We start from the raw sequence: 72,089 nt of genomic DNA, 5'->3' as shown, positions 1-72,089 counted from the left end.
TTGAGAGGTTGTGGAATCTCCATCACTGGAGATTTTTGAGAGCAGGTTAGACAAACACCTGTCAGGAATGGTCTAGCTAATACTTAGTACTGCCTTGAGTGCAGGATACTGGACTAGATGCCTTTCGAGGTCCCTTCTAAGCCTACAATTCTATGATTCATGCATATAAACATGATTATCATATTTAGCAGATTACAATTTTTCCATTGATACCTTACATGATACACTTCATAACAGACTTGGTGCAATTGTGCAACAGTGGTAACAACAATGATATAAATGGTCCTCTTTTTTATACAGCATCACATTTACTGTTCACTGTTTTTTCCAGATTAATTATGAATATGGTGAACAGCACAGTTCAGATCCTTAGGGAATCCTGCTATTTATCTCGCTCCATTGTGACTATTGACTATTTATTCCTACCCTTTGTTTCCTATCTTTTAACCAGTTACTGATCCATAAGAGGACCTTCCCTCTTATTCCATGATCACTTACCTTGCTCAAGAGCCTTTGGTGAGGGATGTTGTTGAAGGTTTTCTGAAAGTCCATGTACACTATGTCCACTTGATCATCCTTGTCCATATGCTTCTTGACCCACTCAAAGAATTTATAATAGATTGATGAAGCAAGATTTCAATTACAAAAGCTGTGTTGACTTTCCTCCAACATATCATATTTATCTATGTATCTAATAATTTTGTTCTTTACTATAGTTTCAACTAATTTGCCTGGTACTTAAGTTAGGTTTACCAGCCTGTAATTGCCAGGATCACCTCTGGAGCCTTTAAAAAAAATAGGTGTTATATCAGCTATCCTCCAGTCCTCTGGCACAGAAGCCAATTTAAGCAATAGGTTACATTCCACAGTTAGGAATTCAGCAATGTCATATCCTTCCTTCCTTGGGTGGATACCACTTGGTACTGGTGACTTACTATAGTTTAATTTATCAGTTTGTTCCAGAATGTCCTCTATTGGCATCTCAATCTGGGACAGTTCCTCAGAATCTAAAAATAATGCCTCGGGTATGAGAATCTCCTCCATATCCTCTGCAATGAAGACCGATACGAAGAATTGATTTAGCTTCTCTGGAACGGCCTTCTTTTCCTTGAATGCTCCTTTAACACCTGGATCACCCAGTGGCCCCACTGATTGTTTGGCAGGCTTCCTGCTTCTCATGTACTCAACAAATTTTTTTGCTGTTCGTTTTTTGTTCTTAACATATTGCTCTTCAAATTCTTTCTTGGACTGCCTAATTATACTTTTTCACTTGATTTGCCAGAGTTTATGTTCCTTTTTATTTTCTTCACAAAGATTTGACTTCCAATTTATAAAGGATGCCATTTTACCTCTAACCTGCTCTTTTATTATTCTGTTTAGCCATGGTGACATTTTTTGTGTCCTCTTACTGTCTCTTTTGATTTGGGGTATACATTTAGTATAAGCCTCTATTATAGCATTTTAAAATAGTTTCCTGGCCGTTTGCAGTCATTTCACCCTTATTACTGTTCTTTTTAATTTCTGTTTAATTAGGTTCTTCATTTTTGTGTAGTCCCCTTTTTTGAAGTTCAATGCTACTGTGGTGGGCTTCTTTAGCATTTTTCTACTGCTTTGAAGGGCCCTGGGTCGGAACCTGATGGAGTAGGGTGGGTCCAGGTTCCACTACACCCTCTCATTCTGCTGGGACTGTAGTGGCTCAGCAGAGCAGCCCTTGTCTCTTGCCATTGGCTGACGCTACCGTGAACAGTAGCCACTGGGCAGAGCCACCCTTGACTCTTGCCATTGGGTGATGCTAGAGTGGACTATAGCCACCAGGCATAACGGGTCTTGACTCTTGCCACTGGGCAACACTGCTGTGAATTATAGCCGCTAGGTAGTACTGCCGGCCTGGGGTGCACAAGCACACCCCCAACAGCCCTCCAAGCAGGGGTATCCTCAGTGCTAGAGGATACCATGACATCATCTGGGAGGAGTGTCCCAACTATGGGATTGTTTCCCTCCATTCCAACTTGAAGGTCTCTTTCTCTGAGACCTTCAACCTCCTTTAACATCACACAGGCTGTCAGACTGAGTGTGGGACTTTTCTATTGTGTCCCTGAAAGTCTCATCTTTGTACCTCTCTGTCTCCCTTAGCACCTCCATTCAGCTACTCTGGCCTCAAGAGCCTGTACTCAGTCTCTGAGGGCCATGAGCTGCTTGCACCATATGCACAGCTATGCCACCTGCCCACAAGGCAGGTAATCACGTATGCTGCAGTCAGTGCAATACACTGGACAGCCCCAACTCTGCTGCTGGACTTCTGACTGTGTTATGTTTACTCTTGCAAGGTTTTTTGTTTTGTTTTTTGGTGGGGATGTTATTGGCCTAAGTTTGGAGTACGTATGTTAGGTGTATCTACCTCTCACTCCCTCAAAAACCTTCTGACGATAGAATGAATGCTGTGTGAACAGGCACAAGCGTTGTAATTCTAGCGCTTTTTGATGGGCGCTATAACTTGTGTCGACAGCACTCTGTAGTGTAGACAAGGTTTCAGAAGTAAAGGGACCTGATTATATACTGTCCTGCAGCTTGTGCAGTCATTGACTCCTATGGTAAGTGGGTGTGAAGTGCTACTCAATCAGAATGGTGGCATTTTACATTCACTTAGCATAGGAGTCAATGACTACACAAGATGCAAGTCGGTAGATAACTGGATCCCAGATTCTGAAAGGTGGAACTCAGGCTCTGGCTACAATGTAGCTTAAATCAACATAAATTATGTTGCTCAGGGGTGTGAATTAACCATCCCCCCTGAGCCGCATCATTATGCCAACTTAAGTGCTGGTGTGGACAGCGCTATATTGGTGGGAGAGCTTCTCCACTGACATAGCTACTGCCGCTCGCAGGGGCTGAAGTAATTAAGCCGACAGGAGAGCTCTCCCTGTCTTCTTAGAGTGGCTGAGCTCTCTAGTATAGCCATAACTCAAGTATCCTTTACTGCTGAAATGGCATAATGATATGCCTTCTCTATTGCACCTTTCACCCCATCTCCAAAGTGGATTGCAATGGCTGATTAATATGACATGTAACCAAAGCAAACCAACCTTGAGGATTGAAACTTGTCATAATATTTCCTGAAGATCTAACGCTACTTGCAATCACCCAAGGCTGGCCTTTGGGATCCAGGAAAAAAAAAAAAGAAGGCTCATAGCTGCAGGGGACAGAGCTGCTCAAGTTCTCACTAATGGCACCAAGGTTGCTACAACATCCCTACTACTCATTTGCCTGGGGCTGAGTCACTGCCTCTGCTGAGCAGCCAAATGAGCCCCCCTTGACTTCACCATTACTGTTGGCTTACTTCTTGCAGGCATTACAGTAGAAGTGAGTCTGTAGGGTTTTGAAAGAGGTTAGTGGGCTTACGGATCTAGTCCAAGAGAGTGCTCCTCCCAGGAGGGGTGCTGTGAAATGGAAGAATGTATAAAGCTGACAATTGGAGAAGAGGACAAATGGGGTGGAAGCAAGGCTGGCGTTTGTGAAGAATTATACCCCACATTTTAGTAACGCTATCGTCAGTGTAGCTATATTGCAAATGTTCTGAGAGCAAAGAAAGAGCTGGGAGAATATTGTTCAAATCATATTTTTCTAAAAATCATCTTTGAAAGAAAACAGGCTTTGAAAAGGAGAGCGAGGGGATAGAGATTTTTACCCCAGGTTCAAGTCCAGCAGCACAATGTAGGGGCCAAATGTTGTTGAAATCTGATGGGCTGCAATATGAAGTGAACTGGTGCTCCCAGTCCACTTCCAGGTGTCCGCAGCACACCAACTGCCACTATCATGCCATTAATTGACTGCCAACTGGGTAGCCCTCTCGGCAAAGGCCTGTATAGGGTGTTGCTGTAAGTTAAGAGTGATTGTGCGGGAAAGCTTGCACTGTTGTCTGTGTGTCACTTGTTCTGTGAATAACCAACGTGTTTGCCCAGAGCTGTCAGTCTTAGACACTTCCTGAGAGTTAAAGTCACTACAATATTTGACTTCATAAAATCCCAGCTTTAAACCCACTGTAAATTTGTTTAATGCTTTTGAATTTACAAAATCCTCCTCCACAGCAATCAGTCAATGGGGTGACTAGCGAGATGCCACCAGTGATGCCATTTCCAAAGACGTGCGGTCTCCTCTTGCGCTCGTTGTGCTCAGCTGACTCAGCTTCGCAACACATTGTAATCATCCTTGCTCCACACTTTGTCGTAAGTGATCCCTTCAGCCTCCTGAAATTCAGCTCATATTGAAGGGGAACTAGGGATCTCAAATATTTCCATTTCTTATGTAAAATATATATATATATATATATATATATATATGTATAGAGAGAGAGAGAGAGAGAGAGATGCTCTGACTCTATTAATTCCCTGCAGAAATGGGGCTAAGTTGCAGTAAGTTTCTAGCAGTGGAATGTCTGCCCTAGAGACAGGAGATGCCTGCAAGCCACACTTCATTAGTGGTGGGGGTGGGGCTCCCGCAACTAGAATTAGACAGCCCGGCCAGAGAGGAGGCATAGCCTGGTCTCCAAGCCTTCTTTGGTGAGGTTCCTCTTGAGTCCCCAACGGAACTAAAGAACTAAAGATAATTATCACCCTGGGCCTACTTGCACTCTCTCTCTCCCTCACCCCCCGTCCCCATGCACAGATTCCAACATCTTCCATCAGTGGAAGAGGTTCAAACCCTTCTGCTCTGAGAAGACTTGAAGGTGGTAGAAGGCAGTCCCCCAAAATGGATTTAAAAGGAATTATCTCGGAAAATCTAACCCATTTACATCTGGTTGGTTTAAGAAAACCAAAAGCCACCTACTCCATGGGACTGACTGGAACAATTCTGAGGTGGTCTCTGACTTTCAGAGAGGCCATCCAATTCCCACAATACCCAACGGAAATAAGTTGTGGACGCTCAACGTCTCTCAAAATCAGCCCATCGGTGCCTCAATGGACAAGCTAAATTTATTCTTTAATGTGAGCATGTGAGCAAGCACGGCTGAAACAAGTAATTTCTGCTCCCCATTTCAGTTTGTCTCTGTCAAAACGGATATGAACCTGTTCTGCCACTCCCATGTTGTCAGATTTTGGAAGGTATCTGTGATAAGGCAGGGCTTCTCCCCTCGCTGCCAAGTGACTCACTGCCAATGCCACACCCACAGTCTAGTCCCAGGTATATTCCCAAACTTAAACCAACGAACAAAAACAGCTTCTCAGCTTCCCCTTTGCAACTCAGGTTTTCGCTGCTTCCCTTCCCAGGGTGCTCTGGGTGCTCTGCCACTCCCACTTCCTGCCCCTCTCTCTGGCTCATTCTTCAGCAGCCAATTTTGTCTCTGTTATCATTGAACTGTCCTCTGACTCTTTACAGCCCACATCCTAGGGCCCTTTATAGACCCTCACCCTTCACTGGCCTAAATGGGGGCACCTGATCTGGCACAGAGGAGCTGGACCTACTTAGTTACAGGGGCCAGCCACCCTCTGACAGCGTCCCTTTTCCTCCCTGATCCAAACTTCAGGGAATGTTTAGCATTCGCTTCAGTCTAGCTGCTCTTTTCCTTTGGGCAATCTCCAATGTACAAACAGCTTGACTGTTCACCCATTCTCACACTTCTCTTTATTGTGACCCTTGAACACAAAAGTGTCTCTCCTTCATCTACACCTGATCTGTTGAATCCACCTGGATTTGGAATGCCTGGAGCCATAAGCCTGGAGCGGTTTATCATGGGTCATCAGAATAATTTTGAAGCTCTCATTATTCCTGATCTAGATTTATTCCAATGTATAAATAAATGATAGTAACACTTAACACTTTTACAGTGTCTTCCGGCCAAGGATCTGTGTCCTTTTCAAGAATAAATGAATAACCTTGTAGAATTGTTATGAAGTAGGTATTACAATCCTCATTTTGCAGATGAGCAAATTGTGACAGGGACACATCAGGAGCTGACACCTCAGGTGCTCAGCCCATGTAATGGGGCAGGAGGTTAAAAGGTAGTTTTGTGCCCCCAATCCTGGAGGTCGCTGGGACCCGTGAAATTAAAGTTGCTAGTCATTTTTTTACAAAGTCCAAATGGCCTGATTTTTTCCAAAACTGTTGAGCACCTACAGCTTCCATGGACTTCAATGGAAGCTGTGAGTACATAGTACCTCTGAAAGTCATAAATGACCTAGACTCTTACCCAAAAGGCCATCAGACATATTTTGATCGGTTACAGTGGTATAAATCAGGGGTAAGTCTGTTCCATGTTGCAGGCTGGGTAATCTCATGAAAGGACCTGATTCTTCTACTAACCTGGCTCCTTGTTAAGAGAACTATTTACAGAGATGCTGCAACTGCAGCTAGCATTCTAGCCACGTGCACACAGGCTGACTTGACTTCCTGATGCCCCTTCCAAATTGTTCCATCCTGGAACATCTGCTCCTCCCTCCAACTTCCTTGAGGGGTGCCACAGTCAGTTCACTGCAGTCAGTCTTCCCTGGAGTTGAGATCTCTTGTCCCACGAAGAGTATTTAGAGTATTGTGTCCAGTTTTGGGCCCCCCACTACAAAAAGGATGTAGACAAGTTGGAGAGAGTCCAGGGGAGGGCAACAAAAATGATTAGGGGGCTGGAGCACAGGACTTATGAGGAGAGGCTGAGGGAACTGGGCTTGTTTAGTTCGCAAAAGAGAAGAATGAGGGGGGATTTGATAGCAGCCTTTAACTACCTGAAAGGGGGTTCCAGGGAGGATGGGGCTAGGCTGTTCTTGGTGGTGGCAGATGACAGTACAAGGAGCAACGGTCTCAAGTTGCAGTTGGGTAGGTCTAGGTTGGACATTAGGAAAAAAACGTTTTTCACTAGGAGGGTGGTGAAACACTGGAATGGGTTACCTAGGGAGGTGGTGGAATCTCCATCTTTAGAGATTTTTAAGCTGAGGCTTGACAAAGCCCTGGTTGGGTGATATAGCTGAGGTTAGTCCTGCTTTGAGCAGGGGGTTGGACTAGATGACCTCCTGAGGTCCCTTCCAACTCTAATATTCTATGATTCTATGCTTGTGCTTATCTGAGGACACCGGGGCAGTCCTGTCAGAGTCCAGAAAGCCTTCCATTAAGGAGATCTTTTGCTGCTAAAAAGAGCCAGTTTAAAAGGTTTGCTTAAGGAAGAGGCCTTGACCCTGATTCTTGTCTAAATGCAGCTATGTCAGGCTGGCTTTTGTTTCTGCCTTTCTGTATTCCTGTGAGAAGGGTTCATGCTGCTTTTTCGTCCTCTGGTGAAACACTTTTTAAAAATTCTTACAAACGTATACTCACTGTTAGGAGGCCTACTCCTTGGGACTTAAATTTTGTGTTAACTAACTCAGCCATGGAGGAGCCCTTTGGGGCCACAGGGTCTTGCTGTTACCACCGCTCTGCCAGAGTCCTGAAGTTATGAGCCATGACGACCAACCTACTTTTTAGCCATCTTCCACAAATACAAGGTGGTACTGAGATGTCACCCCCAATTTCTGTGCAAAGTTGCATCAGATTCTCATCAAAATTAATCTGTCACTCTTGTTTTTCCCAAAGCCACATTTTCACTCTGGTGAGGCAAAGTTACAAACTCTGGAGGTCAGAAGAGCTGTTAGCTGCTACTTATACAGGACTCAGCAATTTAGAAAGACAGACTATTTTTGATTTCTTGAGAAAAATCTAGAGGGCAGACCTTCTCAGCTCAAAAGCGGTCTAAGGCCTTGTCTACATACAAAAGTTGTATTGTTTTAACTACACTGGTATAGTTTATTCCTGTATGGGAAGGGGAATAAGTTATAGTGATATATGAAACCTTTATGCTGGTATAACTGTACCCACACTAGAGGTATCCACTCTGGTATATCTATATCAAGTAAAAAAAATCATACCCCTAATCAACATAGTTATTCCAGACAAAAACTATGTGTAGACCAGGTCTAAGTGCATAGGACTATACATTCAGTCTTGTTCTGAACTGGATAATGTCCCTGTGCTTGCACATCTCAAGGCTCATTCAACTTGGGGACTAGCACCTTCCTTTACATGTAACCACAACATGCCCTTATGTGGAGTCTGGAGAGTTGCTACGTGCAGTTCATGTCACGCTGTCGTGAATCACTGTTCTCTGGACACTGCATCAAAAGCGCCTGCTAGTTACTAGATGGCAGTGCTTCAGTCACATCAGGAAGTAGAAAAGGGGTTACTTACAGGCAATTAGGGCTTAGCTACATGTGGAAGTTATAGTGGTATAAGCTAAGGTGTGAATTTCAAGTGCTATCATTACACCTATATAACTCCCTGTATAGACCCTCCTATTCTGGTATAAGAGAGCTTTATTTTGGCTCTCTTGTCTTAGTTTATGTTGTTTTGGAGGGGCTTTAAGCCAAACAAAAATCAAAAAGCCACTTATTGTGGAATAAGAGTGTCCACAGGGGAAGATATTTTGGTTTAACTATACTGGTATAATTATACATATATTGCTGGTAAAAACCATGTTGAAAACCCTAACTATTGTTCTCAGAATGTGTTGTCTCCACAGAGCTGCATTGCTTGTGCCAAATAAACAGGGCCATCCAGAGCGGGAGGGGGCAATTTGCCTCAAGCCCTGCCATTTGTGAGAGCCTGCAAAATGATGGAGGGGTCGAGGGGCCAAATTTGAGTGAGTGATGTTGCAACCCGGTGCACAGCGTTGCAGAGCCATTTAGGTCTGGCACTTACCATTGATAGTGTGGGGGAGCGACTCATCTGCCCCGGCCAGGCGCAGATCCCACTGTCGCTGCCACTGGTATCTTGTCAAGTCCAAGGCAATCCACCAGACTGACAGCCAGGAGATAGGATCAGGGTCAGGGATATTTCAACCACTGGAGTGGGGCTGGAAGTCAGGGAGAAACAGGACCAGGAGTGGCCCCCTGGTTGCATGCACACAACCCCACAGACCTAGGTCCTCTCTGAACGCCTCTCCCACCCTCCTCTCTTCTTAAACTCTTCCTTCTCCATGGTAAACTTTTTGGGATGTGTCAGATTTTCCCTGGGTTCCCCAAAACCTCTGTGTGGCCCTGCAATTAAGATTCTTGGACGCAGAAAGGAATTGAATGATGGCTTCAAGGTACAGGGTATTTATACCCTCAGTTTATAGACTTTTGGAGTTAAGGGAATCACTTATGCCCTTTAATTGCCAAGGATGGCTTAAGAAGGTTCATGGCCACATGGCTAGCATGTGACTCTTACAGCATGGCTGTTTAGATGCAATGAATTTGGAGAAAGAGTTACTATTAGTGAGTTCCTCCTTTTTCTCCCGCATAGCTCATCTGAGTTTATGGCCCTACAATTGTTTCCATGTCAACAGACTGTAGTGTCCTAAACACTGGATTATGACTTCAATGCAGATTCCAGAAGATAGAGAAGCAGTACTGAGAAGGCTGAAAGCTGTATATAAATGTTTTCTAACACAGAGAGGTGAATAAGGGACACTGCTGGTACAGTGCATTATGTTCTGAATCAAAACTCCTCTGTTCAAATTTGGCCCAGGACAAAAGTCCTTCTTTTAACACAGCAATAAATGAATCAGCTCTCAGTTCTCATAGGTTCACATTGTTTGTGAACACATACATGTTGAGTTATAACATAATTTAAACCACAGAATATTAAAATGGGGAGAGTTTTTTCTGCACTTAATCGAGGCTTGTCAAGGGGATGGTCCAAAACTGCAACCTAATATTAAAATAGGAAAAGTCTAGATTCTGTAAAAGATTAGGACTGTGACTTTCAAAATAGTGCAGGGGATTTAGCCACATATCTTCTATTAAAGTTAATCGCTAAATCCCCACATACAGCTTTGACAACTGTATCCTAAACTATTTAGCTATAGATTACTGTTATTCCTAGGGCAATACTGACTCAATCAAACTCCCTGGGCCTTTTTAATGCAAATTTAATTAAACAAAGAATGAGGGAAGAAAAATATAGAAAAGCTGCTGACCATACAAACTTGTTATTAAAGAGAATATTTTCCAACATTATTTCTCTTTAAAAATAGCAATAAAAATAATTTGTTTTTCTAAAACACAAAACCACTACCCAGCAGAGATGTACCCATCTTATGCACCCATGCAACATAAATTTGAACATTATTTGTATTTTGGTGAACCAGGACCCCATTCTGCTAGGCATTATACGAACTTGGATGGTTCCAAATCATTTGTGTCTAATTTTTTTATCCATTTCTTTTAAAGCTTTGCCTACTTCCATTTTTAATTATTTATTTTTCAAAGCCACCAAAATCCTAGTTAAACTAATAATGACCTCATGACCCTTCCCTCCCTACTTCCTCCATAGACCCAATTTGTCTCACTTCTGGGCTTGAACAATCAATATTTAAGAGTAGGAATCAGTTGGGCAGAGTCTCTGAATTTTAGCTTTTCTGTCTTTGAGAATTTGGGAATAGGCATATTTGAGCTGGGGCTGTTACAGTTGGAAAGAAAAACATGCATGGGTCAGACTTGTCCTTAGTCATCTCATCTCTTTTTTCCCCGATTGTTGTTTTCGTTTCTTAATCGTTACCTTTGGTATAATGCGGGGCAGTTTTAAAAGAAAGCTGCAAATGATGATATAAAGTGATTGTAAAATATAAAAGGGGAAAGAATAGATGAGGCCATTTTGCTAGCGCCTGCCTGTCCAATTGCAGCCAGCCAACACAGGTCTGAGCATGCCAGGCCTAGTCCTGTTGTAAGTATTCGATCAATCCTTATGAGTGATAGCTGTTATATAGGTATATGTTTGATTTAGCTAAGCTTAGACTGCATATTTGGAGTAACTGTATAAAAGCCAATTGGTCTTAATAAAGAAATCTTTGGCTAAATTCTGGTGCTGGTCCATTTGAACATTCCAATAAAGATCCCAACATAGATCAGCTATCGGCATTATTCCCACAGCGTCATTTAATCCTGCTCAGAGCATGACGAGATAACACTAGTGCTAAAAGCACAGGTAGCCAATTTACATTAGCTCTCTGATAGTTGCTAGCCCAAGTGAATTGAACCAGAGCTAGAACAACACTGGGGAATTTCCCTAAAATTCTCATTATAGGCAAGCCATGTGAGGATTAGGATTAGGAAGAGGAGGGTTTTTTAAAAATAGATAGGATTGAAATTCATAAAATGGGTACTAGCTGCACAGTTTGGATCCAGATTCAGCCTTCCTCGAAGTTCAGGGGCATTCAGATCTGGGAGTTTGCTGGACTGTAGTAGAAAGGACTGAAATGATCAAGAGAAAAAGAACAGGCTTAAAAGACTATAATGTAATGAATATTTCCTCACCCTCAAACACAAGCTCTTCAATTGCCTCATTAGAGAGATTCTAAATGCTACCAGTGAGCTCCCTGGGCAATGTTAACAAGTGAAAGACTGAAGGGTAGAGATTTAAGGACTTTTATCTTTGATTAAATTATGACTTCCTTAATAAATAAATGCTGAGTGAATCCCTTATTAACAGTACCCTGCTTTCTTTCTGCAGCTCTCCAACAATAAAGTGCTCTCTTATAGAACGGTAGCATTTTCAAATCTGGAAAAGATACCCTTTGTCCTAAAACAGCAGTTCTCAGGCTATGATCCCTGGAGCATTTGCTGGTGGTCAACAGAGAGCTGGCTAGTGACATGGTGTTGGTCACATATAAATTGTCATAGCTACACTGAAGTAAAATCTGGCTCAGTTTCCAGCTACTCAACCACATTACAAGAAACTACAGGTATGTCAAATATTTTGCTAATATTACTTTTTCATATGTGTAGTTGCTGAAAGGTTTGATGTGCCACTATGAACAAAGCGGAGGTGGTCCATAAGGCAATCTTTACTAAGGTGTGCTCCATACCGTGCAAAACATTGAAAACACCCATCCTAAGAATGGGAGTTTGATGAAGAGGAAGTATGGTCTGGTTGATAAAGCACTGGCTTGGGATACAGAAAATCTTCCTGGCTCTGCACACATTTCCTCTGTGACCCTGGGCAAGTCATTTAACCTCCCTGTACCTTAGTTTCCCTCTCTGTAAAATGAGGATAATACATCCTGACCTCTCAAGGATAAATAAGATACATTTGCAGAATGACATTGCGTTACTTAGGTACATCTTGGCTTCCAAGACTTGCAGAAAAGTTATGAGCTTTGATGTTCTACTAAAATTGCATTACAAAATATTTCGAGATCCAATTGCTACTGCTGATAAAACAGATGCAGATACGTATCAGGAAAATAGCTCACTTTGACTCTGGCTCCTGCTGCAACTGCAAGTAAGGCAGAAAGAGTTAATCAGAAGATTCATCAGTGAAGTGAATGTGACTAACTTGTGACAATTTGCAACCCAAAATCACTGAACATTTTATTCTCCTCCTCCTCTTCCTGTAAGACTGAAAATTTGCATTTTGAGCTTATTTCAATCAACTGGCATCCTATGCTTCTGTAAACAAATAATCAGACACAGAATCACTGCATAATTAAAGAATAGAACTTATAAATTCCTTCTGCTATATGCAGAATTTTGCCAGTATATGTTTAAAAAAAAAAAAAAAGCTTTTACACCAATTCCAGTTTGGGTTAGCAGTGACATTTGCTGTCACCCACTGATTTGTGAATTTCCACATTGTCATTCTAAGCCACAGTGTGGGGGGAAATAGATGCTTATAGCCAATACAGTATTATCATTCATGGGAATGGAAAAACTGTGATAATTTTAATATATATTATGTAAAGGCTCTAAAATTAGCCAATATGACAATCCCACACAAATCTCATTTTTAAGGACGTAGGTATGAATACATAAATAATTTGGCAGGACAAATTGTTTTGTAGTTAAAGTACAGGATTGGCAATCAGGAAACCCGTGTTATATTCCCTGCTCAGCCACAGCCTTCCTGTGTTAATTTAGACAAATCATTTAGTTTCTCTGGGCCTCAGTTTCATCGAACACAACATAGGCAAGGGGCAAAGTGAGAGTAATAATATTTAACACTTCTAGGAGGTAGGTGGAGGCAATTCATTAATGTTCATAAAGCATTTTGAGACCTCGGATGGATGATACCATAGAAAGGCAGTGTACTATTACTGCTACAATGGAGCCTCACTAGTCTGCACATTTTACAATCCGCACAACAAAACTGGCCATTTCTTCTCACAGATCTAAAGAGAAAGCACTGTAGTGAGTGGTCATATTACTGAGATTGTTTACTAGTATATGAGTAAACTTTAGCCTATGTAATTAGAACTGAATTTCAATTGTCAAAATAAAAAATAAACAAATGACAAAACCCTCCCAAAACAAAAAACTCACAATTCTCCTCCAGGGGAGAAGGTGAGAGAGTATTAAGCACATGTGACAGATATTGGTCACGTCACTTAATGCATTCAGTTACTATCGTAATGAGGGCAGTATAAGAACCTATATAACATAGAACAGAAAAATGATGCACAAAAATACATTAAAATGTTCTGTTAACCTCTCCATAGGCCAAATTCTTCTTGTTAATCAGCAAACTAGTGGAAGAGCTGGTAATAGAACCCAGAGATCCTGATGCCCCTGTTCTAATTGTTAGACAACACTACTTCATCGCAAAATCTCTTTCCCCTCACTCCTCTGTCTTGGCAAATGGTTATTGAAATGATCCCTGAATCTACCAATGACATACTTAACCAATGACAAGTTCATAGAATCATAGAATATTAGAGTTGGAAGGGACCTCAGGAGGTCATCTAGTCCAACCTCCTGCTCGAAGCAGGACTAACCTCAGCTATATCATCCCAACCAGGGCTTTGTCAAGCCTCAGCTTAAAAACCTCTAAAGATGGAGATTCCACCACCTCCCTATGTAACCCATTCCAGTGCTTCACCACCCTCCTAGTGAAAAACTTTTTCCTAACGTCCAACCTAGACCTCCCCAACTGCAACTTGAGACCGTTGCTCCTTGTTCTGTCAAGTTAACCTCAACATCCTGGTTTCAGTTTGTATAAGCATCCTAAAGCTTGGATACTTATCTAAAACTTGTCCAAATTGATTGTCAGAATAGGGATGGAAATCTCATGGGAACCATCTCTCTCTTTCAAGATGATTAGTACTTCCCTCTTCTGGTCAAGCCAGGAGTACCACAAGAACTGACTGTTCCATGATATTTCAGCACTTCTGGTTCCAGTCCAAGGCATAACCTGGAGGTACAGATGCATGTGAAAATGGAATAATATTTTTAAAAAGAAGTAATTGAACTTTTCCAAACATCAGAAAAAGAGTTTGGTTTGAGTTCACTTTATTTCTAGTGATCACATATAACCTTTTAAAGTAAAAATCTAATTCTGAAAGTGGTAGATTTAAAAATAAGCAACTCTATCGACAATAATTCTTTTTATATAAAAAATAAGGAATTTCAACCGTTACATTCTTGCTTTCTGCTGACCGTCTCAGTTGAAGGATGCAAAGATGTAGATTTGGAGTTTTCTTAGCCCTTAATTGAAGAAATAGAGGTGGTGTTAAAGATTCAAAGATATTTTTTTCCCTAACTGTGTGTTTTGTAAGTAGTAGTGTGTTAGGCACAGGGTTTTTAGCGTTTCTATAGTACTGTCACTGTAGAATTTAAAACTTTATCAAGATCAAGATTTAAAGGTGAGTTGTTAGATAACATGTCCTAAACGTCTATTGTAGACAAGACACAATAGATTTTAATATATGCTAGCTGGTTGAGTTGAAGCCTGGAGTCCCTGCTGATCTTTAAGTCAACTCGTTAAGCACAGGTTAAAGTATATATTGCCTTGCTTACTATAGATCTTTACACCGCTAGCAGAATGTGCTAGCTAACAAAACACCTTTAAATTCCAGTCTCTGTAACACGTAGACTTCTGTAAAGGGACGACTCAGTTTAACAAAAATAAGTCTACTCATAGGACTGCATGCTGGGAACTTACTGCTTTATTTTATAGCATTGCAACAGTGTGTGTCTGTATGTTTGTGGAGCAGGGTGGGGGAAAATCCCATTGACTAGAACAGGAATCATAGGAGAAATGGGGCATGTCTCATAATACTCTGGGTAATCCATTTTGCCCTATTATGTCTACTTTACCACAGACAATTTTGGCCAGTCTATAACTAATTTTTCCCCCTCCTTATTGAACCTGAAGCTATTTCTGTGGAGAGGCTAACAGAAAAGGAGGCTGTTTCAGACTACAAACTAGCAGGGCACCAGAACAGGGATTATGTATGGTGAGGTGGAATGGGGAAAAAAAGTCCCATGCCTTTGATATTTCTCTTATATATTCTATATCACTGCTTGTCTCATCTACTTAGGGCTGGTCTACACTAGAGAGTTTTGTTGACAAAAGTCAGCTTTTGTCAACAAAACAGTGGAAGTGTACAAACTAAAAATGCTCCTCCCACTGAACTAACTCGCCTGCTATGCTGACATCATAAAACCACCTCAGTGAGACGTGTAAGGCTTATGTTGGCTTAGTTAGGGCAACACAGTGTCAATGTAGACACTGCATCCCTTACATTTGCTGTGGGGCTGTCATTCCCCCCTGAGAGCTGAGCAGCTGGTTCCAGCTAGGTGAGAAGCTTGGGCAGCTGGTCTCTGCTCCCAGCTGCCAGCAGGGTGAGAAGCTCAGGCACTTCTCCACCAGCCATGGCAGTCTTGTCAATTTCACGTCTAAGCCATGAAATTGACACGTGCCTGGCTTCAGGCAGGGAGGGCAAAAATCCAGGGCAGCTGGACCCCTCTCCGCAAAGATGACAAGCTTGGGAGGGGAGAAGCCTGGGGCTGGCTCCTGGCAGGGAACAGGGAGAGGGAGTCGAGGGGGACAGCCCACCAGGAGCCAAGAAGCCTCTGGGGCTCCCAGCAGGGAGCTCTCAGCTCCTGGCACTGCCCCTCTTAGGTCTGTGAAAGTGTTCCTGGTGAGGACGCACTCCACCGACCCAAGCAGGGTAGTGTGGACATCAAGCCACCGTAAGTGGCTTATTTTTCTAGTGTGGACAAGGTCTTATATTATAAGGACTTAGGTTTGGGGACTGTGTCTTCCCTGGTGTTTGTACAGTACTTTGCATAGCAGAGCCCATGTCCTGATTAGGACACCTAAGAGTGTGTCTAAACAGCCTGGCAGCAAGCTTTTCAGCTCTGGTTGACAGACTTGGGGTTGCAGGGCTCATTGTAGTGCTCTAAAAATAGCTGCGTAGACAGCTCTTTGAAGTTGCAGCTTCAGATGGAGTTTGGGCTCTGAAGCCTACAGGTTGACCTAAGCTGGGAGGCTTGTTTCTGCAGGCTTTGGAGACATACCCTTTAGGTGCTACCCCATAAGTGGTAAGTACTCATAGTGTGAAGAACAACAAAAACAAAAAAGTTTTAAAAAGCTTCACAAAATTACCTCCACTTTCTGCTAGTCAGGTTTCACTTCCTGGGTATCTGTGATGTCAAATATACTAGTGTTCATTTCCCTCAAGGGAAAATCAGAAAGAAACTTCATAGATCATAAAGGAACATAAAAGGGCACAAGTCCAATTTTTCCCCTCCTCTGCATCTTACAATTAATCTTCCTTTATAAGAAGTCCATGTGGGGAAATTCAACCCTCATCTTTAAAGCCTAATCAAGCTTTCCTCTCATGTTACTAATCTGTGGGTTCACACATTTTAAAAACTTTATTACAACAAGTGTTTCTGATCAGATGGTTATAAAAAGGTTGAGAGTAAATCTGTATAGAGAAAGAATCTGAGACAGGAGACCACTCTTGCACTTTTACAGGAAAAATTAAGGGTCCAATCCAATTTCCACTGAAGTCAATGGAAGTCTTTCTGTTGAGTTCAAAGGGAGTTGAATCAGGCTCTAAGGAAGTTTTGATAAAGTTTTAATAAAAAGGATATTAATGCTGTTCCTCCTCCTGCTTTGTCATTCTGCACACCTGCATGTTCAGGCATGCTTTACATTTTTTCCTAGACCTCAGGAATTCAGTTTGAAAGGTGTGGAAGGAAGAGCACTTTTAAAATTTTAAAATTGTTGGTCATATTTAAAGTCATAGCTTGCTATTTTTTGTATGATCTTAAGCCAAGTCTGCCCAAACTTGGGCAGAGGTTAGGCACCTCCATCGAAATCACCTAATTTTCAGAGGTTCTTAAGACAAGCAGTTTCCACACAGTAGTTTAGTTTCTAGAGGGCTGTAATACTTTTGTCTAATCCAGGTTATTGGTCTTAATTCAGGGGTAGGGTTTAGTGGCCTGTGATGTGCAGGGAGGTCAGATTAGATGATAAGGTGGTCCCTTCTGGCCTTAAACTCTGTGACTAAGTCAATTAGAACTCCAATTTAAGTGCCCAAATAAGGCACCCAAGTTTGAAAATGTTGGATTTAGTATGTCTAGTAGCATAATAGGCTAAAATAAGTGATTGCAAATCACCAAACAGTATTCATTTCACATATAAAATACTGTAATTTAAACATTTACAATTGGCCCTGAGCACTGTTTTATGATACTTATATTGAAATCATTCACTAGCTCATTCTTTGCTTAATAAAATAAATGATCTGTCTATAGTTTCCCCCTAAAACTTAGGACAAATTCATCCTAACTCTATTAATGTGGATTTATACGAGGGATGAATGTAGCTCGCTGGTTTTATGAATTAATCTATTTAATTTAAATCGATACTTTGACCTGAAGTCAGAGATCCCCAAGGGCTGACTTGAAAGACATTTGAATTGACAGATCACTATAACTCTGTCACTCTTAGAATTTAGATAGTAACTCATTTGTGCCTGGGTGTGGTTGCTCACTTTTAACCTGTAAATAACTCATTTATTTTTCCCCATTAATAAATCTTTAAATAGTTTATTACAAGTGTTACCAATTGATCTGGGATAAGTGAATGGTCTCTCTATACTTGAAGCAATCTGAATTTGGTATGAGTTTTGGTGTAAGTGACCATTTATGACAAAACCCAGTTTGTTTAGTTAGCAAGATAGAGTGAAGAGTTTAACTAGACCATCTGTGACTCAGTCCTGCCAACTCTCATGATTTTGTCATAAGTCTTGCTGTTTTTCTTAAAACTCCAGCTCCTGGAATCAGGTGGGTAGGTGACTTCAGCCTTCATTCTTAAAGTAAAAGTAAGTTTCTAGCCCTCATGGCTGTAGAGAAAGCTTCAAAATATGATCCCAGGGCACCCTAAAAGCTCAACAAGTAGAAGGCAAATAAAAAGAACACCCACACTACCCTTTTTACATAATCTCATAATTTTAAAAGCGAATCATGATGTTTGGTGAGCCTGAGTCATGATTTTTGAACATGTGGGGTTAGCGGTAGTGAAAGACTGTTATAATAATCAGGGGTTCAGTTGTTACTGGCTTGGTGAACTCTAATTATAGAACACACCACTAATGTAAGGTGTCTGTCCTGCTTTTGAGAGTCAGTCCTGAGCTGGGGACTCATGACCATGGAGCCACTCTAGACAGTGTGACACTGTGTGCAAGAAAAAATACAAAGGAGTGATCAAAGTGAGACTGTGTTTTCTTTATTACTATAAAGCATATATTCTTTCTCACTAGTTTAGGAGCAGCAGTACAGAAAGTGACTGAGGTCTTACATAAAGATTTCAGGGGGAAAAGTCTAGAGAAACCACTTGTGCAAGCAAGCTTTGTTCCGGAAGAAAAAAGATTTTTTTTCTAGTTTATAGATGTAAGGAAAGTTTAATTAACCTTAAGGGAAGAAATCTCTAGGAAAAAAGAGTTGGCAATAACTCCTGTATACTGACTTCTGCAATTTGTGTCTAATTCAGTGCTTTTGATGCAGAAAACCATATTAGGTCAAATCCAGGTTATATCCAACTAATAATTTGCTCAGTCAGCCAAATGACCATCTTCTGAAGCAGTGTGAGTATACAAAGTCAAATGAGGAAGAGGTCCAACACCCACAGCTGAGACTGATCACTCCCAGGAAAAGTCTGCCTGGCACAAGAATGTAGTAGTAAATGATGCTCTTCTGCTAGGGCAGAGGCCAGGGAGAAGAATAGATTCAAATTCCACACAGTTCCCAGGCAGGCTCACAGGGAACCCAGATAAGATGTGTGCTCACTCATGGAAGTATAATAATGACAGCAGCCTTCCAGTGGTGTAGGGGGTGACTCCTCCCACTGTTGACTGCTTCTACTTTCATATGGAGTGGAAACAGACTCCCTTCTAGCTGGAGGGAATCACCCCATAGAAAATCCAGACCCTGGGCATAATACGAAGAGTGGAAGTTTCTTTGAGTACATAGTACACCTTCTTTAACACCAATTCCTTAGATGTGGTATAATAGGTACCCTAAGCTTTTTTATATAGTTAAAACAGAATTGTCATTCTTTGTATTCCAAGCACAGTAGCAAGAGACACAATAAGTGGTCATATTTTCATAAAAATTCTTGCAGAAGGTCACTCTGAAACATGAATACCCTTTGCAAGGTAGAGATCTCACATTTAAACATTTGTATTAGTTTGAATACTATTTCTCAGCATTTGAAAATAATCTGCAAAAAAAACATTGCCAGCCTGGAGCAATCTTTCTGCTAACCAAAGCACTATGTTAAGGCTTGTGTCAACTAGATACCGAGGTTCTGGTTTTCACAGACAGGGAGTTCAGGCCCTGGAGGAGTTGTATTTTAATTAAGAATAGTATTAGGCTCTTGTCAGTGTAATTAAAGTGAATTTCTAAAATGAGAAAAAAACCTAAACATTTCAGACATCTAAAAAAGTTAAGAGTGGCAATGGCCTTAATTCACCTTTATTCAGAGGGAGGAGAGAAATTCAGCCCAGCTGAGAGGGCAAGGTTCGGTGTTAAAATAAAAACTTATATAAGTTCAAGAGAAATTGAGATCACTGCCATGTCCCTCTTACACTTAAGAGTCTGATGAAAGCTGAACAACTTGCATTTGCTGGCCTTTTGAGATAATACATTGTTGCTAGAGATACAGGTCTTCCAGCACCAAACATTGATCTGTTGCTGATTCACTGACGTGCATTGTCCAGCATTCTCTCCCTAAGCTTCTAAGGAACATAAGTTTGTTTTAAATATTGCTGAGCCTGAGATTTTATAGTCTGAAACATCCGTTTGCATTCTACCCCAACATCTTTTAATTTTTGTTGTTTGTTCAATACAGATAGACATTGCCTTCTGAGAACTGAGATAACCAAAACCCTAAGTCAACTACCCTTCAACACAGTTTAAGGGTGCTTCAGGGACATACTGCAAATCTTTAAAAGTCAAGGAAATACCAACTTAAAAAGCTAACATTTCATGCCCATCAAACTATTAAGACCATAATGCAGACTGAAGGAAAAGTAATACGTGGCTCTTCTATAGCACTTCTCATCAGTAAATTTCAAAAGCACTTTACAAGGGAGGTCAGTTTCATTAACACTATTTTACAGATGGGGAAACGAAGACAGAGGTGAAGTGACTTGCCCAGGGCAACCCAGCAGGCCAGTAGCAGAGCCAGGAATAAAACCCAGGTCAAGTCCATTCCAGTGCTCTAGCCCCTAAGCCACAAGAGAGTCAACTCCAAACTTTTAAAGTGTTCTGGAATTCTTTAGGAACTAGAAACATAGAAAAGCATTCACAAGATAAAAACCTATTTACTCCAGCAAGATATTACATTTCAAAAGCTTAGATGTGTGGTTTTTTTTTTAAATAGTCATAGGTAAGTTTGCTTCAGCCTTAACTGTGCTAGACAGAGCATCAATACGTCAGTTGTAGCTTAATGGCAACTTTTAAAAACTCTGTATTGTAAGTGGTTCTAGATAAAAGTCTGCTGCTGTTTGCATGCACAAAAGTGGTAATACACATTTGTTTTAAGACTCCGTAGCAAAGAGGAACATTGCACTGGTTTGAGTTTGACTTTTCAGAAAGAGGCTTGTAACCCAGATTTTCATTCTAATACATGATATTCTTGCACATTTAATGTAACAAGTATGAGCACACCAAATGCAGAAGTATTAATTGTTTAGACTTCTGCAATATGGTTGACTATACTGAAAGATATTAGCAAGAACAAATAAGTAATAAAATTAGATCTGAATTAGACTTACTAAGGATCTTCCTTATATTTATTAGTTCACTTGTCTTGAAGTGAGAATTAAGTGAAAGGATAAACAAATTTAAAGGTGGTATACAAGTACAACATTTGCAAACATGCTATTTAATTTTTCTAACAGTATTTAGCAAGTTAGATTTCTTCATATTAAAATCACTGCCTGCTGCAGGAGTGAAAACATCCATTTCAGATGGTATGTTTAAGACAAAAGGGCTTGGTAAATGTTAGTCTTTATTCTGGGACATCATCAAATTTAATACAAGTTTGAAGCAGAAGTTGGTCAGTTTAGTCTCTAGAACATTTCCCATTTTAACCCCTTAATTTATTTATACAGTGGACCAAATCTGACAAAAACCACAACTGAGGCCTACTCTTTTCCTCCCGCTCCTTCAACTGATTTGCTGAGACAACCCTAATTGATGAACCCTATGCAACATTTCCACGCAAAGACAAAAATAAAACCCAAGTTGTCTGCAAATATGCCCTAAGGTAGAATATTTCGCCAAATAAAACTATCAGCAATAAATCCCCATAATTAAGCTTATTTCCATTGATTTCCCCACTTCCAAATAAGCTACGCTGTTCATATACAAGCCAGGTTTGACACTTTCTTGCATTCTAATAAAGTACTTGTAGATTCACCAGTACATCTGAGGGTAAGGAATGCCAGCTGTTATTTACATGGAAAGGGCAGAGAAAGGGAAAGCATCTGGATAGATGTAATCTCGTCTTTTTTGTGTGTGTGTCATTTAGTTTTCTAATCTTTGTCATTTAAGTCCCAAGACTATCCTGGATTTACAGCTAGCTATACCACTTTAGAGTCACACTACTGGACTTGCTAAAGTATGTCTGTTCAGGACAATAGATGGATTTGCAGGGCCAGTAGTTATGTGGGTAGTGGGAACTACAGATGGGCAAAATGACTCCACCAAGGAAGAGGTTCCCACCAAGCTAGCCTCCTAGCAAGATCAGATCTCTTGTTTATCTTTCAGAGGAGAACAGCTATACCTATCCCACTACAAGAGCTGTCTTCACCTCTCAAGAATATAAGGGCAAGGAAGAAAGTGGTTGGTTTGCTGTCTAGCCAATTGTCTCGCCCCCAACAGGACCATTATGAGAAGGAAAAACAGAGCAAAGAAGAGTGAGCTAGAAATAGAGATGGTATGTACAGCAATCAGCATTGCTCCTCCAGCTGACTTGAGCCCTAAACAGCAAATGGGGTAGACACATGGCAGTTATACCATTAGTATGACTAAATGTGCACCAAGGATCATACTGACAGAAAAAGTGTTTACACATACTGAAAAACAGTCTCATCTGTGAATGGAATGTACTGCCTCTTACTGAAGGTATTGGACAGGCTTAATGAACAAGCTGTTGTCTTACTTTGGTATTATATTCTAGGAGACTGTAGGCTCAGGACCACTATTTAATTATATTCATACTTCCAAAGTCAGCTTTGATTGCATAGTCAGGGCAGGTTCAGGGCAACAGTTTACAGGTTAGGCCTAAATGAAGTTGCCCTTTGTTTAAAAGGCCAGGCCTATCTAGCATGGATAACTTCAAGGGCACTTCAATTAACTTTAAAGTGAACTATTCAAGAGCACTTAACAGCCAGCAAAAACTGTTACTATCTTACAAAGAACAGAAAGACTGTGTTCCAACACCCCCCACGCTTGCTTGTTCTTCAAGAGTTACATGCCATCAATTATCTTGGTGATTAGAAACAAAACAGAGTAATGGTTCAACAGACCAAGCTGAAAATAGCAACCTGATACACAATATACGCTAATTGTTCCTATATACACATAAATAAGTTAAATGCCAGTAAGTTGGTTTTGCTTTGTTTATTTCAGTAAAATGAAAGTTTGACTTTTGCAGATTCTTAACTCCAACATCCATTCAGATAGACACCCATAAAAAAAAGTATTTTGTTAAAAACTGACAGGCATCCAGGCCTCTAATATTTCAGGCAAAGATACAACGAAAGTGATCAAGTGGCTAAGTTACAGTCTTGCTGCATCACACTATCATAAAAACTGAATAAAGGATAAACATTCAATATTTCAAGTGTATCATTAGAAAGACACTAGTAAGTGCTCCAGTTTTTGTACCATACAAGTTGTTTTAGTTCAATTTACATCTTCCTAAGTAATACATTTGCTAATTCAAATACATCAATTTAAGAGCACCAGTAGATTATGAATATTCTGAAATATGGTATCAAGAAAAAGACAGTGGAATGTGAAAGGTCAAGGGGTGAAATAAAAGCCTTTAGTCCCATAGCACAAGCAGAAATTTGATTTGCTAGCCATCTGGAGTAACTACAGTAGAACCTTGCTAATTTTGCACTCTAATTCCCCATAGTGTATCAATAGTGTGTGCCCACCACAACTCAGATTTTCTAGTGTTGTTAGGAGGTGTCATATTACTAAGACTTCATTACTCTTTTAGACATATTACAGTCATTTACTAGTATGCTATGAAGTATCAAATTAAAGCTGTAAATTACATTGTGATGCACATTTATCAATTGCAAATTTCAGTAATTTTTACTGGCTCCCCCAGTTATTAGTGAGGTTCTACTTTTTTTTTTTTTGCAGGTAATACTACAACTTAGAACACAATTTGAAGAGTGTTACAGTAGTCAAAGGTCCCAACAGTACAGTGTTCCCCTAACACCAACAGAATACCAATTCAAGAGTTTATTTTTGAGCAATTATTTATCTGCTTTACAGTTGAAAAGTTCAACACCTGACTCAGTCAAAATGAAAGATAGGAGGCTTCATAACTGCTGCACTAATGGTTAATATAGTCAAGATTTGGAAACAGGTAGTAGCAAGAAATGTGTGCCAACTTAGAAATATAGAACTCAAGGAGCCTCAAGCTAGAAGCTGCTAAACATAATAAACCTTCAGCTTGATTTACAGAAATCTAGTATAAAGATTTTATTTCTGCACTGCAGAATGTTTAAGGTGCAAGTACCTAGTTCTTAAGTGCCCTTCTCCCTTTGAAGCACCCAATTCTTGTTGCACCAAGTTATATGCTGGCAGAAAGGGCTGAGGGAAGACTGTAGCCCTGCCCCATATACATACAAATGAAAGTGCTTTTCAAGATTGAATGTACCCATGTTTGTAATGAACAACCAAAAGTGAAGGCACATGGAGTTATATATTATAGCTTATAAATTATAAAATTAACACCTCTGCATAACGTCTAGTGTTTCCGCACAAAAACAATGACTGGACCTAAATAACGTGTAAAATAGATTAAAGGTCAGTTCTTCTAGTAATAGTTTGGGATAGTATTAATTGCCTACCTATGTTAACATAATAGCTTTCTAGGGTGAGCACAGTCATGTAAAAATTGGCTGTGATCTGTGGGAAAGTTTAATAACTGACTAGTCCTCCCCTCTCCCCGCAAGCTAGCTTTCATTTATCCATTGCAAGAACTCATGCTATTGCCACCAAAATGCAGAAAGCTGTCAACACAGGAAAAAGCACAGATCTCAGGAGCAGTTCCCCTAATACACAGATTTCTAGCCTTTGCAGCATGCATTTAATTAGTGCCTCAGATTTAGATTTTATGCATTTCTGATGTTACATACTCTTGGTAAGATTTTACAAATGTGCATGTACATTACAAGAAACATTGTCATTGGCAGTATTTTGACATTTATGTACAGGTGATTCAATGGCCAGCTACATCCGTGATATAGGACCAGCCTCATGCCTCTCTTTTTGAAGAAAGGCGATTTTAACATTAGTATACCTGCCAAGATTTGCAGGAAGTACTGACCTAAACAGCAGAGAAACCAATATTCAAGTTCTGAAGACTGTATTGAACAAATATAGAATAGACCTGTTTGAGGTTGAGAATTTCCAAAACATTACTTTGAGAAATTCAGAGTATATGTTTTTTTAATAAAAAAAACCCCCAAAGGATTTTGAAGTTTCAAGCTACAAACATTTGATTTTTAGTTAAAATCTGTATTACTAGAAAATAAGAACATGAATGTTACTGACCACTTTAAAAAAATCAGAAATTGTTTCAATAAGCAGCTTTTACTCAATACATCAAACAAATAGGGACAGAGGTAACCTCAGAAAAGAGCTCCTGGGTCATTCACCCTACCATAGTTCATAAGCATTTCTGCATATACTACACTGAAGTAGTTGGAAGATATTACAGCACACAATTACTGAATGTATAGAACAGTACTATTGCATTTCAATATCTTAATTTTATGACGATCTCATGCAACAGTATCTTTGCTCCTTTTTAAGGAAAAAAGTGACTTTCCTGGATGAGATGTATGGCATAATTATCTAATTTTATATAAGTAAAGATAAGGTATCAATAGTAAATGCATTATTAGTCTAGTGTAGTGTTGGTGAGAATAGACCAAATATCAATAACTGAAATGGTACTAGATTTACTATTTGAGAGTTCACAGTGATTATAAAAGTAAAATTGCTTTGTTTGATACATAAGTTAATTAGCAGTTAGTTATTCAATGTATAAAAATTAAAGACCTTTCATTCACATTACTGTATTCTGTATTAGCATTCCAACTCTAATAGAGTTCAGTAGGACCTCAATTAAGCAAAGACTTACACCATGCTTAACTATACCCTTTGTAAGCCATCCCATTGACTTCAGCATTTGAATTACCTGATTTGAACAGGATAAGTTAAGGCTGATATTAAATCTTTGAGGACTGGAGCCCAAATGTCTACAGAAAACCTGACTGACAGTCAGCAGTTCTGACACACCTCTCACCTCTTGTACCTAACTCTACTTTGTCATGTGATATTGCTATTAGGGGGGGGAAAAAAAAAGAGACTTTAAAAATACATGAATGTACTTACGAAATCCTTCTTAAATAATTAGGTGTCCATGAAGAGTATTTATAGTACCAGTTGATAATTTAGTAGTAAAATGTAAAGTTTTTGATTCTCTCTCTCCCTTGTCTCCCCTCCAACTCACTTTAAACCAAGTATAGGTACCCAATAAGTTTCCAAATCCTGATGCCTAACTTCTAAAAGGAGAGGCCCACAGATTTTACATACCCAGCACTTCTTTACAGCCCCACAGCCCCTGGCTCTACTTGCAAGGAAACAGCTCTTAAATAAGTACAGGGAGCCTGCACTGCTTGGCTTGAAGCAGCTATTTAAAGGAAATTGCTAAATCCTAAGAGCCCTGCAGAATGTTTACACTTAAAAACCTTGTTTAACTTCGGAGGTTCATTAGCTCTATCTCCAGAAGAATGCATGAGTCTGGATGAGGGATTGTTACTCACACAGGCCTGCACAGATCCTCCCTTCTGCACTACATGCTCAATGGGTTGAGGAGCATGTCACAGCGTCTGATTTAGATACTACTGCCTGTCTCCCTGCCTTATCCAAAGACATTAGATTTGGGTCTGAGTTTGAAGGACGTTTTCAGTGGCTTCTCCTCCTGCTCCTCCTCATCCCCTCGGAAAGAAGGGGTGGTGTGGATGATCTGGGTGCGGAATCTGATTTTGTTGAGCCGTGGTTTCGTCCTGCCGCTGTTCGAGGCTTTCCTGCTGATCTCCTTGCCCTTCCCTAGGGCCGCTGCCCCCTCAACCGACTCACCCTCCTCGCTTGTACTGTGGTGGTGGTGGTGGGAGAGTTTGTAAGCAATGAGATTGGAGGGAAGCACCTTGGAGAGTCTCCAGCGCCTGCTCCCATTGCCCACGGTGCCTTCATCCTCCTCCTGCAGGGCCCCCACCAGGCTCCGCATCTCCTCTGTGGCGCTCTCGCTCAGGTACTGGGAGGCTTTGCGACCGCTGTAATCCCTGATGTCCACATCTGCGTCGTAGGCCCCCACGAGCAGCTTGACCACTTCTAGGTGGCCGTGCATGGCGGCCAGGTGCAGCGCCGTGTACCCACCACTGGTGCGCCCGTTGATGTTGACAGGCAGCTGGTGCTTGTGCGCGAAGTTGACCAGCATGGCGAGCAGCTCCTGGCGCCCGTGCTTGGCTGCCCAGTGCAGGCAAGTGAAGCCGGTGATGAAGTCCCGCTTGGAGAGCAGACCCGGCTCGCAGCTCAGCAGCCCCTCCAGGCTCTCCCACCTGCCGTCTGCGGCCGACAGCATCCAGGCGTGCTCCAGGGGATCCAGCGCCACCGAGCTCCCCCCTCCGCTCTCTTCCTCGGCCGAGGAGGAGGCCAGCGAGGCGCTGTCCGAGTCCCCGCCGCGGGCTCGAGGGGCCCCGGGGAAGAAGCTCCGTTTCAGCTGCGGGGAGTTGCCCATCATCAGCCCGCGGAAGTTCTTGCGGCTGGACCTGGGGGTGGCGCCCCCGCCCGAGCTGCCTGGCGAGCAGGGAGACCCGGAGCCGGCCTCGGCCCCCTCCTCATCAGCAAGCCGGGCCGGGGGAGCCGGCTCCTCCCCGCCGCGCCCCGGCTGCAGATGGCACCGCGCGCTCCTCCTCCTGCCGCCGCCCGGGGGCACCTGGCCCAGCCGCGGCAAGTCGCTGCTGCTCCCCGCCTGGGCCGGCTCTTGCGGGCAGGTGGCGGGTCCCTTCCCGCCGAGCGCCCCGTCCTCGGGCTCCGGCTCTGGCTCCGCCGGGGCAGCCGGCGCGCTCTCCTCCTGCTGCCCCCCGGGGCAAGGCGAGGAATCGCGGCTCCGCTGGACCGAGTCCGCCTCCTCCTCCGGGGTCACCGCGATGCTGGGCAGCGGCTCGGGCGCCGCGGGGGCATTAAGGGAGGCGGCGGCGGCCTCGCTGGGCTGGTCGCCAGGCGGCGGGTCCTGGTTGTCCGCAGCCGGGGCCGCCCCGGGCCGGTAGCGCCGCCGCAGCTGCACGTACTTGGCCCCGGAGTCGGGCTCCAGGCGCACGGTGGCCACGGCGTTGACCAGCTCCTTGAAGCGCTGGCGGGCCCGGGCGCGGCGCTCGGGCTCCGGGGGGCTCAGCCAGCCCCGAAAATGCTCCAGCAGCTCCGTGTTCCGCGCCCGCCCGCCCCGCGCCGCCAGGAACCGCAGCACCGACTCCGGGCTCAGCGCCGGCTCCTCGGCCATCGCGCCCGCCCGCCCCGCCGCCCTCGCTCGCTCGCTCGCTCGCTCAGCGCAGCCCCATCGCCGAGGCCGCCTCCGTCCTGCGGCGGCTGCGGCCGAGCGCTGCCCGCCCCTCGCTAGCGCGGCGGCAGCATCGCCTGGCACCGCCGGCTCAATCCCTGCAGCGGCTCCGGGCCCGGCCCATCACACAGGCGGGGGGCGTCGGGGGGGGGGGGGGGGAGCAGGGACAGTCCGCTCTCACGTCACGTCCGAGACTCAAGCCCGCGCCGCGTGCGGGAAATAGCAGCAGCAGCACCAAAGCCCAGCCCGGCCGAGATCCAACAGGCGGCGGCGAGGCCAACAGATTGCAGCGGCTGCCGCGCGCGGCCGCAGCCCCGCCCCCTCGGGCCGCCCCCCTCCCCGCCGCGCGCCACGCCCGTTTGCTTGGCCCCGCCCTCCCGGCCGGCGGGACCCTCTTAGAGCTGCCGCCGGTTATTGCACATTCCAACCGCCGCCCGCAGCAGCCCGTCCGGCTGCCGCCCCCCCGCCGCCTCCCCCTCTCCTCCGCGGCGCGCGGCCTTCGCCGCCCCGGCCCCCGTGTCATGGCTTCCTCCGAGGTTGCTCGACAGCTGGTGAGTCCCGCCCTCCCGCCCGCGAAACTTTCTCGTCTCTCCCTCCCGGCCCGTCTCTGGCAGCAGCCCCCGGCCGCACCCTAAGGACGGCGCCGCGGCTCCGGCCTCCCCCCTCCCGGCTGAGCTGAGCTTCGTCCTCACAACCGGGCCGGTCCCGGGCCGGGACATGCCGTCCACCCCCCCCCCCCCCCCCCCCCCGCGCCCCATTGCATCAGCTTGTGGCATGCCCCTGGTGTGCGGTGAGCCAAGCTCGCTGTCAGCCGCCGGGAGGGAGCGCGGGCCCCTGCCCCGAAGGGTCGGTGCGGGGCACAGAGGGTGGAGCAGCGTCGGTCTCTTCCGTCATTTGCCTGTTGCATGAAACTGTGACGGTTTTCATCCCTTCCGCCCGGCTGTGGGCCCTCAGACCTCTCCTTCCCACTGCTCCGCAAAGGCAAAGGTGCGAGCGTTCATCAGCCTTTCGGTGAGTCCGTTCGCTGCACGCCTTGCCTGTCTGAACTCTTTTCCTTGTCTTCTCGTGCGCCTCTAGACTGAGGCGTTTACATTTGTCCTCAGCAAGTAGCCGTGAGGGGAAAAAGGTCTTACCAGCATTGATTCAGATACGAAAAAAAAAAAGCGTGACCTTGCTTCGACTGGGCTTACAACATCTTACACTTGTGGTTGCCTTTACCTTGGTCCAAGCAGTATTTTTGTTTACAAGAGTGATCACAGCAAGGTAGAGTTATGAAGACTTGCTAAAATAGGTCATTGGAAAGTGTTCGAGAAAGTGGCCATCTTGAAAACTGTCAATTTTGGAGCCATCTGGGCATAGGAGCCACTTCCATACAATTCAGATGACCCATTGTGCAGCATAAATTTTAAGTTATGGATAGCAAACACTCTAAGGGATACAAACTGTAGTTCACAAACTATGCACAGACAGACATATAAAAATTCCTTGAATAATTTGTCAATTTACCCTCAGTTTATAGATAAAATTTTGAAAGGAAATAAGGTCTCATGCCCTAATCTTGTGCTGAATCCTGTACACCTGGCCAGTGCACCTGCATCAGCCTTGACTTCAAATTTGCGGGCTCTGTCAGCCTTCTAAAATTATTACTAGAAGATCCAGTTCTGAGGCTTTGTCTTGTTTAAAATGGCCATGAGGTGCTGCATACTTTTTTTAAAAAAATCTAACAGTCTTGGTTATGTTTCTGCATGTTGCAAGGAAAACTTTTTGCTCTGCATCCTGGCAAACCCAGTCAACTTTCTGCTTCTTCGTTGTTCTTCAGATACACAGATCCAATCTAAAATTTGATCCAGGTTCATTCTTATTTTTGATGTTGTGAACATTGGATTACCTCATGACATGGAGACAAATCTTCGGCCTTGTTCCGTCTCTGGTGTTGCTTTGGTGCCACAAAAGGGACACAAAAGTGGCCTAAATAAACAGCTGGGGATTTGTCTTGGTTAGAGAAATCCCTGGGTGGAGTTTAGTTGGCTGTTCTTGTGCTTTTCTGTCATAGGAGGTATTCTGGAAGGTGTGTGGCCAAAGTGCTGGACTCTGATGAGCCTTTGGCTGGTGGAATAGTCCCTGGGGCAATTGTCGTGACATAGGTTAGAGCAGCCTTGCGGGGGAATTGTACCCTGATTACTCCCAGTGTGAGAAGTGCAAAGTTTCTTTTCCTTCACCCTCCAGACTTGCCCCTCTATCCAGTGCTGAACACAGCTTGGTTTCACCCAAAATAAATAGTCCATTGCATTCCATTTTGTGAATATTTAATTACGCTTTAATTAAATCAGATTTGTAGCCTTTTATATAATTTAATACAATATATTACAGTTTAATATTGCGTGTTATATATAGCATTCTGTATATAAAGAATTAGAGAGAGAGAAATGTAAACTAGAGAACAAAAGCTTCACAGCTTGGACTCATGATTCTTTTATACGGGCAGAAAGGAAAAACTGCAAAAGACTAGCATAAAAGAAGAGTTGAAATTTTAAAAGAGAAATATGCCACAAAGTATTGTTGAGGGTTAACTACATGTGAAAGGAGACTCGAGAAAATTCAGTATCAGCAAAAATGAAATGTGAGAGGGATTTAGAATTTATCAGTAGGCTTACAGATTTAGGGAGGTGAGGAAAATTCTAGATAAGGCAGCACAAGCAAACAAATTACATAACAATGGAGAATAGCAGGGAAGGGACCAATATAAAAAAGGAGGGAGCACTGGGCAGGGACAGATACAGCCATGAGTAGTTCTGAAACACAGAAGGGCAATTTTAGATTGGATGTGTAGGCATTATACTTGGAGGGAAGTGGAGACAAATAGTCTAATTTCTCAATTTAACAAATAGTAGAATTAAAGTGCTCCAGACTTCAATTGTTATTGAATTGGTCTGGCATTCAATCTTCACAGAAAAACAAACATCAATCTCTAGCAGAATTTAATACAGACTCAAAAGAGGAATTGTACAAGAACATAGGGCCGTACTGGATCAGACCAATGGTCCATCTAGCCCGTATCCGGTCTTCTGATAATGGCCAATGCCAGGTGCTTCAGAGGGAATGAACAGAACAGGTACTCATCAAGTGATCCATCCCATCACCCAGCCTCTGGCAAGCAGCAATCCCTGCCTAAATTACCAATACATATTATGAAAAGAATTGTGAGACTTCTTATGATGCAAGTGTGAAAAAGTATCTAGCTATGCCTGAAGGAAAAACTAGAATAATTGAACATGAACAATCTCTACAGCAGGAATTGCTACAGTTCTTTACAATAGAAACTTTTCTTCTGCACTGTCTAGGTTAGTGGGAAAACTTGTTGTTTAGACATTAAGATTTGAACAATATGTTGTAGTTATCTTATTAGTCTTAATATTAGGTTTTAGTTTAATTGTAAGTATAACATACAATTTAAAAAACTTCACTCCTGTCTCTTGCTGTAAATAATTGTATGATATAGTAGAGTGGTAACCAAAAACTGATTTTTGTACTTCATATATTAATTTTTTTTTTTTTCAGAAAAGTCATTTGCCCAACTATTTTCTAAACTAGTTAAGTCAGTAACAGTACCATTTTACAATTTTATAAGTTAGTCTGCTCCTAGGTACGATGTCCCATTTTACTTGAGTGCTAACTTTTTTCACCAATTGGAAAACCAGATGATAATGGAGTTAAGGCTCTGAAGAAACATGTTTTGGTATCCCAGAGTAATTATAGAGCAGACCAAATACCTCAGAGTTCTTCTTGGATAATGTATCTGTGTGTATGCCCTATGTTGTATGAGATCAAAATCTTTTGAAAAGCCGTGCTTATTGGGCTGCAGCTATTTTGTGCAACTCTCCCTGTGCTCTTGCTGAGGGTAAAAAGGGCAGAGTGGCCACAACCATCCCTCTGTTTCCTCTTACTGCGCATGGCAGCAAGACCGAACAAGTGGTGTCCGTCTGCTACCCGGAATTTGCTTCAATTGCAAATTAGGTAGTTACGGTTAAAATAGTTTTCCCCCTTTTAAAATTTTATTTATTGTACCATCCCTATCTTAAAGATAAATCCCTAAATGCTTGAGGCTTCAGATAACTGTACACATCAGTGCAAATATTTTATTAGTTAAATTTGCCCATGTACTGCTTCTGAAATCTATTTTACAAGTTACTCTCATGCCTCACCTCTGATGAGATTTTGTATCCTGTGGTGGCTTTATATTCTAAGAATAATCATAAAAAGATCTAATTTCCATTCATAACTTATGTACTGAGTGACGATTAGAAATATAGTAAATATCTTGTATCCATATAGATATATATTTGCTGCTGTTCAAAGAACTAATGTATCTGAAGAAATCTTAAAAAATGATATAAATATCTCTGGCAGAAGTTGAGTCACTCAGTTTCCTGACCAAAACACTCATCTACTAGTAGCTGATTTGGCAAAAGTTCAAGGACCCAAGGAAATAAACCAAGTTGGACTTTTGATATGAACTTCACAACACTGCTGTACTCATGTTTTTCGTTATTGTGTAGTTAAGTATGATTATAATTAGGAAATTAATCGTAAAAAGATATCCTGTTATTACACGTTTACTATACTTCAGTGCCATTGTCCGTTTTGCAGTGAAAATTTATTTTTGTCATTGTCAGTGCTGCAGAGCCAGTATAACTCTGGAAGAGCAAGCTACATGCTATTCAGTCATCTTCATTGTCAATGAATTTGGAAGCAAAATTAATCACCTGGAATACTTTTAATTTTTTTTTATTTTTTAAAGTGTAAGGTACCAGATTGACAGCTATAAAAAATAGGTCCTTTATTTTTCCACCGAGCAAGTATAGGAAGTCTAGCATAGCTTTCTCCATGCTATCCTCTTGAGGGTTCAAATCCTGACGTGGATGGAATACATTTACTCAAGTTTTCAGTTTCTATTTTTAATTCTTGTTCTCTAAATTTTTTCTTCATATATAGAGGTAAATCAGTTGGAATGTCCTTCGTTCACATGTTTCCATTTCCATTAGACTAGTGCGCTTTCTTTTATGTATAGGCTCCGATTTGACAGATCACTTAAGCATGTGCTTAACTTTAATCATGTGAATAGTTCCATTCACTTCAGTGGCTTTGATGGCAGATTAACTGGCTACAGTAAAAGTTAACTATTTAAGCCATCACTTCACTAAATGAATTGATACTTATTGTTCCACTGACAGACTTTGCAAACTGTTAATGTTTTCTTCAGCCGTTTCCCAGACCTAAAGAAGAGTTGGAGATCTACTAGTAAACTACTTGTTTACCACTGTTAATTGGTTTGCAACACATTTTCTTAAGTAATCTTTTTTCCACAGCAAAATGATCATTGTCGACCCTTATCTTTGTCTGGCCATGTTGGTTTTGATAGCTTACCAGATCAGTTGGTTAACAAATCCATCAACCAGGGGTTCTGCTTTAACATTCTCTGTATTGGTAAGTAATATACATTTTTATTATTGATAGCAGTGAGCATTAAGTATTTGACCATAAACTATATCTTGGCACAAATATTTAAAAAAAATAAAATAAGAGTTACGTTGTCCTCCACTTTTTATCTCCTATAAGGAAATGACTGCAATATTGATCCAATGTGATTGGGTGTTTTTGCCTTATTAATTATGGAACATTATGCTCTTCTTTTCGTTCACAACCATCCTTTGATTATCTTTGTTGTACTGTAGTTTCAATGTCAGGCTTGAGGATGCCTTAAGTCTTGTTTCATGTATGACTTCTAGGGTTCTTAAAAACTTGTGGTCTACATCTATCTCTTCCCCATAGGTAAAGTATTTCAGGTAACAGAACCCTAGCCACTTCCAGGTCTGTTGGCAGGAGCATTTTAACACTGGAAGCATTTTTACACTTATTTATTTTCTGGCTGAATGTTTTGGAGTTTTTGGATGTACAGCCAGACATACAATCATGCATCTTCCTCAAACTCAACACGGAACTGACAAAGAGTATAAATAATCCACACCAATCCATAATTGTACCTCACTTCATCACTGTCTGTTAGCTGGTGTGGTTGAAGAACAGACCTCCCTATATGCATGGAATAAATAAAAACAAAATAAAAAGTGAATGACAAGGTTACTCTTACCTTTTACTTTTGCCTTATTAATTATGAAACATAATCTTAAAACATGTAAAATAGTGAAGACGGTGGATAGCTGTGGTTTTAATACTGATTTAATGAAATACTAAAGTTTTCTTGGTGTTAAGGTTTTCTCTCTTCCCCCTCTCCCACTGATTTTTGAATTGCTGGGACCTAGGCCACCATTACAAGTCCACGTAAGTGATTTATCATGCTAAACAATTTTTATTCCCCATTTATAAGACACTAATCCTAGTCTTGGATCTTAAGATTCTAGTGAGAAGCAGGAAAGTGCTCCCTTAGTGCTCAAAGGTGTGTTTGGGGGTCTCTTTCTCTCCCCCCCCTCTTTGGAGTACAAGTATAGGTGTGTGTGCATTTGAATGTTCATTTCAGTTCAGTTCTACTTGTCAAGGAACTGAAGGTTTGAGGGAACATTCTAGAGGGTAATGAGTAAGGCCCTAATTGAATTGTGGGATGACTGTCAAATAATTGCAGCTGAGTTGTGGACAAGGCATGGAGAATCGCAGAAAAGTAATAATGGATCTTTATTAATTGCAGTAAATTGGAAAAGCCAGAGAAGACCTATTTGTTTAAGAAAAAATTGCTGGAATAATATAAACATTGTTATGCCTGCTAATTTTTTTTGTTAACCGGACATTTTGCTGCAACTATATTTCAATCATTAATGCATGTGGCTCATAGCTCAAATCCCAGTCACTATCAGTTTGGATAAATGGGGTTCTACTATAATTAATAGGGGAAAAAAGTGTGCGTTGCAAACCTCAAAATGTATGCAAAATTGTTGACTGTGCAAAGCAAGCTAATTAAAATCAAAATTGCAGTGGAAGCCTAATATTGTGGGATCTGCAATTTCCACAGAATCGCAAATTAAGTAGGGCCTTACTAATGAGGCAGTGGCAATTGATTTTTTTTACTTTGTACAAAACACATTTTTACTGGTGCTTCTAAGGGTCAAAAAGAGGAATTTTTTCATATGTTCAGAGAAGCCAATTTACAGGTAATTTCTCTTAACTATAACTTTAACACTTATTATGCTCTGTACAAATATAAGCAAATGCAAACTTTTTTTTTTCTTTTAATTTTTTTAGGGGAGACTGGAATTGGAAAATCAACTTTGATAGATACTTTGTTTAACACCAGTTTTGATGACCGTGTATCAACACATTTTCAACCAAATGTGAGACTCAGAGCTCAGACATATGAACTCCAGGAAAGCAATGTTCGGTTGAAACTGACCATTGTAAATACAGTGGGATTTGGCGACCAGATAAACAAAGAAGATAGGTAAATGTTTCCTTGTGTGCTAAGAATTTGATGATGCAAAATAACTTTGGTCTTAAACTGTGACGTTTGAGTTGACTTTTCAGCTTAGATATGTGATTAAGAAAAATGTACGGTACAAATTACATATGTACTCCAGTGTTTGATTATACATTTTTTTTCCACATAAATTAATGGATTGTATTTTCTTCTTGTCAAGCAAGTCATTTGAGAAATTAGCATTTATTCTGCCCTTGTGTTCATGTCTTTATAATGTGTTACAAATTATATAAATGAACTATATAATAATGAGGGGCATTTTTTTGAACATTTATAATTATATAGATAGTAAATTACAGTACAATATTTACTCTACAAGGTTGCCTTTAAGTTTGTGTGATCAACAAAATAATATAAGTTGGAAGAAAAATCATCTGGATTTTTAAATGTAGGTATATTTGAAGTTTAACAGTCTTGTTAGAAGGTGGAGCATTACACAGCTCCGCAGTGGAGTTTAGAGCTTTCTTTTCCATCAGTTTAATTTGCTGAATTTATATTCATAATTATTGAACTGGTTTTCTTCAAACTTTTACTAGAATGACTGGAACTATGAAGCATCTTTAATAATAATTTACATTATTTAAGAGCCAAGTAGTATTGGACATGGATGGAAGTTGTGCATTCACTTCCAGAATATAAATTACAATATAGAATACCAATGAAGGGGCGTTTTTGCTCGTGACTTGCCTATTCTTGCTCATTACTTTGATAAACAATGTTTAGATGATAAAGAAAAATCTGAGATGCTGGTGTTAAAAAATACACAGTAAAATACTTCATATTTCAATTTCGTATTGTTGTCTTCTACCTCTTTCAAATTTACTTTCCATGTAATCAGTACCTTTGAATTTTCACCTCCCATGATTTAGTCTATAAACACTTTATGCAGCAACAGAGATTTTAAGGGCCAGCTGCTCTTATGTGTACAATAACATGTTTTGAAGATACGTTATGGTCCACTTGCAATTTGGATCATACAAAACAAGTATTTTTAAAATGTAGTTAAAATGCACATCAAATTCTCATTCTTTATTGGATAAGTTCCTGCTCTCTTACATGCATTTACCAGTAATAAAGCTTCCCAAAACACAATACTTATCTCTCAAATATGTGGAAAAAAATCATAATTATAGACATTATCAGTCACACGCTATTTGTAGTGATATTGTTATTTCCAAGATTGCATTGTGAGACTACAGAAATTACAAAAGTCCATGAAATGGATCAGTTGAAGATTTCAATAAAAAGCGTAGCTGATATACGCTGCTTTCAATCACCAATAGCAGAGAGAAATTTAATTTTATCCTTCACAGATCCTGTGCTGCATTAGTTTCTCAAGCTAGGATTCAGTAACATTATTTTTACATTGTGTAGACCATTTAATCATTATCTGCACTTTTAATATCTTTTTCTAGTGTATGGCTTCTTGAGTTTCCAATGTATAGTTAAAAAGTAAAGCAATAGTATACAGAAAAATATAACAGGGATTCTCTTTTTTTTTAATACGACAATCAGAGATAAACTAATCTTTGATTGCTAACACGTCACTATTTTTTTCCCCCTAGCTATCAGCCAGTAGTGGATTACATAGATGCACAATTTGAGGCCTATCTCCAGGAAGAACTGAAAATTAAACGCTCCTTATACAACTATCATGACACTCGCATCCATGTCTGCCTCTATTTTATTTCACCTACAGGCCATTCCCTTAAAACACTTGATTTGTTAACCATGAAGAATCTTGACAGCAAGGTAAGTTTGTTTGAAACCAGTTTGAATGAATGAATTTGTAAAGATTCATATTTCTTGCAATATCTTTGCCTCTCTTACAGTTCTTTATTTGTGATCTTTTTAATATTGTGGCTTTTAAAAGCAAAGTCGACATATTATGTTATCAACAAATAGGCCGATGCTTTTTTTTTTCCTGTTTGCTCATTGAAAGGGGTGAGAGAAATTTCTACATTAGGCAAAGTTGAAAAAAGCATCTTAACAAAAATGAAAAATTCTGTGGCATATTTCTTTGGACAAAATCTATCTCTTTGGTGACAGGACCCTTCTACCTTGGATTCCTTCAATGTCTGATTCACAGAGCAGCATTCCTGGAAGTCAGTTGGTTCCTTGTAGCCTGATTGTAAACTTGGACAGGGATCAGGTTTCCTAGCACTAACCTCTTCTGCATCTGTTTTTTTCCTTTTCTTTTCTGTATCTTCTAGCTGGGGAATCATGCTGCTGCCCATATTCCATATATCTCCTGTTCCATATCCTGAGGAGATTATGCTTGTGGAATAACACCCCTGCCATCTGGAATAGGATCCGAGATTCACTATGGAATCCCTCTCCCTCAAAACCCCCTATTTGTCTCAGCACCGTGGACTATCTTCAAGATATGTCTTATCCTTATGGGCCATTAGCTCACTGGCTGTAGCAGTCAGTGTGGGCTCAGCAGCCTGGGATTCAAAAAACTGCTATTACTATTGTTGTTTCTTTGTAATACTATAATGGCCAGAGACACCAGTCAGGGTTGGGAGCCCCATAGTGCTAAACACTGTTCAGACATAGTAAAAGACAGTCCATCCCAAAGAACATTCAGTTTTATTTAAGACAAGATACAAGACATGTATGACAAACAAATGGTTTCTGAGTCTGTCAGCCTGGGATGCTCACTGTCTGAACAGCTTGGACTGGAACTGTTCTGTATAGGTCCAGAAAAGTCTGTTGGAAAGCAAAAGCCTTTCCACTGGAAATCTGATATAGAAGTAATTTTTCATTTGAGCAAGACAGATAGGGTCTAATCCTTTCCAGTTTTCTACTCCCTTTGTTTAAGGTGCAGCAGATAGCCCAGAATAATCTGGCCTTTAGCTCAATGAGAGGACACCTGCCTATGATTTTTGGCATTTCACCCGCTGGCACAGAACTCTTTTCATTTTACAAGGGAGAAATTTTTAAAAGGTCTACCTTGTACATTTCCTCATGTTTAGTTTCCATCCCATCATGGGATTTAAACGTGGTGCTTGCCCAGTTAATAGACAGACCTTTTTACTATGCCTTTCACCTAGTGGCAATTGCATCAATTCCACGTCAGGTATTCAGGAACTAATGGCTGACTCACTCAATATGGTATTCCTTAAGGATTAGGTGGTGTAACAACTTGCCCTCCTCAAATTCCTATCAAAGGTGGTTTCTGATTTTTCATTTAAACCAAACGTTCTATCTACTAATTCTCGTTCGCTGCGGAAAGAGGCCAGACCACATTGTTTGGAAGTGATGAGGACACCCCATCTGAACAGGACTACACTGTATAGTAAACCACTGCGATTCCTTATAGCACACAAGGATATTTTTAGGATTTAACTAGTTTCCACTGAGATTATCCAAGTGAATTAGATTCTGCATACTTGGTATGAACCAGTGAGTATTCAAATGATAGATGTTGGAGCTCATTCAGTCAGATCTAAGGTGACCTCTTCTGCTTGTGTCAGATGTTTTTGTAATTGAAATATGAAAAACTGTTCAATCTGTACTTTTTGTACAGAATTACTTCCTGGATTTAGCTTCTAGATTAGATCTTCAATTGGTAGAAGAATCCTACAGTTATTGTTCAGGTGAGACCTCTCAATCCCCTCTTGAGTTTAAAGGTGAATTGCTCATCACAGAGTGGATATTAGTACAAGCAATCATCTTGGAGAACCACAGTTACTGTAATAAGGGAAACTGAAAACATTTATTTTTGTAAAAACTGTTAACTAGTTGGGTTGACATTCTCTTCCCCCCCGCTTCCCCCCCCAGTTTTGATTCCAAATAATTTTCTTTAGAATGTAGGACTATGTAAACAAAGTTAATGCTAACACATCTTTCCTAATAGTAGTGTTTGATTATATTTAAAGCATTTTGAAATAGCTTGTATGAAAGATGATTTACATTTTCAACATCTGTTATGTAATGTATGCTTCATTTCAAGGGTTAAATTGGTGATTGAAAGTATTTTCTGATGCCTTTGGAACTCTTTGCCAGCACACCAAAAAATGCTCTAAAAGCGAATCATCATGTGTGTTGCTATAGCTGTGATTTCTTTACATATACTGTGTATGATGCAGTAGTCTGTCTTGTGAACTATGAAAAGAGATGTATGTGTTTCAATCATTAAGCAAGCCATCATTATATTTGCAGTTGGTAAGTGGCTTTGAATTTTATATCAATAGCATATTTTAATGCGTTCTTCTCATTTAAAAATAAATATAATTACAAAAATATGAATATAAGTTGATGGAAAATCTTTTATTTAAGTACTCATTGGCACAGAACTCTCCAGGATGTGTTAGAATTAAAAGGTACATACATTTTCTAGCTGTTTTTACTGATCATAGCTTGCAAACTCACTCATTTGTAATTTGAAGTAAGAGGTATTAATGTGGTATGTTACAAACCAGGTTTTCATTTGTCTTCATATTCAGGTGGTTTATCTAATGTTTTAAAGAATCAGATATTTTCTTTGTTTTTTCATGTCGGCAGAGTATTTCTGACAAGACACTTATATGAATTTTGCTTCTGATTCATTGGGGTACTTTTTAGAACGATAGACAGATCAGGAAATTGGTAATTCTTTTTTTATGGCAATTTTGTACACTTTTTAAATTTCACAAAGTTTTTAAAATGTGTGTAACCCCTATGGGTTGGCTGCATATTTCTACCAGTGGTAGCTACAGTGTAAGTCAGAAGAATCACAAGAGAGTTGAGCAGGCTCATACAAGTTCAGGAAACTTGAAATGAACTAAGAGTTAAAAATGTGGTTTAAAATTAAGTGTATCCAGAATGATTCCCAACCACCGCCACCAATGCCCTTTGGGACAATTCAGCACACATGTATTTTTGCTAAAATATTTACAGGTCACTAAAGGTGACGTTTAAGGTGCTAAAGGTCTTGGGGATCAAAGCCTCGTTAAGAAGCTCTCAGTCTTGCCTAGCAGGTCGTTATGTTCAGCGCACAGTCCCCCAAACAAACAGATCACTTTATACACTTCAAGTCAAGCAGCAAGCACCCCAACCCTCCTCCCCCCCCCCCACATTAAAGACAACAAACTCACCTCATGGGTCAGATAGTCGTCGTCCTTCACCTGGAGAACTCCCTTGCAAAACTCCTGTTAACTGCTCCTATTCACTAGCTCCTCTGGTCACTTAGAAGTGGGCTTTTTAAACCTCTGTTCTCCCTCATTTGCCCCGCCTTCTCTTGGTGTTTTTTCAGGTGCAGTGAGCCTATGGATGTGCAGGGGTGCCTTGGGGTGTTTGTCCCTTCTTTTTATAGTCCTGTTCCACTCCTGAAAAACATTTCCAGATGGGTACCAGAAGCCAAAAGGCTATGGGGAAGGATATTTCCTGCTTCTTTTTCCTCACACGTTTGAGCTTTCTTTGTTTCTCTTCCTGCTTGATGACTTGGTTTACTACTTAAATGCAAATTAAACAGAGCACACACTCTTTTTTTGGACAGACCTGTTTGCCAATTTCTTGTTGGAACATGTGTTAATAACCCATACAGTGGAATCTCAAACTTCAGTGTTGCCACATGTATTTTATGAGGGACAAAAATTGAGTTTTCAAATGATACCTTACAAGGCATATTTTGTCCAAAGATGATAATAGTGTGTAGGGTATGCATACAGGAATACATTCTGTCACTATTACTAAGAAAGGCTTCATTTGAAACAGAACACTCTCCATACAAAAATGGATATTGCAGAGACAGAACTAGTAGAAGACAATTAAAATTATTTATTTAAAGTTTTGATTTGATTAATTAGACATAAATTTGGTAGTTTAAAACCATTACATTTCTTACTTGAGATATAAGAAATTAGGTGGGAAAGGAAGCAATTGGTACTAACAAGCTACATATGATAATTAAGGTAATGAGTTGAAGTTTATCCTTTGTTGTTGAAATTCCGGTCTTTGGCACCAAACAGTGAGGGCACTGAAGCCAGAAACCTACAGTTGTGGTTAGTTTTGGAAAATTGTGAACTCTGTCAGATTAATTTTTTTGTTTTGCTTTTCAAACTTTAAGGAACCCATCAGTCTTTGAGTGCTTCGCTGTGGAACGTGGAAGTTCCTTACTTAAGAGTGGATGTAATATGGAACAGTTTCTCAGGGAATATAGGACTCTTACGGGATACAGCCTTCAGTTAGAGTGTTAATTATATATGGACTGATATGATGTAACTAAAAATATAATTCTGTAGATCATCTGATTTACAAGCTGTTAAATGTTTCTACATAACCCATGTTGTAACACATCTCTGGATATCCAGAACCATGCCTTTTAAGGTATCTTTATTGGCGTTTACTAATTTGTACCCATGTACGGTTTCAAGAAATATATTTGTTTGGATAAAGCTTCTAAAAATGCTTTTGTCAGCATTACCTAAAATCTATGATTCGCAAGTGTTGCCTTAGCAGATAAATTAAGGTAAATAGAACTGTACCCTCTTACATGCTTAATGTTGGAGTATCATTGCTTTAGCCTTAGATGCAATGTATTTATAATGGTTTAACATAGAACTACTTAACTATTATAGCAGTCTCTGCTGATTTTTATGTTAGTCTTATAGCTACTTCATCAGCAGTTTTTCTCCATTATACATTATGCAAGGAGTTCCTTGCTGAATAATATGAATATTTGAAAAACTGTCTTGGTTAATAGCTTTAGATATGAAAAACAGTCCTAAGAAGGACTGAAAATTAACTTGCATGTAGGAACAGTGTTCCATGTATGTTTAAAACTATATAATGGAAACACTAAATCATTGTACCCCAGCCAATTGAATTTAAGGAATGAATTTCCAGTAGCTGCATTACGTTGCTTTAGCTGATTTAAAATGAGGCCAGTCATCAAAAGCTCCAGTGTTGTAACTGAATTAACAGTTTTTAACCTCTTATGTATCTTTAGCTGAACAGAATAGATCGAGTAGAGATGTAGTAAAGTTGTCTTGTAAACTTCTGCTTTCTGTTCACATTTTTGGGTGGGAGGTACTTTTTGTTGTGTGTTAATATAAATGGCAAGCATATTGTAAACATTGTATGGTACTTCTACAAACAATCACTCACCTGATTTGATTTTTTTTTTTTAAATATTACAATGAGAGATTCGTACCAGCAGCAATAGGAAGGGGAGAGAGCACCTCATAGAAAGGGTGGGTGAAAAGTAAAAATAGATCTGTCTGAAATGAATGAATGCTGATTTATTTAATGCAGCTGCATTTAAAAGAGAGTTTGACACAAACTATAACTGCTTATCTCATTCCTAAAGCTATAGGGAGAAAATAATTAATCTACCTGAAACATCTGTAATATGACATTTTAGAGCCTAGATGATCAATGTCAGCAATGTTATATTACTTATCTTTACCTACAAAAATTGGTAATGTATAGAAGTGATTCACAATCGTTTGTGAAGTTTTTGTCTTTTCAGTCTCTTGTTCTGTATTTGGGATTGCTTTTTGCGGTCAGTGTAAGAATTCTATAATCCATTTAGGGATTCCCTGTATTAGGAGCGTGGGTTTGGGTTCCTTGCTTGTGGTGGAGGAAATCTTCAGTCTTCTGTGGAATTGAAAAACAGTTTTCGTGTTTGAGCTTCTGAAAAAGTAGTTTGGACTTTGAAATAGATTTATCTTACATTGTCACGTACAAGGCATGTGTGCATGATGTGTCCATTACACACATTTTGTTTTGTAGAATTCTTGTTTCAATGGTCATAGGAAGATTAATGTTTGCAAAACACTTTGAAGATGGAAAGTGCTATCTCAGGTACTAAGTTATGGTAAAAAGGTCAGAATGATGGTAAATATAGAAAAAAGTTCCTGACATATTTTCTCGTAGCTAAGGTAATGCACCTCCATGTGAACAAGTCTTTTAATTTTGACTTCCTGGATAATTGTCCTCATAGACATAGATTGTCCAGATTTTTTAATCATTCATGAGGTTCTTTTTAAGGAGAGCTTTGCTGTTTTTTGTTTTTAACCTGGTTCTGCTGTATTAGGCTAGTGCTGAGGAGCTTCTCTGCAAGCTCATCAGTCTAGTCGTGAACCTGTATTGGGTTGCTGATCCCACTGCTCCCTAGCAACCTTCAGTGTAGCCTTGTGGGAGATCTCAAAGGGAGTCTCAAAGTTTGAACAACTTTTTGTGTTCGTTTGCTCATCTACATACCAACTCCCCCTTTTGCCGGTGCTTAAAAGCAATAAAGACAATCACTAGTAGGGGAGAAATGAGCATTTGTTTAAACTTGTGAAAGTAAGAAACTGGAAAATAGATAATTGTTTCTCAGGGGTAAATACTTCTCTGGGCCTCAGTTGGAAGTTACATGCTTTACAAAAGACTAAGTATTTCAGACTGAAATTCTTTCCAACAGCAGGAACATGAACACACAGTGTAAAAGTAATCAATGGATTTGAAAGGACAGTTCACAGTACAAAATTACATCTGACTCAACATCTGCTGTTTGTTTTTGAGAAATGTGTAACTGTTTGCTTTCTGATATAGGAGAAAAGTGTTTGTTTTTTTTTAAAAAAAACAAAAACAAACCAAAACCCCCCCACCAAATACACACAAAAAAGAAAAAATGCCAGAAGCTGGCAGTAGGAGATGGGATGGATCATTTGATGGTTACCTGTTCTGTTCATTCCCTCCGAAACACCTGGCATTGGCCACTGTTGGAAGACAGGATGCTGGGCTAAATGGACCATGGGTCTGACCCAGTGTGGGCATTCTTCTGTTCTTAGGAACATAACCATTACAAAGAAAGTCCAGTGTGCTGCAGTCTTTTTGAAATATTTAATTATTGAACACATTTAACTATTCTGAGGTTAGCTCTCTCTACTACTAAGTGTTGTGGTCCCTCCACACCTGCACAGCTATCGATTGTTCAGCAGGGTTTGAGAGAACTCCATGTTGGAAGAGGTGACCCATCTTAAGGAAGGAATACTTTCTGGTTAGCAAGACCAGGGTAGGAAATCAGATATGGAGGGGGGTGGATCTGAGATGTGAGCTTGTGGTTTAATTGTCAGACCACATGCCCACCAAATTGCTTAACTACACCCACTACCACAATGTGAAAGGTATCTGCTAGTCTTACATTAGGGATTAATGTTTCCAGTGGAGATGTAGTTTCGTTGGTCCCAGCATATGAGAGTGTGAAGGTTGGTGAGGTAATACTTTTTATTTGACCAACTTTTGTTGATGAAAGAGACAAGCTTTTGAGCTCCACAGACCTGTAGGGCTCGAAAGCTTGTCTATTTCATCAACAGAAGTTGGTCAGATAAAAAGTATTACCTCTTACCCCCCTTGTCTCTCTCATTAATTAATGGCCTTCAGACATCACAGCTGCTGAGTTTTTTAAAAAGTGTGTGTGTGTGTGTGTGTGTGTGTGTGTGTGTGTGTGTGTGTGTGTGTGTGTGTGTGTGTGTGTGTGTGTGTGTGTGTGTGTGTGTGTGTGTGTGTGTGTGAGAGAGAGAGAGAGAGAGAGAGAGAGAGAGTTACAATATCAGCCAATATTGGTCAGTTGGTTCTGAGAATGAGGCCAAGGCAAATTACATTTAGCCCATGTTTAAAAAAACCCAACCTTTTCTTTGAGAATCTCTAGCACCCCTATATTGTGGAGCAGGACTTGAAATTTGGCATGGGGCTGGCTTTTGTGTTAAGGATCTGCTTTTTGTTATCCCTGTGAAAATCTGGCCAACTCTAGCCAAGTGATAAAGTTTTGAAAAACTGTCATTTTCACGTGCTTAGTAGAGTCATGCTTGAGCCTGGTAACTAAATTCCCCAAAGGTTCCATCCATGCTGGTCATGCAGCAGCCTCGGGCCAAACAGTACTTTCCTTGCAATTGCAGCTCTGCACTGCTGCAGGTTGGGCTGAGTCAGAGACCAGGAACTGAGAGAAGAGAGCCTGTCTTTCCTTAGCTCTCCATTACTCCCTTGCTGGCTCCCAGGCAACATGGAGAAAGAGGTGGCAGCCTGGGCTGTTGTCTGGAAGGGAAATGGGAGGTGTTGGAGGATTGGGAACCATTGGGAAGACAGAGATCAGATGAGGAGATGGGTAGCAGACGGGTATTATCTGGACAAGAAGACTCATACTGGAAACCAGTATGGGAGAAAGAGACAGATATGATGTCAGGTTGCTGGGAGAGAACTGGAACTGGCTGGCCAAAGAAACTGGGACAAGAATGTGAGGTGGGCACTGAGATTAGAGGAGGAGCTAAGGGAGAGAGACTGGGATTACAAGATGGAGGTGGGGGTTGACTCCAGGCTGCTGGGATGAGATGAGAAAGGGAAAACTAGGACTTTCTGGGCAGGAAGGTTGGAAGTACGGAGGAGACTGGAACTGGGATGAAAAGTCCAGAGGGGTTAGTCTAGGGCTCATTGAATAAGAAGACTGGCAATGAGATCAGAAGCCTGAGGCATGGAGATTGGGTCTAGCTAGATGAGGAGAATGGAACTGGAATGAGGAGCCAGAGGGGAGGACAAATTGGATGGTACAGGGCAGAAGGAACAAATTTGTGGGGAATGGACAGAAAAGTTTGTGCCCAGTAGAGCGTACTTGTCTCCTGAGCCTGGAATGGAACCCAAGATTCTCACTATTCTCACTATTCCAGTGATGTTAGCAAACAACTATGGGCAAAATGTCCCATCTCATTCTAGTGCTGGTCCACATAGCAATAGTAGGTTGTCATCTTCTATCAGTTACTCCATTAGCACAAGTGACTGAGGTCTGTGGGGTGGATCTAAAGGTTCCAAACTTGGTAATGAGGGTTTCAATATGATGTCGCGTGAGGAGTTTGTTTATCCAGTGTTTTTTTTTTTAAACTAAGAAATTCTGTACAAAAATACCATAAGTTGTAAGCACATTGTTTGCAAAGTCAAGCTCTCAAAACTTAGGAAATGCCAGAATTAAGGTTGCTTGTTCAATCTTCATTTGTTACCCCTTGTGCATATATATTATTATTAAATTATATTATGATTTTGGCAGAGACATTTTTAGTAAATTTCACAGCAGAGGTGCATGAAAAACTAATAAATCATGAGAAAAGGGACCAAATATAGCTTTCACTTTATCAGCATACATAAAAGAATAGTGGGGCTGCTGAAAGGTATGGCCCATTGGGGTATTGCATAGCAAGCTCACCCCACAGTGGCAGCTGCTGTCCCACAAGGGTGAGCCTGGCTCTGGGCATTGTTATCTGGTGCACAGAGTCATGGTGCCACTCAAGTTTGGCTCATCCAATTCTCTGCCTTCATCTGAGAAGGGACACATGGGCCAGACCTGAGTTGCACTGTGACCCTGTGTACCAAGTTGCTAACATCAGTCAGTTTGGGGACCTGATCAAATGTGGTTTTTACAGCCATTTCCAGGTTTTCACAATCTCTCTGATAAAATCACAACAATATCATATGCTAATTAGGATAGTTTCATTCAGTGCACAGAATAGAGAATCATCATTTAATGAGGTATTCAATATTTTGTTTTTTCCTCATTGTTCAATGTGTGTCCCTAGGCCTCCTTACTTATCCCAAACTATTCAAACCTTGCTCTGAAGCCAGCATTATTAATTTCTTCATGGGCTTGTCTATGGCGCTCATCACTGTAATATCTGAGTCCTTCGCAAACAATTTATCTTCACAGCACACAAGTGAAATGAGATGCTATTTCACCCGTTTTACAGATAGGGAACTGAGGTGCAGAGAAATTAAAGTAAAAAGTATGAATTAATTTTGGGTGCCCAGTCTGAGACATTTAGGATAGCATTATATATTACTTTAAATGTTCAAAGCACTGTTCCGATTGACTTCAGTTGTACTTGTGAGCACTCAGCACTTCTGCAACTCAGACCACAGGATCTCATATTGGGCCACAGAAAATGAGGGATACATTTAGTGACCTGTTGTGAAGAGTCTGGTTTAAGTGACTCAACTAGCCTTACATAGGAACTGTGACAGAGGTAGTGATAGAATCCAGTTCTCCAGGGCAGCATTCAGCTGCCTTAACTGAGATCATCCTTTATCTTCCTGCAATCCCCTGCCTTGTTGTCCACACACCTTCCAGCTTCTGCAGCAAATGAGGCAGGACTTTCCTTTACTACACAACCCTGATTCATTCCTAGAGCAGTTCCATCTTATGTACTGAATAAGGCAGGAGTCCTGTGAAAAAATGCTGTGTGATCATGTAATGAGATTGTATCATAATGCATACTCATGGGGGGGACAGTTAAGTTGCACAGGTAACCTTAATTCTGGCTCAGTTTTGCCACCTCATTGTTCTTTTAAGTTTTTTCTGCCACGTGAAATATGTTCCACAACCATCAGTATAAATCTCATGCTTTTCCTATAAATTAAATAGTAAATTGACAAGAAGGTTTTATGTGGTGGTGTAACTGTATTGGTCCTAGGATATTAGAGAGAAAAGATGGATGAGATAATATCTTCTATTGGATCAATTTCAGTTGATGAAAGAGAGAAGCTTTTGAGTTACACAGAGTGCTTCTGCTTGTCTCTCTAAAATGGTTTCATGGCTGGCAGTGAAACGTGCTATATTGAGAAACTCTTATTTGGCAATGACTGGAAATATCCTTTCATGCATGATGGTAGTTTTCTGGTAATGTCAACTGCTTGGAGCAGGTGTGTTCAGATTGTTGTTTTATGCTTGACCTCTGAGCCAGACAACTGCAAGAACAATCCCCAGCAGGGCAAAGTTAAACATTTTAATCTATCAGCACAGCAGGCTTTTAGGGTACCAACAAGGAAAAAACAGCAAATTTGCTATTTTGTAGGCATAGAGAAATAGCTGGAGTACACAGTATTAATATGTTTTCTTAACTTTGGATTTAGTATCTTTGTAAAATTATATATATTGTGGTAACTGATAGCTTTGAGTTTGTTGCTGTTCTTTTCCTTATGGATATTTTTGAATGATGTTGGGGTTTTGCTTTCTTTCTAATAGGATTAGAATACCTTTCCTCTGCTCACTTTTGTTCTCTGATCAGCTCAGTTTTGGTGGTAATATATTACTGTTTTACTATGATGTTCTAAGCATTGACTATAATAATAAACAAACACTGAGTGCATTTCCAGTTTGTTAGCTTTTGAATGAAACTATTCACATAAGAATCAGTGGAAAGAATGTTAGAAATTAACTAGTTCAGGCTTTATGGGAAACCACTAAATATTTTAACACATAAAATTTACAGGATCGAGAACAAAGCATTTACACGTCATGTAATTTATATCATTTAACAGGTGAACATTATACCAGTCATAGCCAAAGCAGACACCATTTCTAAAACTGAGCTACAGAAGTTTAAGATTAAACTCATGAGTGAATTGGTTAGTAATGGAGTCCAGATATACCAGTTTCCAACAGATGATGAAACCATTTCTAAAATTAATGCCACCATGAATGTAAGTATGTTGCATACATCAAAGTATCCTCTTTACCACTGTTGTTCATGTGTTTTCTTATGTGTTCTTCTTGAGGCAATAGTGTTTTGTATTTGTAATAAGTTTGATATTTACAATAGTCTTCTTATAGGCTTCTTAAGAAAAATTTAGACACACTCATCTGGTCTGGGTCCCCTCCCCCAGCCAAATCCTCCTGTTCTTCTATTGCAGTGGTTCTCAACCTATTTACTCCTGGGGGCCGCATATGCAGCTCTCTGTGTTTGTGAGTCGCATCCACATAATATATATATATACTACCTGTATGGCTCTAAGGATGTCACATGGGCTGCAGCTGTGTGCTGATTGGGCCGCAACTGGCCCACAGGCCTTGGATTGAGAATCACTGTTCTATTGGTTAGTGATATTCATCACTTTAAATTAAATTGGAGTGGAAGTTACGTTTTTCTTCTTAAAGTACTGTCTGTGGGTGATCCTGCTGTTTGGCGTATATGGATTTTGTATGTGCTGGTCAAGATGTTTGACAAGCAGTGCCATTAGGTGTGCAGCCCAAACCACCAATTGATTGCACTTTATCACTTGTGTCAGGAAGTCGTAATGCTGTAATGTCTGATACCCTGTCATGGATCCTTCTGACAGAAAAGAATTCCTAGTTTTGTGGAAAGCTTTGTCTACTCTAATAGAATTCTTCCTGGTTAACAGTATTTTTTCTTCAGGTTTAGTTGTGGACCAGTCATTCAGTGTTGAGGCAATATTTCTTGCCTCATGGCTGAGCTTGTGGCATGAACAAGACCTCAGGCCTGAAGCCCTGCACTTCCTGTGATGGCCTCATGTCTGTCATTGGTGGATGCAGAAAAGAGATACCTGTTTTACTTTGAGGAAGGCTATATCCCAGATAGATAGATGCTGTATCTGCTGGCTTTTTCCAATAGAACTTGATGCATGTGGGACAACTACCTCAAACTCCCATTTATTGTAGCAGTCTATGAGGACTGTATTGGATTTGAGAACCAGAAGTCCTTGTGACAGTTGAAGCTCCAAAGTCCCTTAGTGCAGTGTTTTTCAACCTTTTAAGTAGCAAGTACCCCCTAACTTTTGAAAATGTTAATAAGTACCCCAACACTCAATTTTCCACGGGATTGTATATTTACAGACTAATGTTGGAAGAAGGGCTGAGTATATAAGGCTGTGATATGACAGATGTCAGATCTAGTGTGGGTAAGGTTACTACCTTTACATCGGGGTGCGCAACTCAAGTATGTACCTGGGCTAGAGGTGATGTTAGCCAAAACTAGGAGGCTTTGAGCGGCATGCTAATGCTGGGGAATATAAAGTGCTGCGCCACATTTTTTTGCCATAGATTTGGGAGGAGAAAGGGATGAGAGAGAGAGACGGAAGGAGGGTCAGAGAGAAAGAGAGTCAAGAAAAGAGGGTAACTGGTGAAATCGGGGGCTGTCATAGTTGTCAGTTTCACTATTCAGCTAGAGCAGTGAAATTGACAAGTTTTCTGGGCATTCGCTTTGAGCCAGGGAGGGAGGCTGCCACCTGGCTGCCAGCCCAGGAGGTGGGCAACTGCCACCGAATCAGAGATGGGGCAGAGGAAGCTTCCGTGCCGGCTGGGACCCAGGGATATGGGCAGGCGGCTGCTGCCCATCTTCAAGCTGGGGAGCTGGAGGCTGTCCCTTGGCTCGGAGCTGGGGTGCAGATGGCTGCCACCCACCTGCGAGCCCAGCTCATGAGGCACACGAGGCTCCCACCAGGCTTCCACGTGGGAGCTGGGACTCGGCGGAAAGCACGGGGGTGCTGCCCACCTCCCCCAGAAGCTAGTGGCTGCTTCCTGCCTCCCAGCTGGGAGCTGTGACTGGGCGAGAAGAGGGGGGGCTGCTGCCCACCTCCACCAGAAGCTGGGGGCTGCCACTCACTTCCCAGCTGGGAGCTGTGACTGGGCGGGAAGTGGGCTGCTGCCGCCCACCTCCCCTTCACTCTGTTTTTCCCCGGGTACTCCCTGCCTGTCTCTCACGTATCCCTAGGGGTACATGTACCACAGGTTGAGAAACTATGCCTTAGTGCACCATCAGGCCAGGATTTGACTAACTATAGCTCTTTTTAAATGGATTCTCAGTATGAAGCTGACTTGTGGTTATAAGGTGTTTGTTTGTCCCTCAAATGTATGTTTGTTTCTCTGATTTAATTTTCAAGTGTTATTTTCCACTTCATATGTCAGCATATTGGGAGGTAAGATTGAATTGCTTTTACAGGGACATTTACCATTTGCTGTAGTGGGGAGTATGGAGGAAATGAAAGTTGGAAACAAAATGGTGAAAGCTCGACAGTACCCTTGGGGCATTGTACAAGGTAAAATCTGAATTTTGAAAAGTATTTTTCATAAGTATATGAATGTTGTTTTCATTATAAAACCCACTCACGTTGCTGAAATATTTGTTTTGATATTAAGTGGGCCGATGCTGGCTATTGATGGTGAATTGGTAGGCTAACTCATCCAAAAAATTCATGGCCTGATCCTCCAAGTCCCATCAATATCAATGAGATTTATGAGTACTGAGCATCTCTGAAAATCAGGCCATCAGATCCTGGATGTGGTGATTAGTTACGTTACTGCATTGCAAAGGTGCTTTTGGCACTAACAAATGTTAAAGAGGTATTATATCAGAAAAGAGGAGAAAGAATGTAATTTCTTTTGTAGATTCAAATAGGGAGGCATGAAAAAAAAAATACTGGAGCCTGATCAACAATGTTAATAGTCAATGCTTGGATTATGTATAACAAATCATGAAGTAGTATCTGGGTAAAAGAAACAAAGGACATTTTACCCCCAAAAAACTTAATCAGCCAATTGAATAAAAAATACCAATGTTATTCAAAATACTGTTCTACAATGTAATTGTTTGACTATCCTGGATCAACATCACTATTATTATATACCTGAATAGTGGAAAATGAGAACCACTGTGACTTTGTAAAGCTTCGTGAGATGCTTATTTGCACAAATATGGAAGACCTGAGAGAACAGACTCACACCCGGCATTATGAGTTGTACAGACGCTGCAAACTGGAAGAGATGGGCTTCAGGGACACTGGCCCTGAGAACAAACCAGTCAGGTAAGGGGCTGATCCTTTTTCTTGAATGTTGAAAGAGTTCATTCACTCCTTTTCATCATGATCCCTGATCCTCCATAGTCTGAGGGAAAGAATGAAAAATTATATTAAATCCACCACTGGAAACAAATGATACTGTCTGAAGGAAATCATAATATTTTTATCTAGTCATCACCATATACCATATGTGTGATGTGACTGTGTTAGAAGAGCACAGACTATTTCTGTGTTTCTCAAAAATCACTGATGCTTTGTTCCAAAATTGAGGATTTTGACTTATTTCGTGCAAAACCATAGTTGGCAGCCCATGTTCTTCTACATATACGTGCACTATTCTCTTGGCTTTTTCTTTTGCCTTTGAAATTAATTCCAACATAACCTTGCTTTTTCTTATACTTACAACTTTGCTGTTTTGTCTCATCTGTTGTTAAAATCTGATGCAGAAGTAGTAGTGTGGTTGAACTCCAAGGTCAGAAATAATTGAAGAAATAATTTCAATCCTATAAAATCACTAACACTACTTTTAACATTTCTTGATCCATAAAGATTACAAATTTATTGATGCCACAGAAAATCTCTAAACACTGTCATAAAATTAATGAGGGATTCTAAAAGTTCTTATGAAAGCAAAAAAAAAAAGTTTACTTGTAAATAGGCTTTTTTGTATAATCCCATTTTCCACAGCAAGTCCTCATAATTCCTATTTCCCCATTTTGCTATCTTTTCTGACTTTGACCTTTTTTCTTTGTGATGTTCTCTTTCTACTTGTATGACTGTTTCACTTGTACATGCACACTGTATGTTAGAATTCTTCCAGAAAAAAATTGGCAATTCAGGAGTCTTTCTCTCCTTCCAGTCTAAAATTAATAGTCAAATTCTAAGAGGGAGGAAATATGTGAAGTGCCAAATTACTGCTGTGTGGTTATGGTGGCCAACTCTGGCCTCGAATATACATAAAAAACAACAAAATATTCTGTAACTAAAAATATTTTTAATGCTCTGACTCATCGTTCTGATATTTTTATATCTGGCCATCTTTACCCAGTTGTCACTACTACGAAAAAGTCACACATTTTCTAAATAATGTTAGAATATTTTCTTCTTGTTGCATAAATTCTCAGCTTTCATCTTTATGTCCATGAAGAAGCTACAAAGTTGTAGCAACAGATATGAACTGCAAAATGTTAATGTTTACGATAACATCTTTTTTTTAAGCATTAATTAAATAAATACCTGTTCTTAGCATTTTATTGGTAAGTAAGCTCATTTGGCACATGATCATGCTGGTTATGAGAGTGCTTTCCAAAAAATCTAAAGACTTCAGAAAACCTCCCTAGCAACCAGGTGGTAGTGTAGAACATCAACTACCATGAGAGAAATCTGAATGTAACTGTACATGTATAGAATAGTTCATTTGATAATCATGACTTGTCCCTCAATCAGGACACTGTGTAGTGAATTAGATCATTCTTGACCAAAGCTAACAAGAAGCATATGAGCTTTCCATAAGTAGAAAAGTAGGCTTCAGATTTAAAGCCCACTGAAATCAGTGGAAGTCTTTCCATTTGCTTTTACTTCAGTGGGCTTTAAATCAGGCTTTAAATGCACTGACAGTTCAGTAATTTTTCCTTCAGTCATGTAAATATCAAAAAAAAAAAAAAATCTTAGCTAGCATTAAGAGAGATAAGTTCAGTGACACCACTATATTGCAACTGGCGAATCTAGTTTCAACTGCTATTGGAAATGGGCATCGTTGGTATCATAAATGTGTTCACTGCAGCACTTTCTACCTCTTCTTAACGTTGAACTACACACTAATAAAGATTTGGTGTTCCTATAGCTGCAATTTCTTCAACAAAATGCATATAGCATCTAAACTAAAGCTCCAGGCTGCTTTACACTTTAAATTGTTTGTAGACCTAAAGTTGCAGCATTATACCTATATGTTTTAACACTCTACTCTCTGGATGTTGATTGGAATTGGATTCTTTGACAAGAAATCAGAATTAGAGAAAGCTGTAACTGCCATTGTTGTGTAGCTGTATTTGGGGACTATTGAATAGCTAGCCTACTGAGAACTGTGACTGATATCAAGCATACTCTGTTGCAGCAGATGAATTAGATGTGCATAGCCACAACTATTGAAGGCACCGTTGCTTTTTAAGGCGGGTAATGGGTCCAGTAAAAGAATGAAAAAGAGGAATTAACTGATTTATTGGGACAAAAATAGGCAAACATGATCTGTAGCTTAAGTGCATGCAATTCTCCCTGAGCTCTGTAGCACAATGAGCATTTCACTTATGCCTAAAAGAGAAAGCACTTGGTGTCTCTGGAGGAAAATTTACATAACTTAATAAAGAGAAGAGAGAAATCAGAGGATTCATTTGATATGCAGCCAGCCCAATAATGTAACATTATCCATAAGATATTTGATGGAACTACTACACAAATCATAGAATAAACTATAGAAAGTCTACTAATTGGGTTTAAATCCATCAGTAATATGGGGAAAAGGGAGGCAATGCCTCACTGGGACAATACAGTAAAACCTCAATAATTCCCACTTTATTAATCTGCAAACCCAGTCATTTTTCAGAAAAATGACCATGTTGGCCACTTCTCAGTTAAAAGGTATTTGCAAAGTGAATTGTTAAATTATGAAAACTTCAACATTCTTACAAAATATACCATAGTTCGTTTACTACTAGTTAGCAGTGTAAGATATTACTGCAAATAATTAAAACTAAATTCTACTCAATAAATGAACAAAGTAGATCTAAGGATCTGACTTTTTATAATTGTTCACTTGCAAAATTTGATAATCTGCAACGGGTTTCTCGCTCAGAGTAAAGTAGGAAAATTTTGCCATATTTGAATAATATACTGGCTTTGCTACATCAAGAGCTTTGTGGTGTTGCACGTATGCCATTTTGATGATTTGATGATACATATCCTCATATAGTTGCCACTAATTAATGATTATTAGTTTTGAATGCAAGTAGTACTGTAGCTTTTAGTTCAAAACTTTCTTTTGCAAGGCAACAGTAATAGATCTTGTATTGTCAGAACAGTTGATGGAGGTCATAGCAGAGAGAACCATAATTTGGTGTTCATAAACTGTCTAGTATGAAAAACTATGGTGGTAAGAGTCCATTGAGTATAAGGCAGCGGAATTATTATTGTGCCCAAAAGCATGCTAGCTCCGCTCAGAAAACCTGGAAAGAAATGGTCCCTACTCCAAATTGAAAATTTAGAAACCTACTTTAAGGTACAAATGGGTGTAAGAGGAAATAGGAATGGAGAGCAAAGAGAACAATGTTCCATGGTTAAGTAGGCCAATAAACATAGCAATCCTCTGAATCTAATGTCCTCTGTTAGCTTGCTTAGTAATAAGAAAGGTTATTTGTGTTTTGTAGCTGCATTCCAGACTTTTTTTTGTTTATAATGTAATTCTACCAAACCACTATATCCTAATCTCCAGTGGATTTAAAAGGAACTGGTTGTAATTTAGATTGTAATTTATCTGATTTAAGGACATCTATCCAATAAATCTTATACATGTGCCTTGTAAAAGAATCCATGTAAGAAAAGAGAGAGCAGCTGAATCACATGTGAGGCCCTATCTGAAAGGGTACTACTAACTGAAGTGATGTATACTAAACAAACATTAGTCTAAACAGAAATGTATGGTATACAGTGTTAGAAACTAGAATTTATCATCTAACACTTTTGATGGGTATATGGTTCACCACCTAAAGTCAAACATAATTGATTTGGTCATGTGTTTAGAACTCAGTTTACTAGCCCTCGGAATAGCCAACCTGTTATCAGTCTGGAAATCAAGTTGTTGAAAGATTCAGAATTTAAAGTTAATAGGTGGAGAAGAGGAGAGGTTGAGAGAGAGAACATATGGTAGCTGTTTGAAGAAAATAAATGATTGAGTAGATTTGCAAGCTGCAGTTTAAAAATCCAGAAATCTACTAGTATACTACTTGTATCATGTACTTCCCTTAGGTGGTGGTTATCCTCTGGTGGAAGAAAACTGAATTTCACAGGAACTTTGGAAAACAACACGACTAGTTTTATAGATAGGAAAAGATACATACAACTTGTAAAATGGATGTTTGTTTACATTCTCAAATTGAAGTTAATCTTTTTTATTCTTTATTTTACTACATTTACAACATGTCTATTTCTCAAGCTTCCCAGCCAAGGAAATTGATAGCTCCAATTTTGGGCTTTTCTGGGGTTTTTTAAAAATACTTGGCTGAGAAGCTTTAGAGGAACCTGAATATATGCCTTGCAGGGAAACCAGGGTATATCCCTGGTACAGTCCCCCGTGGCTCGGACCTCCTATGCCATACCACGTGATGGCACAATTGGGATGCCTGGTCAGCCTACTCTAAGGCATACAACAGACCGCCCAGCTCCCATACAAGCAGTGCGAGATCATGTAGGCACTCACCCCAGCAGCATAAACCAAGATAGTGGAAGAACCACAGGTAGAGGAAACAAGCACGGAGCAGGAAACATCTCCTCCCACACGACTCATCGTCCTCACCAGATGAAATCATAATTCCCCCCACGTCTACATCGGTAGATGACCCTAAACAATTTAATGACCTTTTCAGAAGGGTCTCACAAGACCTAGAGATTGCCCTGGAAGAGGTCACAGAGTCACAACATAAGTTGCTAAAAATTCTACATACAGCAACATTGTCAAAAATTGTGCTTTCCATGGTTGAAGCATTGATGGAACCGGCTAATGCCATATGGCAGACACCGGCCACCATTCCCCCTACTAATAAAAGAAATGATAGGAAATACTATAACCCTGCCAAGGAGATGGAGTTCTTATTCACCCATCCATCTCCAAATTCATTAATCATTGACACTGCAAACCAAAGGGGTAAGCAGACAAATTATAAGTCAACACTACAAGATAAAGACTGAAAGAGACTTGATCTGTTAAGTGGAAATGTTTATTCATCTTCCACTTTAAGGCTCTGTAATTCAATACTTACAATACTTTCCAACTGTGACCACAGCATTTACGAAAAATTATCACAATTCACAAATGACGTACCAGAGAACAATTTAAGTCATTACTTACTGAAGAACAACTTGTAGCTAGAACATCACTACAGGCTTCTCTAGACGTAGCTGATACAGTGGCCAGAACAACAGCCATGGCCATGGTTATGCGCAGGACTTCTTGGCTCCACTCAGCGGGTCTTCCCAGGGAGCTACAAACGAAAATGGAAGATCTTCTATTTGATAAAGCTCAACTTTTTGCAGAAAAGACAGATGAAGTCCTGCACTCTGTGAAAGGTTTTATGGCAACGTTGCAAACCCTGGGCATATACACCTGGAACAGAGAGGAAGCAATATAGATTCCAATCATATACCCACAGATAATCCTTTTCATTCACAATACAGACAGTATGAACCACCAAGAGTGAAACAGAGATGCAGACAGCCACAGCAAACACCTTTGGCCTCTCAAACAGCATCATCCAAATAGCAGTTTTGAGAATTTGGTCAAGGGTCTGCGAGACCCCACTCATCAAACAGTGCCACCATCATTGACCAAACACTTAAAACTCTGCCTCTGAAAATTCCACCATAAATGGTCAGAAATCACCAAATTGGGATACACTGTCCCATTCATATCCATCCCTTTTACCCACTCCCTCTTCAGGGACCAATCTTACGTACACATACTCCATCAGGAAATAGATCATCTCCTACAAATAGGGGCAATAGAGTATGTACCTTTGCAACACAGATGGAAGGGGTTCTATTCCCACTACTTTGTAGTACAGAAAAAGAACAGAGGATGGAAACCCATTCTAGATCTGAGAGCATTAAACCAATTCTTGAGGTGACAAAAATTCAAGATGGTCACACTATCCACCATAATACTGGCAGTGCTGAGAAGGGGACTGGTTCTCAGTCCTTGACCTTTAGGATGCTTATTTTTATATTACTATCCACCCCGCACACAGATGTTTCCTAAGATTCACTGTCTGGAAACCATTACCAATACAAAATACTGCCATTTGACCTGTCTATGGCACCAAGGGTTTTCTCCAAAGTTCTCGCAGTAGTTACGGCACATCCGAGGAGACAGAATCACAATCTTCCCATACCAAGACTAATAGACAACCAGTCAAACCCTGGCCAGACAAGCTACAGGCCCAACCGTAACACAGTTTCAAAAACTAGGACTCAGGATAAACAATGAAAAGTCCACTTTGAACCCAACACAGCAGTTGGAGTTCATAGGAACAGACTTGAACGCAATAATAGCCAGGGCATCATTACCAATGCCCAGATTTAAGGCCATTACAGACCTAATACTACTAGTAAGAAACAGTCCAACACTAACAGCACACATTGCTTTAGAGCTTCTGGGATGCATGGCAGCCATGACATTCATGGTCCAGCACGTCTGACTACATATGCGATGCCTCCAGAGATGGCTCGCTTCAGTCTCCAGACCAAACAGACACAGTCTAAACAAAGTGTTGACGATGCCAAACAAGGGCAAAGATCCCCTACTGTGGTGGACCCAAGAAAACAATATGATCCAATTCTCACAGGTCTCCACCATCAATTATGATTACAACAGATGCATCACTTCTAGGGTGAGGAGTGCATCTGCACAACCACACAATATAGGGAAGGTGATCAAGAACCGAAACCAGTCTAAACATCTTAGAACTCCAGGCGGTGTGCAATGCCTGTTGTCATTTTCTGCCAATCATAAGAGACAGGTCAATAATGACAAACAACATAGTGTGCATGTTTTATATCAGCTGTCAGATAGGAGCAAAATCCCACTCCCTATGCAGGAAATCAATAAGACTATGGAACTGGTGCATAGAGCACAACATCAACATATTAGAAACATACCTACCTGGAAAACAGAACACCACCGTGCACAGCCTCAGCAGACACTCTGCACAGACTCACGAATGGGAGCTGAACAACGAGGTCCTGAAAAACATTATTCGTCAGTTGGGCCCAACAGTCGACCTCTTTGCCACAAAATAAAACCACAAATGTCATCTTTTCTGCTCGAGGATGGGACTGGGACCAGGATCAATGGGCTATGCCTTCTTACTCAACTGGAGCAAGGGACTTCTGTACGCTTTCCCACCCATACCAATGATACCCAAGACCATCCACAAAAATCAGGGTCGACAAGGAGACAGTGATAATGATAATGGCCCAGGCAGACATGACACATTCAGGAGATCTGAGAACCAACATACAAGCCAATCACGCTCCCCCAAGACACAATCTCCTTTCCCAGAATGGCGGTCAGATTTATCACCCTGAGATACAGAAGCTACATCTAATGGAATGGTTCCTGACTGGTTCTGTTCTGATGAATTAGAATGGCTTGGAACAAGTTAGACAGATACTATTTAGTAGTAAACTAACTAGAAAAACTTATTTGCAAAAATGGTGCAGAGACAGAAAAAACTTGGTGACATCCTCATCCATACTGGTTATCTTAGAATATATCCTAGAATTTAAAAAATCAGGTCTATCAATTAGCTCCTTAAAGGTTCATCTAGCAGCAATTACTGTTTTCCACAACAAGATCAATTACACAATGGGATTCACTCACCCGATCGTAAAATGGTTCCTGGCGGGACTACAGAGAGTATTTCCAGTCATATGTGCCCCCACAATACCATGGGACCTAAACCTAGTACTAAAGGCCAGTACTAGAACACCATTCGAGCCCTTAGCAACATGTCCACTACTCCGTATGTTGATGAAATTGTCATTTTTAGTTGCCATCACATCAGCCTGACGTGTTAGGGAGATTAGCGCACTCATGGCCCACCCACCGTACACGATATTCCATAAGGATAAGATCAGTCTTAGATCTCACCCAAAATTCTTACCGAAAATAGTGTCAGACTTCCATATTAACCAACCTATTCATTTACTTACCTTTTACCTGAAACTGCGTAATAATGCACAGGAAGCCGCACTCCATACTCTGGATGTCAGAAGGGCAGTAGCATTTTAGCCAGAGAGAACGAAAACATTTAGAAGATCAGATAAGCTTTTTGTTTCAGTGGCAGAACACATGAAGAGCAAAGCCATATCTATCCAAAGCCTATCCAAATGGATAACAGAATGTATCCAACTATGCTATACGCAGAAAAACCTACAAGCTCCCACTGGAACTAGAGTTCACTCAATATCCATCTCAGTAGCGTTCCTGAATAATGTTTCTGTCATTGTCATATGCGAGGCAGTGACATGGGCCTCCGCACATACTTTCACAAGACATTATGCAATTGATTATGCATCTATTAGGGATGCTGCAGTAGGTCTAACTGTACTCTCATCTGTCCAGAACTATTAACACTGAAGTCCCTCCACCAAACTTAGGGCATTGCTTTATAGTCACCTAAAATGGAGCACCCACAGGGACATCACTTGAAAAAGCACAGAAGGTTACTCACCTAGTGCAGTAACTGACATTCTTCGAGATGTGTCCCCCTATGGGTGCTCCATTACCCACACTCCTCCCCTCTACTTCAGAGTTCTAGACCGGGACTCTGCGGTAGAGAAGGAACAGAGGGGGTTGGGTCGCACGTGCCAGGAGACACACCAATGGCACCGTGAGACGGGAGCTATGTACGTGCAACCCAAACGAGTGCAGTTGCAAAGATCTCTGATCAAGGATGCGGGACTCGATAACCCCGAAAGTGGAGCACCCGCAGGGACACAAATCTCAAAGAACGTCAGTTACTGCACTAGGTGAGTAACCTTCTTTTCTCATGTGAAGAAAGATTGGTATTCTATACCGTAAAAAGATCAATAGAAAGGGACATGATAAAAGTATAGAGAAGGTGGATATATTCCGTAGTCCTAGGCCATAACAAAAGAACAAGGAGAAATTAAATGGAACTGAGAGGCAGCAAAATCAAAACGGATAAAATTAAGTTTTTTGCACAATGGTGGAAATCATTATAACAGGATGTCTTGGAGGTCAGAAATTAGTGAGGTTCAAAGAGGGTATGGATGTTTGGATATTTTTGCTATTCAGATAGAGCAGTGGTTTTCAGCCTCTGATCCATGGACCTCTATGGGCCTGCAGACTATGTCTAGGATTTCAAAATGGGGCTGCACCTCTGTTTGAAATATTTTTTAAGGGTCCGCAAATGAAAAAAGGTTGAAAACGACTGATAGAGTTATAGATCGTGCTTTTAAAAAAGTGTTGGAAGGAATATAAAACCTTGTGTCAGGGCTTAAACCAATCGCTAACTACTAGGGATTAGGATGAGAGTCTGGCCACCATGACAGTATCTGCTGCTACTGTGGGGTTTTTTGCAGATTCTCCTAAAGTATCTGGTGCTGGCCGCTATCATAGATAGGAATTCCTATAGTGAATCAGGCCTGTGATCCATCCAGTCCAACATCCTGTTTCCCATCTTTTGTGTAAAATGTGATGTTGCATGCATGTATAAAGATTAAACACAAAAAAAGACAGCCATTAAACCCTATCTTTAACCAGCCATTTAGATATGGGTTGCCTCTTGTTCAAGCCTTCATTTGGGTAAATGCCTAGGTAAGCAGGCAGGCCTAGTTCTACATTCTGAAAGTCCGTTAATGTCAACTTTAGTTTAGGAAACCTCTGGGATAGTAAGTCTGAGTCAAAGAACTCTCATGAAAACACCTTGCCATCATCCTCAGAGTTTATAACTGTAGTGCCTTAATTGATGTTGGCTTTTGTTACTGAAGAATTCTAAAGCTTTTCTGTCAAATGGAGGGTTTTATTAATGGAATATATCTGAGGGGTAAGTTATTTGAATCACTCTTAAGATAGATTATTTGAACCACTCTCCTTACATTTTTATCAACTTGTAAATTTGAACTTTGAGATGAGTAACACAAAATATGAAATATTATGTCCTACTAGCCTGCTTAAATTAAGCTTGTTGAACATGAGCAGAACTTGATTGATTTACACCTTTGTTTTTAGGGTCCCCCTACTAAAGGGTTTCACAGATAGCAAAAAGTCTATATCTCACAGCTACGCTTCTGTAGAAAGGTAGGTAGTAGTAGTGCTATAGTGAAGTATCTAGTGTTTTAGTAAGATATTTAAAAATTATTGACCTTATTTTTACATAAATGCTTTTATCACAACCCCCCCCCAGCCTTTCTTGCAGAAAGGGTAGTAATATCCATTTATTAGATTTTCATGTAAAAACTAGAGTGAATTATGTGAAGCATGTCAGAGCCAGTTTCGTGTACATTTTGAAAAACACTTAACTGACCACAATATACACAATTACATTAAAGATGTATAGTGCCAACTTAAACTTTGATGAAATATAAACCACTCTTAAAATGAAGCACTTTTTAAATCATTGTGCTGCTGATTTTAAACATTGTCAGAAGGGTTGAAGTTATTGCATGTTCTGTTTTTGTCATTGTGATTTACAAAACAATACGATATTTTAGAAACAAACTGAGAAAAGAACAAAAACAGTGCTTTTATAAGTGTCTGATTATCTGGTATCCTCAAGGCAGACTTCTTTGTGTGAACTTTAGTGATGCGTACCCTTTTAGCCATCATGTTTCTCTGAAGAACTATTCCTATAAATATAATTTTCAAAGTATATCTGAATGAATGAATTTTTAGGAAAGGTGCCTTAATTTCTCCATTTCTTTTAATTTGAATAAAGATGGCGACAGCTTTTGCATTAAGATCTTGTGGTGCTGATTTTTATTTTTAAAGAAGTGACCTATGGTGTTCTTGTCTCATAAAACTATTGAGTTGGTAACCTTTCACCATTCCAGCACTGAACCCGAGCTATTCAAGTGATGACTAATCTTATATATGATACTTTTAATATGCTCTTAAAAAAAATACCCCAACTGCCTGACAACAACAATCTATCTATCTATCTAGGAACTTATACTACACAGATAGGGGTGATTTCATAGGATCTCACAAATATCAATTAATTTATCTTCCCAACACCCCTTTCCTTTATGAAGTTGTTTTATACTTCGGGACTTGAGAATGTTACTACCATCACTTTTTAAAAAAAAATACGGGCTGTTCATTTGGTTATAAAAATGTACAGTACTGAGATATGGTAACTTATTTCTGTCACAATCCTTGTACCACATATGGGGGAGGAGAAGAAGAAGGAAAGTAGTGTTGTCACAGTGGCTGGTTAATTTACCAGTGATGTCAATCTCTTGAATTGGAGAGAGGCTTAGAGTAAGAAGAGGAGAATCAACCCCTTCTGCCATTACCCCACTGAAAGGATGTTGCAGTTCCACCGCCTACTAGTCAGTGAGACAGTAAGCAACAAAGTGCTGATGAATGAGTGGAGGAAAAAAGGTAGTGAAGTAGTTACTTCTGATTTAATAGTCATAGCATTCAAAAGCAAGAATTTCATAGAAGGATGAAAGAAAGTGGAGTGAATAGAATATCAACACTGTTGATGTCATACTTGGGCTTGAAGTAAGCTATTTCACCAGCTAGTTAGCTAAGAAGTCTCTTCAGAAACTTAAAATGTGACATTAGAACACCTGAATCTGTAGGATGAGGAAGGAAAAGCAAATTACTGTAACAATCTGATTAAATTTTAAGCCTGTGCGCACCTTTTCAAGTGGGTAATGCTCTTCTCCCTATTATATGTTGACTCAAAATGAGTAGACATTTAGGATTGGGAAGCTTTTCTGCTACTGTCATAGAATTAAGTACAAATAACTAGAGGTGAAACCATTTCAGTGTATTGTAACATCTAAATCAGCAAGTTCTCAGTTTTCCTGGTTCAGAACTTTTTATACTGAAGATTAATTTGAGTGGTAACAGCTGAACAGGATTTAAATCTGTTAATGTGCCAAAAAGGAAGAACATAAATTAATGAATAAAAAGATGTCGATGCAGTATTTCAGCAGCCTGGCAGGAAGCTATGAACCTTGCTCTTGATAGGTGAGGAAAGATGCCAGGTTGGTAGCTAGAAAAGAGAATAATATTGGAAAAGGCCAACCGGGCACATGTGTAACAGCAGAAGAGAGAGGTTCCATCGTCTATACCTTGAGGGTTCTTTTATTATTTCCTGGAAGAGACAGGGCCAGATCCTCAGCTGGTGTAAAATAAATGGAATTACACCAATCTACACCAGCTGAGGATCTGACCCATAAACTCAGTTATCGTAGAATTTGTTGTCTTACAAAACATTTACTCAGATCCATTTAAAAAAAAAAAAGGCATTTTCCATCCAAGTGTGACAAAACATTTCTCAAAACTAGGTAAGTTATCCTTTTTTTAATATGGGAAGTGAGGTGTAGGTACAGGAATAAAACAAGATGAACTGATTCACAGTTTTGCTGCTGTTCCCCCACTTCTGTGTTCTGTGTCCAGGTGTTTGCTTGGTGGCCTGAACTATTTTTTTACCCTCTTAACCATTTCAGAAATCAGTATGGTAAGAGCTTCAAATGTGTTAGCTTCTGTGAAGAAACTAATTTTTTTAAACTGTACTAACAGGTTTTTTTGTCAAGGAAATTCAGACATTTCAAGAAATAAGCCTATTTTGGGTATATCAAAGTACTTGTTAAACCAGATATCACCTATGTCCATATGGCTTTCACAGATATTCAGTTTTGAAATCACATAATGAATCCTGTGTATTTTGTTTATGGGTCACATTATTTCCTTTCATTCAGTTTGAGCCTTCATACTTCCCTTATTTCCCCAACGATAGCTTTTTCACAGGAACATAAATCAATTTAGCAGCTGTAATGTGTAAGGTAGCATCTCAGATGAAACATTTCAAGACTCTAAATTTTCATTGATTAGTCTGTCCAAATATGAGAGAACTTCTATCCTTTTCTAACATCTTGAGTGTCCTGTCATCTCCTTTTCTTGTAAACTGTAAATCTTGCAATTTGGAGAATGTTCTCATTCCATGTTTCAAGAATTGTAACAGTCCTAAACTGCTGTAATTTGAAGTGATTCAAAACAGATCAGTCAAGGGCTTCTTGTCAGTTTGTTTTTTTTAATCTACCCATGCATGTTTACCTAGATCAAAATCTATAAAGGTGTAGGGACTAGTTACTTCTATATAAGGTTGCTTATTACTTGTGTATGAGACATTTGAGAGATTTGTACATGAGCTGAATACTTCAACAAATCAATCTGCCAAATGTATTCACATTCTTCCTTTATATTTCCTTACCTTACAAACAATATGATAAGAGACTTTAAATTCTTTGGACTTCAGTCTACAGGAGACCTATGAAGCTAAGAGGCATGAGTTCTTTGGTGAATTGCAGCGGAAGGAGGAGGAGATGAGACAGATGTTTGTACAGAGAGTCAAGGAGAAAGAAGCAATATTGAAAGAAGCTGAGCGAGAGGCAAGTATGCCTCTGTTTTCTTTTTAATTCATTGGTGTTTGGAACATTTTAGCAAAATCAATACTACTATCATACATATTAATTTATTAAATTTTGTATAGCACTAGAACCTAAACGACACAACTAGATTGAGTTCTATTGTGCTAAACAATGTACAGAAATATAGTAAATGACAGTATCGTGCTCCACAGTTTAAAGGACTAGAGAGATGGAGAAGAGAAACAAGTGGCCTTGGACTGGAATGGTGTAGAGACAGTGTAACATAATGGTCAGCACATTTCTTAGTCCTTCTGGAGTAATGATCGCAGCTCACAAGGGCCTAGCCATTATCAGATTGCAGTTTTTTTGTATGCATTATGGTGGCAGTGAGTTTTGTTGAGGGAGCTGAAGGAAGATAAGGTTGTGACTACAGATTTTGACTGGGATCATTTTCCATACATGAAGGCTAGTGTGGGAAGAAGCACGAAAGTGCTTGTTGCAGAAGCAGGTGATTGAGACATTATTGGTGGAATTAAAGTGGGAGTCATTGTTGCAGTAAAATGAGTTGGATGGGGAGGGGCTAAATTTTGGAGTTCTTTCAAAAAAAAAAAAAAAAAAAAAAAAAAAGAGGACAGTTTGTTTGGTGCATTGGGAGGGGCTGGTGGATGCAGACTAAACTAGTACATATTCTCCTTATGTTAGTTATAAGCCCATCATTGCAGTGGTATCTAGGTATATCTTTTAAATGAATCAAAAGAAATTGCAAGATTTTGGTGGAAATCCTGCAGGTTTTCAATATTCTTCAGCCCAAACAGTTGAATGTGTGGTTATCCCCATAAAAAAGAGTACTCTGGAGATGGCTAGGGACTTTTGATTTAAACCAAGCTTTAATTCCTACCTCCATAAAGCAGGCATACCCTATGTATCAAATTCCTGAGTAGTAGTAGTATCTTTTTTCTTTCACCCAATCCCAGGCTCTCTATGGTAGTGGTGGTAGCCAATGAGAAATCTAGACTGGAGCTTCTAGATCCTTACTTAATAAAGAAACGAAATAGATGGATCTCTTGAGATCTGAGGCATCAAGCAGTGCTGGCAAAATGATTTTCTTGCCTCCAGCCTCCTTATTCAACATTCATAAGATGGTCCTATATGTTTACCTCAAATCCTGTCTTAAAGTGGTTTCTGATTTCCATCTCAGTTAGGTCATTAATCTTGTATTTTTCTCTGTGCTGAAGATGCATTTGAAAGGAATTCAGCTCCAGACTTTGAATGTAAAGAGGATCTTAATTTTATTTTCTAAATAGGATGAAATTAATCCACAAGTTCTTCTGTGTTACTTGTGATGTGTGGGGATAAGATTAGAAGCATAAACTTCTTCCCAGCATAAGATTGCCCAAGCAGATCAGGATATGAATAATTGATTGTGTTCAGCCACTATTGAGTTTAAGGGTACATTAGCTATGTTTAAGGCTGCTTCTACAATATGCCTTTGCATTTTGCTTCTCTGACATATGCAAGGTAGTTTGCAGTGTGTCGGTCCCATGATATGAGGGAGACAAGGTAGTTGAGATAATCTTGTTGGATCAACTTCTGTCGGTGAAAAGTACAAGCTTTCATGCTACACAGAGCTGCTCTTCATGTCTGGGAAAGGAAGTAGAATGTCTGAGCTAAATACAAGTTGGGACAGATTGCTAAGCAGAAGAGAGTAAATGAAGTGGGCAATTAAGGGTAGCAGGCAATGTGGTGTGTTACAAATTATTGTAATAAGCCACAAAAGCAGTGTCAAATCAATGTTTTTTTTGGTGTGTAGCAGTGTTATGAATTTAAGTTCCCATGGTCTCCTTCTAAAGGTGTTGTGCAGGTTTGCTTTGAGAACAAGTATTGAAAAATCAGATATGAAGTGATCACTTTTTGAAGTGTTCACCCATAGTGATATGGTGTTTCTTTATCATTTCTGTGTGAGCTCTTTTGAAAGCATAGTGATTGTTGAGGCATTTGATGCACTGGATGAGGTACACCACATGTGGTGATAAGCATGTGTAGAACCCATGGATCTTGAAAGGTATGTTATGGGGGGGAGTGGAGATATGTCTGCAGATTTTGCATCTTTTGTTCTGGCAGGGTCTGGTGCTGCTTTGAGTTTACATTTAATAACAAACACTTCGTACAAACTATGGAAATGGCCATGGGTACTAGGATGTCTCCCCACTCTGCCAGCCTCTTCATAGGCCACTTCAAGGAAGAGTTTCTTAAAAAAAAAAAAAAAAAAAAAAAAAAAAAAAAAAAATGTACTATCAAACTAGTGATATACCTGAGATGCATTGATAATATTTTTGTCATCTGGACAAAAGACCTGAACTCCCTTATAGCTTTTCATCACAACTTCAAAAACTGCCACCCATCGATCAGACTCTACATAGAACACTCTCACACCAACATCAACTTCCTGGACATGATTAGCTTAAACAGTGGAATCCTATAAATATGTCTATTCAAGAAACGCATGGATCACCACACTTACCACCACAGATCCAGTAACCACCACAGGCACACCAAAAAATGTGTTATCCACTTCCAGGCTTTCTCATACCGCAGGGAAAGTCCAGGTTTCACACCTAAATGCGCTTAAAAACCACCTTCACTAACCAGGACATTCCACCAGAGAAGTAGATTGCATTCTTGAAAGGGCCATCGAAATACCCTAGGAGAACATGCTTCAAAATACAGGTAAGAAAAAACAAAAAACCACTGACAGCATACCCCTAGTGATTACTGACCTACTTCCTGGTGTAGACTCCTCCTCCAGCTTTTGGAGCTAATGGGAGAAGCTTTCCCATCAGCATAGGTAGTGCCTTCACTAAGGGCTACAGCAGCGCAGCTGCAGTGGTGCACCTGCAAGTGTAGACAAGCTCTCAGACATTCTTCTTCCTTCCCCAGATGTGAAGAAGAGCTTTGTGTAGCTCAGAGACTTGTACCGTCCATTAACAAGTTGGTCCAATAAAAGATATTACCTCACCTACTTTATCTCTCTTACACTGGTATATGGAGCTCTTTATGCAGCATTACTCTCTGTACTTGAATTCTGAATCTGATGCCCTGTGTCTTAGTCACTTCTAAATACTGCTCTTCAGACCCATCTTCTACAGGGTCACTAACTGTTAATCTCCCAAGTGTGGCAGTCAGTATGGACAGCTTCAGTAGAGCTTTTGAGCATGCAGTGATTCATTTGGATCTATATCTATGCACACCTCCAAAGACTAAATAAGATATTTCTTCAGAGAACAATTCTTGCTGATAAGTAACTCTTGTGATACAACAGATATTTTTTTCCCACTCAAATTTTCGTCATGGACTCTGGGCTACATATACATACATACATACATACATACATACATACATACATACATAGGCTTTCTGACCATCCAGTTTGAGGGAGGTGGAAGTCTTAGATATTGTGCCCAACAATTCCTAACTCTCAAATGCAGTACTAATCTTCTCCTTTTCTCAGAGGTTACAATATCAGAGCTCCACCACTCCAGTTTATATCAAGCCATTGTTTTTCTTTACTAACATCATTGATGCTTGGGATACTCCTCTGTTGAGTCATGAAGGTGGCCCTCTTTTCAGTTTCAGAAATTTTACGTGAGGATGCCTCAATTTTTGATCCATAGAAGATATTTTCTGATGCAAATCTAGTGTCCAGTTTATTTCCTGCTATTTATGGGGCTCCAGCATTGTTACATGCAGTAGTCAACCATCCAGAATGGGAAGGTTTGGTGCTTGTTTAGTTTCTGTTAGCTGTGGAAAAGAATTGCTGTCCCATGTGTCTCCTTGTTAATTTTTAATATGAATTAAAATCCGTAGGCATGTCTAAATGCCTTTTTTTAAAAAGTTGTTTGCAAAAAAAAAAAAAAAAGATTTAAGCATTTTTCTTAAATGCAAATACCTATAAATATGTGATCGTACTCTGAAATGTTCTTTACTTTAAGTTTTCTTAACAGGATTATGGTGCCCCTTTGTTTGATTTATGAAGCAATGTACTTTTTTTAAGCGCTCAAGATATGTAAGAAATCTGCAATGGTAACAAAATGCAAGTTATTGATGTATCTTAGTTTACTTACTGAGTATTAGTGAGTATTTTCCTATGGCAAGGCTGCCACCTTGTGTCACTAATTGGAAATGCAATTTTTGTGCTTTGGTTAACAGCTACAGGCTAAATTTGAACATCTTAAGCGACTTCATCAAGAAGAGAGGATGAAGCTGGAGGAAAAAAGAAAACTCCTGGAAGATGATATGATTGCATTCAATAAAAGGAAAATGGCCACTGAGTTACTTCAAGGACAGGGATTTGCATCTACACCTAGCATTAGTTTGAAAAAAGACAAGGACCGTAAAAAGTAAGTGCTAATATTAGCAGTCTGTCTGGGATATCAATAGGAAAAAAAAGTCTTCACATTTCAAAGAGTTATTTAGCCATAACCAAACGTCAGTCATTTTTAATTAACAGTATAAATATGAGATCTTGTATAGGAGGATAATAAAAGTATGAAAAATCATGATGCTTGAGTTGTTGGCTCAGATAACTTAGCTGTTTTGACTGAACTGAAGAGCTGCTGTATGTTCTATGAGAGTTCTTTTTTTCAATAAGGGATCCAGGTTTTCGGCTTGAACTCCTGTGCTTTGATGTCAGAGATCATGAAATTGTGAACGTGCAGGAACAGAGTGAGAGGGAGAAGTTAGAAAGGGACAGAATCTCTCACAGGGAATTCCAGAAATAGCAATTGGATGCAATTGTCGAGTTATATGAGTTTAGGGTATGTGTTAGTTTTCAAAAGTTGTAGAAAATATAAATTTTTATATCTTCATAGTATTACTTTTTTCTTGCATTTCTTCTCTCGTTATTTGTCTTATCACTGTATCCTATGCTATTTTCTAGTAAAGAGTGAAGCCAATATGGATCTTTGCCAATACTAAACAATAATCATTGCTGGGTCAATGACACTCATTGGCTTGCAATCCTCCAGAACCTCCTCTCCACTGAGGAACCAGTTGTTCTGCCATAGTTGTAATTGTATCATCATGTAAGTTACAAACAATTATTTTCAGGAATTTGTAACTTGGTCATACAATTGTGCTGTATCCTGAACATGTACTACATCATTTCACTTTTGGAGCCAGTTAGCTTTTGTCTTGTGAAAAATTGAAAAAGTTGTGAAGTTTCAGGAGTGCTATAAATTAACCATTTAACCCAAATAACCATTAAAACAAATGTGTTTTCACAAAGAATTGATGCAAACAAAATATGCTTCAACTTTGAGTGTGACAAAAAGAACAAACTGAAAAAATTAATTTTTTAAACTTGATCGTGGATTACAACTTAACTGTAAATAACTCTTTTGTTGTTTGTGTCAGTCTTCTTGAAACTGAAAGTTCAGTTTTGATCTGATACACAGCTGCGTGTCACTGGCCAGCTGCTATGAGTAATTTTAGAAGTTATAGGCACACACATTCCCATGAATGCTGAAGAGAGACCAGGCTTGACTTTTTTTCTTGTATACATCAGTATTCTATTTCTATTCTGTTTCTACTTTACCTTATCAAAATTGCATCTTATAAATAACTTTCTTTTCCCTTGATTTCTTCATCTGTAAGAATTGTACATGAAAATGGATTTATTGAAAACAAGCTTGTTAACTGTACCATTATGAATAATTCTTGTGTATAATGTTTTCCACTTTCTCTGTACTTACTAATGTATTGGTTTTTCTGTTTCAGTTCCAGCTTTATGTAATACAGAGGATTATGGCAAGCAAATGTTAAAAATTATACAAATAAACTATGGTTTCCTATGCTTTTGCTTTTTCTGTATTTCTTACCAAACAAGAATTTGGAAAATAACCATTACTACTACAAGTTATAGAAGAACAGTATTTTTAAGTATATGGTCAATATGCACAAGTATTGTAAGTTACTGTTACATTAATATAAAATAATGGATATTTCTATTAAGCAGCTGTGTTGATATGCACTTATACTTTACGTGCATGTGGTTAAATCACATACGCTTAAGTGCACTGTACCAAAGAAAATGTCTATGCCATAAACAGTTTTCATTCATAATATGAATGCTGTAGTACAGAAGTATTCAATGAATATATGTATATTATAACCTTTTGAAAGTAATTTTGATATGCTATGTTTACTTATCAACCACCATTTAATGTAACTTCTGAAGTGTTTTGAAATAAATATCTCAATCTGTTTAAATAGCCATTTATTAGTTGTGCTGGCAATGGTTTGTTTTTTATAGAAGCACTATCCCAATTTTATGATCTAAGCTTTCTAATGCAAACGAATCATGTTATGCAGTGTTGCATGTGAATAGATTTGTAGCTGGCATTACTAATTTGAGACCAAATCATTTAAAAAATATGGTCTAGTGTCCTACTTGCATGTGCTTTCCAATCTTCTGCGTCTTTCCATGTTTTCCATGTTTCAGAAGCTGGTC

At 40.0% G+C, this 72,089-nt stretch overlaps 2 protein-coding genes across 5 annotated transcripts; one reads left to right on the top strand and one right to left on the bottom strand.

The window, feature by feature from the left end:
• Positions 1–22,898: 22,898 nt before the first annotated feature.
• Positions 22,899–28,415, bottom strand: SOWAHC (sosondowah ankyrin repeat domain family member C). Its single transcript, XM_067563632.1, has one exon. The coding sequence runs from the start codon at positions 28,102–28,104 to the stop codon at positions 26,467–26,469; it is 1,638 nt and encodes a 545-aa protein (XP_067419733.1). The 5' UTR covers positions 28,105–28,415; the 3' UTR covers positions 22,899–26,466.
• A 153-nt stretch (positions 28,416–28,568) lies between these two features.
• On the top strand, positions 28,569–71,852 carry SEPTIN10 (septin 10). 4 transcript variants are annotated; one of them, XM_067563628.1, is made up of 11 exons: positions 28,569–28,712; positions 33,528–33,645; positions 35,413–35,608; positions 37,210–37,396; positions 48,914–49,075; positions 51,331–51,427; positions 52,024–52,192; positions 62,208–62,276; positions 65,470–65,602; positions 69,788–69,978; positions 71,357–71,852. In XM_067563628.1, exons 1-11 carry the CDS (start codon positions 28,683–28,685, stop codon positions 71,370–71,372), a joined length of 1,368 nt encoding a protein of 455 aa, XP_067419729.1. In that variant the 5' UTR covers positions 28,569–28,682; the 3' UTR covers positions 71,373–71,852. The 4 variants fall into 4 exon arrangements, with proteins under 4 accessions (XP_067419729.1, XP_067419732.1, XP_067419730.1 ...); XM_067563631.1 differs by lacking the exon at positions 71,357–71,852 and adding an exon at positions 70,230–71,349; XM_067563629.1 differs by lacking the exon at positions 62,208–62,276.
• The last annotated feature ends 237 nt before the right edge of the window (positions 71,853–72,089 follow it).

This window comes from Emydura macquarii, unplaced genomic scaffold (assembly GCF_026122565.2).
Source record: "Emydura macquarii macquarii isolate MOO-44397 ecotype Brisbane River unplaced genomic scaffold, CSIRO-AGI_Emac_v2 contig_2531, whole genome shotgun sequence".
Lineage (NCBI taxonomy): Eukaryota > Metazoa > Chordata > Testudines > Chelidae > Emydura > Emydura macquarii.
The sequence above is the reverse complement of the archived record's forward strand: the minus strand, read 5'-3'. Positions and strand labels throughout refer to the sequence as shown.

Bases quoted from the DNA above. Each gene is read 5' to 3' on its own strand.
- SOWAHC (XM_067563632.1), bottom strand. From the start codon at position 28,104: ATGGCCGAGGAGCCGGCGCTGAGCCCGGAGTCGGTGCTGCGGTTCCTG.
- SEPTIN10 (XM_067563631.1), top strand. From the start codon at position 28,683: ATGGCTTCCTCCGAGGTTGCTCGACAGCTG. The intron at 33,646-35,412 runs GTAAGTAATATA...TAATTTTTTTAG, and splicing joins CTTTAACATTCTCTGTATTG to GGGAGACTGGAATTGGAAAA. The intron at 35,609-37,209 runs GTAAATGTTTCC...TTTTCCCCCTAG, and splicing joins CAGATAAACAAAGAAGATAG to CTATCAGCCAGTAGTGGATT.